The sequence below is a fragment of the Nuphar pumila genome, chromosome 2 (genome assembly GCF_984573655.1).
Source record: "Nuphar pumila chromosome 2, dmNupPumi1.hap1.1, whole genome shotgun sequence".
NCBI lineage: Eukaryota > Viridiplantae > Streptophyta > Magnoliopsida > Nymphaeales > Nymphaeaceae > Nuphar > Nuphar pumila.
The window spans coordinates 147,268,116-147,340,204 of NC_143250.1; the positions used below are offsets into that span (position 1 = coordinate 147,268,116).

The 72,089-nt window shown below is 38.4% G+C and overlaps 3 protein-coding genes across 4 annotated transcripts in view; 2 read left to right on the plus strand and 1 right to left on the minus strand.

The window, feature by feature from the left end:
- Positions 1 to 1,556, minus strand: part of LOC149847561 (glycosyltransferase BC10-like) — a 4,680-nt gene extending 3,124 nt beyond the window's left edge. Inside the window, exon 1 of the mRNA XM_089997090.1 lies at positions 336 to 1,556. Within this exon, the coding sequence (XP_089853216.1) occupies positions 336 to 896 (561 nt within the window). The 5' untranslated portion in view covers positions 897 to 1,556. The remainder of the gene's footprint in view (positions 1 to 335) is intronic.
- Positions 1,557 to 32,312: 30,756 nt separating this feature from the next.
- On the plus strand, positions 32,313 to 57,260 carry LOC149847562 (chloride channel protein CLC-c-like). Of its 2 annotated transcripts, none has more exons than XM_089997092.1 (10): positions 32,313 to 33,163; positions 33,291 to 33,375; positions 36,523 to 36,578; positions 50,046 to 50,294; positions 51,594 to 51,794; positions 52,436 to 52,613; positions 52,971 to 53,233; positions 53,980 to 54,249; positions 55,254 to 56,382; positions 56,838 to 57,260. In XM_089997092.1, exons 4-10 carry the CDS (start codon positions 50,101 to 50,103, stop codon positions 56,925 to 56,927), a joined length of 2,325 nt encoding a protein of 774 aa, XP_089853218.1. In that variant the 5' UTR covers positions 32,313 to 33,163; positions 33,291 to 33,375; positions 36,523 to 36,578; positions 50,046 to 50,100; the 3' UTR covers positions 56,928 to 57,260. The 2 variants fall into 2 exon arrangements, with proteins under 2 accessions (XP_089853218.1, XP_089853219.1); XM_089997093.1 differs by having other exon boundaries at positions 36,523 to 36,566.
- A 13,783-nt stretch (positions 57,261 to 71,043) lies between these two features.
- LOC149847563 (two-component response regulator ORR3-like) overlaps positions 71,044 to 72,089 on the plus strand; it is a 4,265-nt gene continuing 3,219 nt past the window's right edge. The window contains exon 1 of the mRNA XM_089997094.1: positions 71,044 to 71,281. Within this exon, the coding sequence (XP_089853220.1) occupies positions 71,173 to 71,281 (109 nt within the window). The 5' untranslated portion in view covers positions 71,044 to 71,172. The remainder of the gene's footprint in view (positions 71,282 to 72,089) is intronic.

Sequence of the window (72,089 nt, forward strand, 5' to 3'; positions counted from 1 at the left end):
AACGGATAACAGTTGTTTCTCATAAAAGAAAACCACTGGACGTAAGGATGCATTCAAAAGATCCACTCAGCAGATTTAAACAAGAGGATGCTCCTAAAAACCCAAAAAAGTTTCTAGCAAAGAGGTTAAGTACTATCTACCAAAATAGCATGGAAAAACAAGTCTGGTCTTCTGCATTTTCATTGAAGAGTTTAAGAACAAGATAAACCATTTTAAGTTCTGCAAAACTGGTAACTAAAGCAAAGGAAACTATATAGTGATCCTCAAGACCATGATATTCAATTCATTCTTTCAGACAAGCAAACAGAAGCAAAGTACACAATTGAGATCTATACCTTACTCGGAATCTGGCGACCAAAGAAAACAGAGGTCACGGAGACGTTGAGCTCATAGTCCGGAGGCGTATGAACATAAATGGTGTACAGCTCTTTGTTGTGTCCTCTGAAGAACTTCTCCCACAATGGCGAAAGCGGAAGCAGTCCCTTCGTCAAAAACATGAAGGCCACCTTGGGCTTCCTCCTGAACGGGTACTCCTTCTTCGGCACCATCGACGCCCTCCACAGGAGCTCTTCGTCGCTCATACCGTGCGACAATTTCTTCGGCCTAACGAAATTCTCCACGCTCCAACAATCCTCCTCCCTCACGACCTCCTCTTTACACCGATTCTCTACAAAATGGGGCGGCTGAAAGAAATCATTCCGGGCGAGGTAGCGCGTTACGTGCGCGCTCCCCACCAATCCGAGGATCATACCGGAGAAGAAGACGACCAGGATCGAAACTATCTGAACTACCCCCACAGACCACTCCTTGCGGACTCCCTGCAACCGCAGCGGATAGTCGACCACGGTGATCCCAAACTTGCCGTCGTCCATCTTGTTCTTAGTCGTGGCCTTCATCACTGTCCCTCTCGAATTCGACTTAACGACCCCCCAATTCCTTTACATCATCTTGAGAGGAAGAAGGCCCCCGATTCCGATTCAAATCATTAAGAAAACAACCATCAAAACGGCACGAACACTCTCTTCCTCCCAACCGAAGCCAATTAACCACCGGAACAAAACGAGGAAATTCCTCCTCCTGAAAAATCAGAATCACGTTTCCCCAGAACCAAATCGATCAGAACACGAAAAATCTCGATCCTCCGGATCAGAAAAAGAGATGAAAAAAAAAACACCGACTCCGATCGCAATCGACGATTGAAAGGGGACAACAGAATATCCAGAAAACATAAAAACCAGGAAATCCACCACCGATCACCGAAACAGACACTCTTCCCTTCCCATCAAGTTTCCGGGAAAGAGACGTTGGGAAACCTCCCCAAACGCGAAGACCACAAAATCCGGATACCAAACGCGCCCCGACAAATCCCGAAAAACCCTTCGATGTCCGGAACACAAATTATCCCAAAAAACACACCCAACGAGGGGATCTGAACCCTAACCCTAGAGAATATGCGATTGCTAATCCCAAACTCCCCTACGCAGAAGTTCAGAAGGACGAAAAGGAGAGAGATCGGACGGCGGCCGGAGAAACTAGGAAAAAATAATTCCCTCCGATCTCTCGGATTCTTTTTTTTTTCCAGCTTTTAAAGGAAAGAAGGAAAAAAGAGAGGGAAATTATTTGCGTTTCCTCTTTTAGTTGACGAGAATGACTTTTCATGGATTATCACGATAATTTTCACATTGGCACCTAATTTTTGGCATAATTTCATAATCACCTAACGGTTTGAAAAATTTTCAGACAAATAACTAATTAGGGGTGGGCACCGGCCCTCCCGCTAATGGACCGGGCTGACCGCCGGTCAACGTCTCGGCTGGTTTACTAACATGCCAGATTTTGGCTTGGTTCTTAACGGGTTTGGGTTTGAAGAGAAGCCCATGGCCAGGCTCATTGGCCCAACGGGCTAATGTGAGCCTCAAGTTTATTTTCATGATACGACAAGAAAACCTAATTCTTATTTAATACAATTAATTAGGTAAATAACCCTCAAGTTTGAAACCCACAGGTGGGCATCCTTGGTGTATTCTCTAGTGGGACCTCAAAGGAAGACCAGCAGTCAGTTATAAGGTTTTTTTTTCCCTTGAATTATCTAAAAAATGATATTATTAATATCATTGTCTTAATTGTTATAGAAAAAAAAATGTTTTTGATCCACAAAAAAACTGATAAACAAGTTTGTATTTTTCATGGAAATCTTTAAATCCTAGGTGGTCTTTTGTATTCATCTAAATGGTTAGGTTCCAATATGAATTTTTTTGTAAGAGGCACTTCATTTATTTTATTTTTTTCCTTTCCACATTGAAATTTCGTGGAAAAGCAGGCAAATGAGTGTAAAGTGTTTAACAGTTCCAAACCGAGTCTGCGTGGGACCACTGAAACGTCTCTCGGGAACCGGTTAGGGTTTTGTTTAGTATGACTCGGTCTGGTTCTTAAGACCTGGCTGAGATGTCCGTGTCATTGGAGAGTAATTGTGAAATGGGTTCGTGCATTAGACAACCATGATAGACCTAAAGCCGACGTCGAACCTGGTCTCGAGCCATGCGAGCGCATAGCACCAGCATCGGCGAGTGCTCGTTTCCATCAAGATTCTTAACGAAGCATGACGAGGTTAGATCGCAGACCTCCACCGGCACGGTTTTAGTGCTTTCAGGCCTTGGCACGCCAGAGCTAGTCAAAGCTATTGTTAGGCTTGGTGCATCCGGTTAACAAGCCTATGGTCAAGCAGGACGTAATGGATTTTTAAGTGCAACAGGCAACTCCTGCTTGATGGAGCCTAGTCTGTCTAGCTTTAGTTCAGTTGAGCCTAGAACAAAGCAGGTTGAGTTCATTTGACCATGTTTGGGTAAGTCCTACAAATTGGATCAATGTGTTACCCACAGATTGTCAATTTCTCTTTACAGACTAGGATGAGTCCATTGAGCCCACTGAAGTTGATCGCTTGCTGATCCATTTTGGCTGATGCAGATGATTGGGACCAAAATCGATCAATTTTGGAGAGGGTCGAATCGACCTTGTTTTGAATAGGCTAAGAGCAGATTCGATGAGAATCGTTCGATTCAGAAATGATTTTGACAATGGGTCCGAGACAATACAAACCGAGTCAAAAGCAACCAGCCCTTGAAACCGTGTGGGTCAAGGGTGAGTTTGAAGGGATCTTTTTCTTGGTCAAGTGATAGAGATGGGTTGCACATGACGTGCTTGAGAATATTGGCAGTGGAAAAAGTCCCAACTTTCTTAGCTTTGAGATTGATTTTGAACTTCTTTATTACATATTGCTGACAAGCAAGATTCCCAGTCAATAAGCCTTTTTCCATCAATTAACATTGAGAAAATGTTTAGGAACCATTCACACATTTTGCTTTGCGTATCATAGAACCATATTTTTATATATAATATACATAATATTTATATATATGACTTGCCGAGTTTTGTTCATTTCTAGGTCATTCACTGGGTTGACCCAGTAAATGATCAAGATAAACCGAGTCATTGGGTTGACTTAGCAAGTTTTTAAACCACAGCTTAAAGCCGCAACCTTAGTAAGGTTATGAATTTTCAAAATCTTAAACATATTTTTTTAATTTCAAATATTTTTTTTATTTATACTTACAATACAAGTCAATCTTTCATGACCTTATGACAAGTCTTTTTGCAACGTTATTTTATTTTTTGGTTGGTATATATAGGCTTGGACAAAGGTTCGGGCCAAGTTCAGATATGGTTCTGTCAAGCCCACCTTAGGCTTTCCGTGGGCTGGGTAAAGCCCAATATCAGCTGAGCTAGAGTACGGGTCGGGTTTGGTTTGGACTCAGGTGAAACCAAACCCAAACCTGATTTGAGATGATGCTACCGGGTCTGGATTGGGGTCTAGTCAAATTCACCTTACGAGAAACCATAGGCCAGATCCTATAAAGATTCCATGAACCAGACCCAGACCATACCTGGTAAAATAATATTTTTTATCTTATTTACAATGAAAAATTATGGATGTTAGTCGAAACTCGGGTCAAGCCTGTATCTGGTATGAAACTTTACAAACCATACCCTCATCCATATATTAATCAGAGCCACCTTCAGGTCCGACCCAAATTCTAACTGGACCTTCCTGTTTATCAATAAACTCTGGACCTACAGGGTATGGTACGGGTTGGGTCCGGGTCAAACTGACACATACAAGCAAAGCTGGATAATGTGTAATCACATTGTGTTAACGCAACAAAAAAGATCCCATCCTTTGAGACTGTTTAATTGACATAGTATACAAAGTGTCATATGTCCATCCCAAGCGACGAACCAATGTATTTGGATGGCTAGGATCAGTCCACATCCTGGTGAGAATGTGAACCAATCCTAGCAATTAGTTAGTTGGATGATTGGGATTGAATGTAGGACTGAACCAATCTTACCCATCTTACGTTAAATGATGGGATCCGTTTATGCAATGTAATTGCACCTGATCCAATTCGTGACGAGCTGTCCAACCCGATGAACGTCCTAACGTGTGGAATTAAGCTTAAGCCAAATCATGCTTCGACCGTGCTATAACCTTTTGCTCGCAGCATACAGTATTAAGTTGGTCGTAGGGCTGGGAAACGAGAGGAGCAGCTCGCCGTTCGGCTCGGCTCTGCACGTGAGAAGATCGGCTCGGCTCAGAAATTGAGCTCGGTGAGCCAAGCTACGAGCCAACTTGTTTAAGTAAATGAGCCGAGCACGAACATGGCAAGCTTTGATAGTTTTTTATCTCAATTTCGTATAGCTTTGATAGTTTTTGTATACAAAAAGCCAAATATAGATCCAATATGATATCTAGATAACTGGCTAAAGGGGGAATCCAAAATTTTAGGAAGAACCATCCCTCCAATTAGTTTCCTTAGAGGGAAGAAATATAGTTTACTGAATTTACTTATGATTAATGAAATCTGGTAGGGGTCTGCTAACCCAGCTTCCCTTTAAAAAAAAAAGCTTTTCTTGATTAAATGAAATATCCTACCAAGGAAGATACATTTGGATATTCACCATGCATTTGAGAATCTAGTATCCCAATTTATCCAGTTTATCAAAACACTCACTTGAGAAAATATGTTACCAGGCTTTGCAGGAAAAGGTGAAAACTAGCAAAGCATAAAGGATTGAAAAGCACAATCTCAGGAACTTTTAGCATTTCACATATGAAGAGCAGCACAAATATTTCCTATACGATGTCATCTAGGGGTGTCAACTGGTCGGGTTTACTCGGACCCGACCCGTATCAAACCCTATAGGGTCTGGGTATGGTGATAAATAAGATCTGATTAAGACCCAGGTTTGGACTCGAATGTCCGATTAATACATGGAGCTGGGTATAGTTTGTGAAATTTTATACCAGACCTGTGTCTGACCCGAGTTCTGATTAAGACCCACAATTTTTTAATGTAAAAATGATAAAAAAAATATTATTTTACCGGGTATGGCCCAGGTTTGATTCATGCAGTTCTTATTGAATCCGGGTATAGTTTCTCTTATGGTGAATCCAATTAGACCTGGATCCGGACCTGATACAATACCCAAAAATCAGGCCCAGGTCTGGTTCTACCTGGGTCCGAACCAAACCCGACATGTTGACACCCCTAATGTCTTCCATTCCACAATCAATAGATAAAGGAAAAGAATGAAAAAGGTTACATGTATTCACTTATTAACGAGAATCATAGTTATATATCCCTGCATGTGGAATTTAGGCCAGATCAGACAAACAAAAAACAAAAAAAGAGAGTCAAGCTGAAGGTTATTAATAGAATAGGAGTTCACTCAAATCCATTTTTGTACATGAGGTCCACCAAAAGTGGACTTAGTAGCAGCAACATCTTTCAATTGCAAACTAAAAGAACGTGTAGAAATTGCACCCTGGTGGAAAAGCTAGAGATAGGCTTTCTTTGCAGCTACAAGTTTAGAGAAGGCAAAGTGCAACTTTACTGGGAAACTCAGAGGACAGAGAATGAACAGTGAATCACTATTATTATGACCAAGTTTAAGCACATCCCAGTATGAAACGATTATCAGTCAGTCTACCCACAGATGTGTCCCAATGTTCAGGTCAATGGTAATAATTGGGAAAGAAAAGGCACCATGGGAATTGAGTTTGATAGCTACACAATTTGGAAACTTTGAAGAACAGAGGTGACGAGAGGATTAGCATTGAAGAAATCAAAAGTGAGATATACAAACACTCAAGAGCCCTTTTAGGGCACGTTTGGAAGTGGGAAAGATGTAGAAAAAGTGATATAAATTAGAAAATTCCTGATCCTTCCAAATGAGAAAAAATTTCTCGGTAAGATTTTTTAAAAAAATGTACTTTTTGATAGGAAATATTCTTTCATAAGAAAAGTATTGAAATCTTTTTTACCAAGAGAAAATGATGAGGTTTACCCTCCACCACCCATATCACCACCACCCACCATCATCCATCTCACCACCACCACCTACTTCTTGAAAAACAGCCCTCCTCACAATGATTTTCCACTATCCATCTCACTGTTACCACTACCATCCATCAACTCACCTCCTGAAAATGGCATCAGAGAAGATTCACCACCACCACTCAGGATGATTTTTCACCACCACCATATATCCCAACACCACCCACCTCCCGAAAAACCGCCATCCCCAACATCCATCACTACCCACCATCACCCACATCTCTAAAAACGGTATCGGAGAAGCTCTACTACCACCATCCATCTCACCATCACCCGCCTCCTGGAAAACTGTTCTGAGCTCCACCACTCCTCCCTCCTCCTCTCTCATTTTTCCAAGATTTTTTATTTTATTTTTCTTATGCTACCCAAATAAGTGAAAAAAATTTATTTTAGAAAAAATATTATATCAAAACTTCTCATAGGCAAAATTTCTTTTTCTTAAGAGAGTTTTTCTTGCTTTCAAAAGTGCCCTCCCTTTCCAACTGATCCCATTATTTGTACAATAATACCCCAAACAGAGGAATAAAGGCTTGCTTGAGGAAACAAAAAGAATATCAAAGACCGTACAGAAGATGGTAACAGCAAAGAAAATGGAAACATGGTCAGCCTATCAAGACTGTGCACATGGTCAGCCTCTCAAACAATAGAGAAAATGGAAACAAAGACAACTTGTCAAGGCTATGCACATAAGATAGTAGCAACAGTGAAAATAAAAACATGGCCAGCTTGTCAAGGTTCTGTATCGAAAATGGTAACAACATAAAATGGAAACATGGTCAGATTGTTGGACATTATGGGTTACGGGTCCAACCCACAGTCTGACCCGGTTTGACACCCTCTTAGTGGGTCACATAAGTGGCTGAGTAATGGAGATAGTGGGTGGGAGTTACGTGAATGTGGAGAGACCACATTCACGTAACTGCCCAATTCCTCCATTATATAAAGGGTTAGGGGTTACGAAGATGATGAGTATTCGTAACAATTCCCTGCCCAAATTCAGTTCTGCATTCAGACTTCGCAGAATAGGGTCCTGCTCACCGTCGACATAAGGCCTGGGCTCATTGTGGGCGTCGACCGGCTGAGGAGAACACCGAACTACCTACACGGACAATGGCGAATCCAGGTACGCTCCCTGTCATGTTGTTTTTACAGAGTTTCGCCCAACATTGGGTTATGGGCCCACTGCTACCACACATTTCCGCTGTGTGTGTAGGCCGTTTCGTTGTTTACGGCATCGGTGGAGTCGCCGTGGGGCGACAACTACCGGTAAGCGGCTGATCATATCCTTATAAAAGAAAAAGAAAGGATGATCGTAATATACCTGTGGTCGTCGGGCTGCAGGGATGATCCGCTGTTACCGGGATGGTCGCTGGAACCATCGCCTGAAGAATCCTCCGTAGCTGTCGGCTGGCAGATGGCGAAAGGGTTTCTCTGTTTTTCCATTTCTGCCGTTGGGCAAGGGGCTTTTGTCGGAAAGCTGCAGAGTTGACAGCGACAGTCTTGCCGGCGCCACTGGTTTTCCCACCTCATCACCAGAGTTACCTGTAAACCGGCGGCGACAATAAAAAAAAATTTATTTAAACCCTTACCTGTCGCCGAGGAGGAGGTCAGCCATTGGGGTGGCGACAACCTTGCTGACACCGCCGGGGACGCTGCCGTAGGGCAACGCCGTTCGCCGATGGGAGGGCGACGTGGGTCGCCGGAGGATTTTTTTTTGGCATTTTTAAACAGCAGCAGAATCTTTGATGCCGGAGTTGTCGCCGGATTGGACGATCGTCGTGGGGCGATATGCCGGCTGGATCGACCGGCGGTCGCCGGCGATCTTGCTGGCGCTGCTGCTCCAGCCATGCTTTTTTTTTATTTCCTCTGCTTCTTCAGACATCGGACGACAAAATCTAGCAGCGTCGCCGTGGGGTGACGTCTTTCGCCGGTCGCCGGCAGGCGGCATCAGAAGCCGACAACTGGCGTCGGTCGCCGTTACGGCGACGTGGGTCGTCGTGGAACCGAAAAGGGCGGAAACCCTTTTCGGTTTCCCTGAAAATTCAAACAGAAACCCATCGGGTTTCTGTTTAATTTCTACCAGGGGACCGGATCGGGTCCCGAGTGAAGACCCGATAGCAGGGCCCGATCCAAACCCGAAATGGATCGGGCCTGCTATTAATTTTTGGATCTGACCCGGACCCATAATGGGACCGAGTCTGGGTCTGATCCGAAAAGGATCAGGTCTCCATTTAGATCGGGTCCGATCTGGATCCATTTTGGAACGGGTCCTATCTGGATCCATTAAGAGTCGGGTCGAACCCGGGTCCATGAAGGACCAGGTCGTACCCGGGTCCGGTTTGGACCGGGTCGTACCCAGGTCCGGTTTGGATCAGGTCATATCTGGTATCCGTTTTGGACCGAGTCCGACCCGGGTCTGTTTCGGACCGGGTCTAACCTGGGTTTTATTTTGGGTCGGGTCAGACCCGGATCCCATTTAAAACTGAGTTGGATCCATAAAAGCAGAATCCAAACACTATTGAGACTAAATCGGATCAGGAACCTGATCCGACCCCTTTCGGAACCGGTTCAGAGTCGTTTTTTCCAGTTTCTCACCGGTTCCGAGATGCTGAGACTCTGTTTTCATAAATATAAAGAAATACAGGGATTTTGGCATACGGTTCTAGGGTTTTATGAGCTTTTGTTCATATTAAGTATCAGTTTATAAGGTTCAGGACCGGTTTGGACCCTTAGATGACCGGTTCAGGGCGTTTTCAGACCGGTTCAGAGTGCTTTTAGACCGGTTCCTACTAGTGGACTTTGAGTTTTACCCATATGAGCATGCTTTTGTTATTTTTCATGCTTTATAAAGTATTTATTTTGAATAATGCATGACTTATGCATGTTAATTCATGTATTTAGCGTTGGTTAAATTGTGTATGATAATTTTAAGCATGAATTGTAACTAAATTCATGAAAATTAGTTTATGCATATTTGTTGAAGTATGAACTGATATTAAGTCATGAATATACATGCATTAAAATGTGTGCATGGGCGTGCTCCATAATACAAATAGTTTTTTCGGTAAAAGATTTTGATTAACCGATTCATGTAATCACCAAAGTGATCTGAGTCGTGTTAATTAAGGATTCTTTGAACCGTATTAAGATTCGTAATTATGATTGTGTGTGAATTTATGAAACATCAATTCTACCCAAAGGTAGGTCGTTGTGTTCCAAATTTACACAGAGTGTGATAGTCGATGTGCATTCCAACCCATAAAGCATGTTCGTACCCAAAGGTACAATGCTGAATTGCCTCTGGATTCATGATCTACTAGTTTCACCAACTGAAGTCAATTCCTTGAGAATTGAAGAGATGAAGCAATTATGAGTATTGTCGTTTTCACCAAAGTGAAACGATAATGGCTCAACTATGCTTGTCTCAGAAAAGGTGAAAATAAAGGGTCTCACTTTTACCTTTTCAACACGAGTCTCGTCTGAGCAATAATAGTAATATCTTTTCATTTTTCGTTCCTTGATTTATCAGGTTCCTTCTATATCGATGGTTCAAGTAGTATCCCTATCTTAGACGGATCGAATTTTTCTGATTGGAAAGAAATCGTGTTATTCACTTTGGGCTATATGGATTTAGATTTGGCCCTTAGAATTGACGAACCTCCCGCTTTTACATAGCAGAGTACAGCCGATCAGAAAGCTGCCTCTGAGAAGTGGAAGCGCTCGAACAGACTTAGCCTGTTGCTTTTGCAATCTCGGGTGGCTAAGAACATTCGAGGCGCAATTCCTCATTGTAGGACTGTAAAGGAATTTCTGGGAGCCATTGAGGCTCAATTCGTCACTTCTAATAAGACAAGGGCCAGTACCCTCATCTCCAAATTAGTATCTATGAAATATGCTGGTGACAGTCACATCCGACATCACATTTTGGAAATGAGGAATATTGCGACTCAACTGAATGACATGAAGTTTGCCATCTCTGACTCTTTTTTAGTCCATCTAATCTTAACCTCGTTATCTACTGAGTATGGACCCTTTAAAATCTCCTACAACACACATAATAATGAGTGGTCTTTTAATGACCTCTTGAGTAAGTGTGTTGAGGAAGATGAGAGATTGAAGGGTGAGAGGGTGCCAAGTGCACATATGGCCTCTCATAAGGATAAACAGAGGTCGAGGCCAAAGAAAAACTCCTTCAAAAAGAAGAATCAAAAGAGATCCACTGGGGAGAGTTTGAACTCTCAAGCGAAAGCCAAATCCCAGTTAGGTGGCCCTTCTATAAAGTTTTCTTCTGCAAAAAGAAAGGGCATAAGAAGGTGAACTGTTTGAAGTTCAAGAAGTGACTCAAAAATAAAGGTACTAAGTCATTCGTTTCTCATGAGTGCAATCTTATTTATGTTCCATTGCATAGTTGGTGGATTGATTCTGGTGCCACGGTGCACATTGCCAACTCTTTGCAGGCATTTCTGAACAAAAGGGAACCAACAGAGCATAAAAGAAGCATCTTCTCAGAAAATAAGATGCGTTCGCATGTCAAGAGCGTTGGGACCTGTAGAATTGTGTTGGAGTCGGGATTTGTATTGGATTTGGTCGATACGTTTTATGTTTCATCTTATAGTCGGAACCTAATTTCAATTTCAAAACTTGACAAGTTTGGTTTTGCTTTTAAATTTAAAAAATCTGAACTTATTGTTATGAAAAATTCAATGAATGTAGGTTCTACATATATGTGTGATGGTTTGTATCTATTAAGAACCAAATTCCAAATTTAAGAATCTCACTCCATTGAGAACACAATGATTGACAATAAACGTGACCTAAAGGATGATCAATCATATTTACTTTGGCATCGGAGGTTAGGACATATCTCGAAAGAGAGAGTCCAAAGACTCGTGAAAGAGGGAATCCTTGGATCCCTTGATTTTACGAATATAGAGCCATGTGTTGACTGCATAAAGGCTAAGCAGTCTAACACATATAAGAAAGATGTCAAACATAGCAATGAAAAGTTAGAAATAGTGCATACGGATGTCTGCGGCCCTTTTTCACCGTGTTATACGGGTGAAAAATATTTTGTCACTTTTATAGACGATTACTCACGGTATATGTATATCTACTTATTATCTGAAAAACTGAAGTCTTTCAGGTTTTTAAGGACTTCAAGAAGGAAGTAGAGAAACAAACCGGTGAAGTTATTAAGGTTGTCAGGTCAGATAAAGGTGACAAATATTATGGTCATTTCACTGAGATGGGACAAAAGGAAGATCCATTAGCGCGGTTTTTAAAAGAGGAAGGCATTGTACCTCAGTATACCATGCCTGATAGTGCTTACCAGAATGGTGTAGCTGAAAGAAGAAACCGTACACTTAAAGAAATGGTTCGAGCGATGTTGAATCACTCAAACCTTCCTTTGAATTTGTGGGGTGAAGCTCTTAGGACTGCAGTGCATATTCTGAATAAGGTTCCTACGAAGGATGTTCAAAAGACTCCTTACGAGTTATGGACAGGTAGAAAACCTTCTTTGTCATATATGCACATATGGGGATGTCCAGTAGAAGCTAAATTGTATAGCCCACATATAAAAGTTTTTGGTCCTAGGACAACTAGTGGTTTCTTCATTGGTTATCCAGAAAGATCGAAAGGCTTTAGGTTTTATTGTTCATCTCATACACCACAGATAGTGGAAACTGATAAAGCAAGATTTCTTGAAAATGGTTCTGTTGGGATAGATGCGTCTCCAAATATTGATTTTGAGGAAATACATGATTCAGGTTCTACACCTGCTGAGGATAATGACCCGATTTTCTCTATTATTATTCCTTCGAGTAATGTAAGAGAAAGTCCAGACAATGAACATCAATCCCAACTAGATCCGGTTGTTGATGAGGATATACAACAACAACAGGATACAGAGGCTCATTTTGAACCACCTGTAGCACCTGTATGGAGGTCCACCAGAATTAGGAAATCTGCTATCCATCAAGACTATGTGGTGTATTTACAAGAGTCAAATGATTTCATAGACATTGATGAAGATCCCTTCACATTTGCAGAAGCCATTGAAAGTGAAAGATCAACACATTGGATCAATGCCATGAAAAAAGAGCTTGACTCTATGGCAAAGAACCAAGTGTGGGATCTTATACCTCGACCTAATGGAGTTAGACCTATTGGTTGTAAATGGGTTTATAAAACCAAAACAGATTCTAAAGGTCATGTGGAGAGGTATAAGGCTAGGCTTGTTGCAAAAGGTTTCACACAGATAGAGGGCATTGATTATAATGAGACTTTTTCTCCTGTCTCAACTAAGGAATCATTAAGGATAATCATGGCCCTCGTAGCTCATTTTGATTTAGAGCTACATCAGATGGATGTGAAAACGACCTTCCTGAATGAGGATCTGGATGAGGAGGTATACATGCAACAACCTCCTGGTTTCAGTATAGATGACTCGAATAACTTAGTTTGCAAATTGAATAAGTCAATCTATGAACTTAAACATGCCTCCCGCCAGTGGTATAAGAAGTTCAATCAGGTAATTATGAACTTTGGATTCACTGAAAACATTGTTGATCAGTGTATTTACATTAAGACTAGTGGGAGTAAGTTTATAATTTTGGTTTTATATGTTGACGATATTCTTCTTGCAACTAATGATTTGAGTCTTTTACATGAAACAAAAGAATTTCTTTCCTCTCATTTCGATATGAAAGACATGGGTGAGGCCACTTATGTCCTTGGAATCGAGATCCGTCGTAACAGAACTAAGGGTGTCCTTGGCCTATCTCAGAAATCCTATATCCTTAAGGTTCTTAAAAGATATGGGATGGAGAATTGTTCTCCTAGTTTGGCACCTATAGTGAAAGGGGATAAATTGAGCTTGAAGGACTGTCCTCAGGATGATATTGCGAAGGCTCAGATGGATGCTGTCCCATATGCCTCAACAGTTGGGAGTTTACAGTACGCGCAGACCTGCACTCGACCTGATATAGCATTTGTTGTGGGAATGCTTGGTAGATATCAGTCAAATCCAGACATTGCGCACTGAAAAGTAGCGAAGAAGGTCATGCACTATTTACAAGGAACAAAAGAATATATGTTGACCTACAGGAAAGCTAACCACCTAGAGGTCGTTGGATACTCTGATGCGGACTTAGGAGGGTGTATTGACAGTAGAAAATCCACTACTGGATACATTTTCCTTCTAGCAGGTGGTGTTGTCTCATGGAGAAATGGAAAACAGTCTATCACTGTTGCTCATACCATGGAGGCGGAATTTATTGCTCTATACGAGACTACGTCACAGGCCATTTGGATAAGAAACTTCATTATAGGTCTTGGTATAGTGGACTCTATTGAGAGACCACTAAAGATCTTTTGTGACAATGAAGCAGCCGTGTCCTTTTCAAATAACAACAAGAGCTCAACATCGTGTCGACACATGGAGTTAAAATATTTTGTTGTTAAAGAAAGGACTGAGAATCATCTGGTATGTATTGATACAATTGGGACGAAGGAAATGACTGCGGATCCCCTTACTAAAGGGCTAGCACCGGGATTGTATTCCCAACATGTAAAGGGGATGGGTCTTTTTTATTCCTTCTGATGTATGACAATACATTATGTAATCACATTTGTGTTTATGTTTTGATTCTCTAAGGTTTTGAGTTATTGTTGATTTTGCATAAAGAATCTCTCATATGGGTTAGAGAGAATAACAGAATAACAATATTAAAGGACCAATAGAATAGGTGAGAGACCAACCTATTCATAAAGGTAATTTCTTTACATGCCTAAGCACTGAAGGTGAATTGTAGAATAGTATAAGGAAATATGACATTTCTTAAAGGAGTGTTCATATCCTTGACTCATACGATTCATCCTTGTGATAACGGATGGCATGTGAACCCACATGAAGAATTAAATCGAGATAACGGTATACACCTCGACTTAGTACACTTTTGGTGTCAATGGGTCAAGTGGGAGAATGTTAGACATTATGGGTTACGGGTCCAACCCACAGTCTGACCCGGTTTGACACCCTCTTAGAGGGTCATGTAAGTGGCTGAGTAATGAAGATAGTGGGTGGGAGTTACGTGAATGTGGAGAGACCACATTCACGTAACTGCCCAATTCCTCCATTATATAAGGGGTTAGGGGTTACGAAGATGATGAGTATTCGTAACAATTCCCTGCCCAAATTCAGTTATGCATTCAGACTTCGCAGAATAGGGTCCTGCTCACCGTCGACATAAGGCCTGGGCTCATTGTGGGCGTCGACCGGCTGAGGAGAACGCCAAACTACCTACACGGACAATGGCGAATCCAGGTACGCTCCCTGTCATGTTGTTTTTACAGGATTTCGCCCAACACAGATTGCCAAGACTCTACAGATAAAAAGCTAACAATTTATATCATAAAAGTTTCCAAATTGACAGCAAGGATCGTTACCAATCTTGCACCAAAATCAGAAGTAAGATCAATACAAAAAGTAGGACAAATCAAGTAAAGAAAAGAAATAAGAAATAGCCTCAATCAAGGGATTAGAAATAGAAGGAAAGAGTGTAAAAGTGATTGGCAACAATATATGAGGGATGAATTGTCGTGACTGTTGTATTTCTTCTGTTCTTTTTTTTTTGCCTTTTCTTATCTTCTTCCTTATGCTGTATATTTACAACATGTTGAGGATAAAGTGAAAACAAACTGACGGATCGAGTCTTCCCCACAAGTGTGAATCGATAGAAACAATGCAACGATGAAGAAATAAAAACAAAACCAACAACGCACACAACAATTTATGTGGTTCCCTCTCAACTGAGGTACGTTCACGACGACCGATAGGTCAACACCTTCCACTATCTTTAAACAAATATTACAAAAGGCATAAGCCTTACAAACACACGAGGTATAACAAATGAACAAAAGGATATACCTCACTGAAGAACAAAGAACAAATGATCTGAAGAACCAGCTTGACGAAGCTATTCTGAAAGAAGTGTAGTAGCACTTTTTGCTCTTGTTCTCTCCACCCTTTCGGCGTCCTAAAAGTGTTTCTCACACTCTCTCTAATGTTCTGAGTGCACCAGACGACGCTCTATTTTTCTGCTCATCCATTCGTTAAGAACATGATGATACCCGCAATAAATGCGAAAAGACTAAACGTCTTGCACAACTTACGAAGCGCCAAAAGCACCAATTGCTATTCCAGCAATACCTGCAAATCACCATGCTGCGATGCCACAAATCACCATGCAGTGATGTCACGAACTGACTTCCAACTGAAGCCACAAATCGCTATCCAGCGATACTCAAAATCACTGTTTTACTGACAACACAAATCGCTATCCCGCGATACCCAAATCACTATCCAGTGATATCACAAATCGTTGTTTCGGCAGACAACACAAATCGCTATTCTAGCGAATAACCACAAATCGCTATTCCCAACGATAACAACAAATCGTTATCTCCAGCGATAACCACAAATCGCTATTCAAGCGAATGCTCACAAATCGTTGTCCTGCTGACAACACAAATCGCTATCTCGCGATAACCACAAATCGCTATCCAGCGAATACGAAGTCGACTTACGCAGCTCCAAACCCAAATTACAAATCGCTGATCCACAATACTCTGAAGAGCTGAATCGTCATTCAGTTGAGAAGGACTTCTACAAATCGCTGTCCAACGAATGCGAAACCATCCTCAACAAGATCGAGCGACGTGCTTGAAAGAGACTACAACGAATGGGTCTGGAGTGCAACGAGTCTGAATAAGAAGAGAAACCCAACACATTTGGATTGAATAGATCATCTGTGTGCCCTTCTCCGTGGACGTAGTTTCATTATAACCCAACCACGTAAATCACTATCTTTTCTTTCTTGCTCTTTGCCATTTTTAGTTTTAGAGGAGAAAGAATGTACATGATACACGCTCTTTCGGTAGTACACTATACATTTTGGTGGAACAAAAATTAGGGATTTGTGGAATTCTGACACCCTCTCCAACAGTTAGGATGGTCAGATGGCAAGATTGGTTTCTCAAATGAGGAGGTGACCCTTCCTAACGGTTACATTATTTAGCAACAGAGGAGTAGTGACATCCACTTTTTTATTAGATTAGGTCGCCCAACTAAAAAACTTAAAATAGATGGCTTTACTCTTCAACTTTTAGGTAGCTTTTTTAAATTGCTTTTAGGCAAAAAAAAAAAAACTTAAAAACAACAAGAAACCTCAAAACAACTTTTTTTTACTTACTTTTAGGTAAAGAAACATTAACTTATATAATCATAAGTACTTGTTGAGTCTAATAGAAGAGAAGTTGACCTGTATATTTCTGTCATGGGAAAAGATTAAAGAGAAGGTTTTCGCCGAAGAATAAGGGTCAACTTCATGCTTAGATTTATAATCAATGAAGAAACAACTTAATACGAATAACTGACCTAAGCTCAAATCCCTCTTTAATGACCGAAAAAAGATTGTCAATAGATCCTTGGTGCTCAACAAGATACAGTACAATAGAAAGAGAAGTTAAGCAGCTTATCGAACCTGTGGAAAATATTTTTCTTTTTTTTTTCAAAGACTTTTAGAAAAGATGCTAAGGGAAAAGAAAATTTCTCAAACGGTGGATAGATGTCACTATGGGCATGTTCTTTCTTAGAGAGTGGGAGACAATGAATGATGCATAACCGATTCCAAGTATGCTCACTTGAATTGGATGTACACCCTTGCAAAAGCTTATGATATTATGATGATTTTAATAAATTGTTGTTTCATATATATTTGTCTCATTTTCATGTTTTTATACGTATATAAAGAACTTTCAATCTTTTCCTCAAATGACAAAACTTTTAATTTATTATAAAATTCTTTTTCTTGTGAAAATCCCAATATGGAGATTTAAGACAATGGTTTTAAGGTTGGGTTTCGATTTTCAATATTTTCTCAAAGGACAAATTTTTTATGTGATTTTTTTTTTCTGATGTGAAAATCCCATTGGGTTTCCAGCCAAGTTGGGCCGTTGAAAAATCTTTCTACACAAATCCAAACCTAGTTCAATTAGTTTTTCATACCCGGCCAACCAGATTTTACGTGACTGAGTTAGAGATGCTGATGCGTTCCAAACTTAGATCCAGTAAAATTGTGATAGCTTTGGATTTGGACCCAGACCTGATAGGTGTCATATTCCTTTATCACCCCAGATAGGACTGTCAACGGTTGAGGATCCAACCCACCCAAACAGCAAGCAGGGGAGTTAAACTTTTGGATCATGTTAGGATGAGAAAATGGAAGCCCACAGAGTTTTAAGCAGACAGGACAGTAGACGTAAGTACGACACGCAGAGTTAACGCAGTTAAGTTTCTGTTTTTGGAGCGCTCTTTCTGCGTAAATATAAAAAAAACGTCTCTCTCTCTCTCTCTCTCTATATATATATATATATATATATATATTATAAACTATACAAAAAATTAAAACTTTTTTTTTTTATATTTACACGAAGAAGCCCACCTGATTCTTCCAGCCATACTTACAAGTCACAACTCACAAACACAAGAAAAACTTTGCAATTACATGCTCACTGTTCACACTTCACAATTGAAAACTACTTCACATCCAGTCAAGAAGACAACTCAGAAGCACTCAGTCACTCACTGAACAAAAATAAATTGTAAATAAGGCAATTAATTTTCAACACAAATTCAAATATTCAATAAATATTTGAAAATCTCATCAAGCCATCACCATTCATCCAAAATCAGAACCCCAAACAAGCCTCTAAAGAAAACAACAAAAAAATCCATCTAGAACTAGGGTTCTTTATTTTTGAAGCATATAAAAAATTCAGAATACCCTCATTGAGCTTGTGCACTAGATAGCTAGGGGTGTCAATGCGTTGGGTTTATCCAGACCCGGCCCATACCAAACCCTATAGGGTCCTAGTATGGTGATAAATAAGAACACCCAATTAAGACTCGGGTCTGGACCCAAGGTCTGATTAATACATGGAATAGGGTATAGTATGTGCAATTTTATACCAGACCCGGGCCTGGCCCAAGTTCTGATTAACACCCACAATTTTTTAATGTAATAATGATAAAAAATATTGTTTTATCGGGTATGGTCTGGGTCTGCCACATTTCGTTCTTATCGGGTTCATGTATGGTTTCTATTATAATGAACCGGATTAGACCTGGGTCCCAACCTGACACCATACTCAAAAATTTGGTCCAAGTTTGTTTTCACTTGGATCCAAACCAAACCAAACCTGTAGACCCATGTGATAACCAAAAAGCCCCCAAAAACCAAGATCAACCCTCCTAAGTAAGGGTGTCAATGGGTCAGTTTTACCTGAACCCAACCCGAAAGAAGACCCGATTAAGACCCAAGTCCGCACCCGAAGGTCAGATTAATACATGAACCCGGGTATAGTTTGTGTAATTTTATACCAGATCCGCACCCAACCCGAGTTCTGATTACAACCTGCAAATTTTTAATATAAAAATGATAACAAATATTATTTTATGAGGTATAGTTTGGGCCTGACTCATGTAGTTCTTATCAGGTTCGGGTATGGTTTCTCTTATAGTGGATCTAATTAGATGCGGGTCTGATATCATACCCGAAAATCTGGTTCAAGTCTGATTTCACTTGGATATGAACCAAATCCGAACGTTGACAATCCTTATTCATAAGAAAGAGAGGTGGAATGAGACCAGTGATCTATCAAATCATTTTAACAAAGTGATTTGACATCTTCACTGTCCATTGATTCATCTCACATGAACTCATGGTCTTTTTGTGCATAGTGTACGGTTCGGATGTCACATCACTATCCTAAAAGTGATACCTAAGGGGGTGGCTGACAACCAATAAGCTTTAAATGCTTAAGACATGTATTGACCAGCAAATGCTTTTTGTATTTAACATAACTTGTTTCCAAAAGCTAATACACTCACAGATAAGTCTGAAATATCACCTACTTCAAAAATAAAACGGTTCAACTGTGACATTGATATGAAAAGAATGATAGTTTGTAATTAATTATGCTTTTCACGTTTTTGTAATTTATACGTTTTTAACATTTTTTATATCATGCCAATAAATTCTTATATTTTATTAAAATACAAAATATTTGATTTGTCACAAAAAATTCCTAACCCAGATTTTACCAAGCTAGGTTGTTAAATGCGATGTGGCCAAGCAAAGCGTTGAGCATGTTATGAAGCGAGGCATAAGCCTCGAGGTGTTGGAGTGTAGGCTTTATGATCAAAATAATAAAATAAGCTTCAAGACCACTGTCCTCTTGCACGTACCATCAAACACTTGGCGTGCATGGTGTCAATGGCTCCGCAAGCTCGATTGGCGATCTATAAGGTCATTTGGCAAGAAGATTAAGTTGGCAATATTTTTTTATTAAGTTCAGCCTTTTCAATCTTATCGACTTCCAACAATAACATATTAATCAGACTCTCATTTCTACGCACCACTCCATTCATGAGTAATTGGTTGTCCTTTCTAGGGTTTCTCATCATCCAGATTACTTATGGCTCTGATGCAGTGCTCTGATCAGAGTCCCAACAGAGAATCAGTTCGAATTATCTATTCCCTATCTGATGGTTCAATGAAAACATTGAGATGATAAGAAACATAATACCAACATGCAGGGTGGCCTTCTATTATAGGACACAAACTGTTAAGGCTGTATCAAGATAACTCATCCAAACCTCAAGAAAGATGATTACAAGCACAAGCAGAGCATGTGAGGAGAAAAGAAAAATGATATACAAGGAAAAAAGCGTTCTATAACAGAAAGATGACATTCACAATAAGTGATACTTGTGGACACCCATCCAATACTACAACATATCCATGATATTGCATGGTTCTGAAGCAAATTGTCAATGCAATAAGGTGTATAATTTCAAAATACAGTTAAAAGCATTCAAACAACAAAGGTTATGGTAGAATTCTTAAAATATGGGTTGCTGCCAATAAAAAAGGTCACACCAATTTCACAATCACAGTACCACTACAAAGTGTAAAGAAAATAGCTGGAAAATTAAACTGAACTCACAGGATTGTTGGCTGTAAGAACAGATGCAATACATAAATCAGCTAGCTCGTGAATTTCCTCCATGTTATGCTATTTCATCTTATTCGTATATCAACAAGTGCATATCCCAAAAATATTTGCTTTAACAGGAAAATATTGATGATGCACGGATAATAAAAGCACAAAGTGGTAAACGCCTCACTGCAACACCTCAGTACCTTGAGTGTGCGCTTCGCCTTTGAGGCGTACTGTTCAGGTACTGAGGCGTACGCCTCTCACAACACTGTTACCAAGAACGAGACTCGTGATATATATATATATATATATATATATATATATATATATATATATATATATATATATATATATATATATATATAGAGAGAGAGAGAGAGAGAGAGAGAGAGAGAGAGAGAGAGAGAGAAGGTATAACAGTGAACGAGCAAAACGTCTGATGTTATTGGGCTGTTTTTCACCCCTGATCACGCATTAATCAGCACGTTTTTTTTAAAGAAATAGCGGCTGTTGTGACCGTCGCTACTTGTCCAAATTTTGCCCAGACAATTAGCTGATGTTGTGACCGCCGTTGTCTGAAATCAATGCTCGATGCATGGCCACTGTTCAAGGTGTTCACTGTTACGATGATATATATATATATATATATATATATATATATATATATATATATATATATATATATAGAGAGAGAGAGAGAGAGAGAGAGAGAGAGAGAGAGAGAGAGAGATGAAAACCTCTCCAATAGAAGAATTATTATATTTTTTTATTTTTATTTTGACGGTACAGATGTGATTTATATGCTTGTTTTTATAGGAATCATTGTTTTGAACATTTGATTCCGATGCATGAATTTCAAAAATCAACGGTGTACAATTTTCATAATTTTTTGAGGCTTCAAATACTATTTTTGATCCAAAATTCGATTTATAGTAAATCAAGCATGTTGAACACATCTGTATTTTAAAAAAGTAACAAAAAAATTCATTGGGGGGAAGGGGGGTGGGGTTTGGAAGGGTTTCCATTCCAGAGGTTTTCATTTCCCTATGCGTGCCTGCTGCTCACCTTCTGTCCTATTCCACCCCTTCAAAAAATGTTGGTTTTGAATTTTTTTCTCACATCTAACACCGTAGATGTGATCTATAGGTTTTGTTTAGTGGAACCTCCTTTTGGATTATGGGAAGGTATACAGGTTTTTCCAGTGATCCAAAATCAATGGCTATGAAGGTACTAGTTTTTCCCGACACATAAAATCATGTTTTTGGTCGAAAAAACATATATAATCCAAGAGTCGATTCCAACTAAATCTAGCATGCTAAACACATCTAACGGTTTAAATATATCATAAAACACTTCAAAACTATGTGACAGAACAAAAAAATGGGGCCTTATATATACATGTGTGTGTGAGATATATGTGTGCGTGAGAGAGAGAGAGAGAGTAAACAAAAGTGACTGCAAAGAAAGCTTGTTAAACAATTTATGAACATTTAAAACCAAAAAAAAAGAAAGAAAGAGGAAACAGCTAGATAATTGAATAAATTCCCTTTTAAAAAATATACCAAGCTAGTCACATCATATGCAGCGGCACTTCTTACTTCTTGATGCAGCACTGCTGACAGCCACCCATCTCAAGATGGGTGGATGTCACCGGTGGCTTTATAAAAAATGGCCTCTTTAAAGAATGTGTTCACATAAAATGCAGTGGCGCTGCATCGTGCATCGCCCCTAGGTTTTAAGGGTGTCAACAGATTGGGTTCACCCGGACCCGACCTGTACCAAATCCTATAAGTTCCGGGTATGATGATAAATTATAAGACCCACGTCGGGACCGAAGGTCTGATTAATACATGGAGTCGGGTATAGTTTGTGAAATTTTATACCATACCCAGGCCTGACCCAAACGTCTGATTAAGACCTGCAAATTTTCAATGTAAAAATGATAAAATGTATTATTTTACCCGGTATGGCCTGGGTTTGGTTCGTGTAGTTCTTATTGGGTCCGGGTATGATTTCTCTTATGGTGAGTCTGATTAGACCCGGGTTCGGACCCGATACCATACCCGAAAATCAGTGTCATGTCTGGTTCCACCTGGGTCCGAACCAAACCTGACCCGTTGACACCCCACTAAGAATATGAGAACTGCCATGTGAACACTATTTTCATAGGTTTTTTGTTTTTTTCGTTAAATGCAAGACATGCTTGGTTTTATAAGAACCAGCTCTTGAATCATCGTATTATGATGCGTAAGCAATACTTTTTAAGGCTTTAAAATCGATAATACATATTCAAACATTAAAAAATTGTGTTTTTCATCTAAAATATACAATTCCGCAGTTGGTACCTAGCAAATCTAAGAATACACCTGTATGCTTAGATTTGCAAAAAAAAAAAAAAAAGTTGGAAATGACTGGTTCAAACGGCAGTTCTCATATTACCAGTTCTCCTATTTCAGTGGGGGATTTATGTTTGCTTCGGTCATTTAATTTGTATGCCCAAACAACCTAGCAAATGCAATGAAAACCCTTGTTTTTGGTATTTTTTCTCATATCCAACACCATAAATGTGATCTACAAGTTTTGTTCAGTGGGAGCCTTCTTTTGGATAGCCTGAATCTGACATGTATGCAGAGTTTTCTTTGGGGATCCAAATATCAACAAATATAAAGGCATCTATTTTTTCTGACTCATAAAAACATAACTCGCATGGTAAGATTCAAACCAGATTGTATATGTACAATCAGGGGCGTAGCTAGGATTCATGTGAGGGGGGGGGGGGGCAAACAGGGTTGTATAAAAAAAAATTATTTGTGTGATAGTAGGGGGGGTTCGGGGGCAGCGCCCCCGGAAAAAAAAAATTGAGATAAAATAAAAAATGGCTACAATTATTAATAAAAATCTATTTCATATGGACAAATCAAACTATTTGCTGCAGTCAGGGCTGGGCTAAAAAATGGATAAAAATCTATTTCAAATGGAATCAGGGCAAGGCTAGGACTGGGCTTTTTTAAAAAAAAAAATTTAACTGTTTGGGGAGGCAGGACTGGGCTACAGCCCCTGTGTACAATCGTTTCTACCAAACATAAACCCTTCCAGTGGCCATTATATATATATATATATATATATATATATATATATATATATATATATATATATATATATATATATATATATATATATATATATATATATATATATATATATATATATATATATAGTAATGGGTCCGTGCTAAACCCATTTGCTGCTAAACTGCATGCTAAATGAGTTTTCTGGGTTATTTTATTTTATTTTTAAATTCTGACCGTACATATGTGATCTATGAAATTGGTTTGATAGAGATAAGCTCTTGGAGTGTTCGATTTTGATACATGGGTGGGTTTTTATAAGGTTCGAAAGATCAACCGTCTAAAATCTTTGTAAAATTTTTAGGCTCTAAATATCATTTTTTTCATTTTCAAACACATGATCCAGGTGTGGATTCTTAGTAAGTCGACCATGCCCAACACATTTATAGGTCCGGAACCTCATAAAAAGCACCGGAGAAGCTGAAAAACCTATTTAGCACTTGGTTCAACACAAAATGAGTTTAGCACTGACGCATTTTTGTATATATATATATATATATATATATATATATATATATATATATATATATATATATATATATATATATATATATATATTAAAAAGTTAGGGAAAGGTGACCTATTCTGATCATTACCACGGTCGCTTTCAAAATCCAATATCCTTTTTTTATTACTAATTATGAGTATTGGATATTAATGTGCCAAGGCAAAGAGTGCAATCTACATTTGTGTTGCGTTTTAAACATGATGAAGACTTTTATCAATAATTGAGCATGGACATATTTTAAAATTGGACCCTCAACGTGGCACTTCCAGAGCCATTGATTCTCCCAATCTGTAAATTGGGAAGAGCTCGATCCTTAACTTATTGGAAGCAATCTGCATCAAGGCTATTTGACTATGAAGCCCCACATGGGGAATTGTTGGTGTGATCTGAAAGAGACAATAGCTGGATCTCTTATTTTCAGATTTTGGATCTTTAATTAAAGGATCCAAATCCAGAATTTTTAAGTCCAAATCAAATTCCGATCATCAGTCTCAAAATGTGATGCTTTGGATCATGGGACTTGTTTCAGAAGTCTGACCCATTTTGTCCCATGAAAAAGGATCCAATCCGAGCTTTAAATGGATCTTGGGACTTTCAAGTCATTTACCAAATGTCATCTCCAAGGACCCATTTCAAAGTTATGGAGTTAGAATCTTGCAATTTTATATTCAACAAATTGTAACAAGTCATGCTAAGCAGGAATATAAATGGGTTTGACTCGAGTCGGATTCAATCATATACGTGTGTTGAAGGAAATCCAGATCGATACCCACTTTCCTATAAATGTGAGATATCCAGATCCGAAATGAAGATCTTTACATAAAGTCATCCAGAAATATTTGGGAAGAAGTTCAGTCACGAGATGACTGTAGAAGCTCCTGGACCCAATGGATTTGGGAACTTACCTAATGAGTATAATCGAAGGTTTCTCTTGAAGAGGAAGACTCCTGTTGAGATAAACTTACCCAAAATCGTGAGTGCCATCGTGTGTGTGTGTGTGTGTGTGTGTGAGAGAGAGAGAGAGAGAGAGAGAGAGAGAGAGATCCATAGTGACAAACGTTTTAAACGGCAATTTCTTGTTTTTCAAAAATTCACGAGAAATTGAAAATTTTTCATAAATCTCACATTTTTTGGCAAATTCTCGGCAATAAAAAAATAGATTAAAAAATATGAAATTTATTTTTTATAAGAAAATACTAATAAAATTTATTTAAAAATAAAAAATATAAATTTTTTCGCGATAAATAGCCGTTTAAAACGTAAATATCGCATTTAATTTGCGGTATTTGTGTTTTTTCATAAATCTCACGAGATTTGAAAATCTCGAGAGAAATTGCCGTTTTAAACTTTCAGGCAATTTCTCGCAAGATTTTCACAAATCTCGCGATATTTGTCACTATGGTGTAATCTATACCTTTACAATGTGACCTAATTGGCTCGAGACTTGTTTAAATAGAGACTCTTACAAATCCAAATCAGACTGGGCCATGCACCCTAATTGATCCTACATTTACATACAATCATGCCAGATCTTGTTGGACTTGGAGTGAGAATCTGATTCAAACGCAGATTAGGTTGGGTATCCAATCCGAACCTGAGCCCTTTACATCCCTATTAGTAACAAGCTATGTCACAAGGACACGGGTAAAAGGACATGAGACACACCATTTTTGTGTAAATTACTATTAGAAATGGCATACACAGGGACACGACAAGAGGGCAAGTTGAAGAAGAATCCCTGTGACATAACTAACAAGAAAATATCTTCTCCATGAAACTTTTGTAACATTATCCTCTTTTTTTTGGCTTCTACAAGATTCTTTTAAGCAATCTGAAAAAGAGTTAGAAAGTAAAATAAAAGAAAATTATGGTTTATGATTGGAAAAGAAAGATAATTTGATATAGCTGTATATATCCTGATATTATGGGAACAGTGACTACATTTTAAGCATTTCATGGAAAAGTTACATGATTCTGTTTTTTTTTTTCTTTTTTCTTTTTTTAATAACTTGAACAAAATCTTCATGTATACCAAACATTTTGATAAAATTGGGTTTATCGATAAATTCATTGTAGATTGAATATGTCAGAGATTTATGAGAATTTTATCGAATATTGGTTTTTAAGAATATCCAGCTTCATGTATGAATAGCTAAATATTTCATTAATTTGTGTCTTATCATAGTTTTTTATGTTTATCTTGCTTGAATATTATATGATTAAGGATCATGCTTCCCTCTTGTACTTCTTGATCCCACACTGTGATGCATACAGATTGAACAAGTTATGGATTCAAAACCTTGAGAACGACCTGGATCCACTAGGTATCCAAAGTGAATCAGATTCTTTTTATTGGACATGGATCTCAAAATAGAACCCGGATGCCTCTCCGGATCAGATTCATTACATGGCCAGACTCTTTTGAGATTAAGATTTGGATTTTATGTAGAACTGGATCATATTTTATATTATTTATTATTGATTTAATTAGATTTTTATGTGTTGTATATATATATATATATATATATATATATATATATATATATATATATATATATATATATATATATGGTGATATCTTCCCGAGATTTTTTCAGAAAACCACATTTTTCAAATTATTGAGCAAATTTTCCTCATTGATATTTTTCAATAATCGAGATTTTTGTCCTGCATGGAATGTAGGTGAAAGCTGGTCTGGGGACCGATCTGGATTGGATAGGGGTGGCAATCGGGTCGGGTTGGCGTGTCACCATACCTCAACCCGAACCCGACCCGTTTATTAAACGGGTCGGCTGTGGCAAACACGAACCCGACCCGTTTAATAAACGGGTAACCCGACACGACCCGCCAACCCATTTAATAAATGGGTTGGGTCGGGTAAACGGGTTTTCAGGTTGGCGGGTCGGGTTGGCGGGTTGACGGATCGGGTTGGCAGGTAGTCAGGTTGGCGGGTCGGGTTGACGGGTTGACGGGTCGGGTTGGCGGGTTGGCAGACGGGTTGGCGGGTTGGCAGACGGGTTGGCGGGTTGGCGGGTCGGGTTGGCGGGTTGACCCACCCGCCTAACCCATTTATTAAACGGGTCAGCCGGGTTGGCATACCCCCAACCCGAACCCGACCTGTTTAATAAACGGGTTACGCGGGTCGACCTGTTTATTAAACGGGTTGGCTTAAGCCCAACCCGAACCCGCCTGCGGGTCGGGTTGGCGGGTCGTGTCAGAAATTGCCACCCCTAGGATTGGATATGTACCAAAGCACATTTTGCTTGCATATTCAAGTACTCAGATTCGTTAGACTGGTATCTGGTTTGTGGGTTTGGAAACCATCCATGGATCAAATCCATGAAACTGCTACCCTTCCTATGCAAATTTGATCCAATTAAACCAATATAAAAACTGTTATTTTTTAAATTTTGTGCTGAACATATACTGTAATGCCTCGAGATTTTTAACTTGTAAAACACATAAAAAAAAATCTTAATAAAATCATCAGCGAAAACCTTTTTAACTTGGGTTCAAAACCTCTGACGGGTTACATTCTACACAATAACGATAAGACTAAATTTACATATGGATAACATTAGTTGTTTAAATTAGTAACGTGTATCCAAATTCAGCTCCCATAAAAAAAAATGATTGACTCTCAATGTTGTCACAACATCCCACGTCTATTATACCGCTATGCATCACACTTCACCATAAATCTCATAAAAGGGTCAAACTCATGAAAGCTTAGCAGTCCTACACCAGAATACATAGTGATTGTATAAAGCTGCTACATATGTTACATTAATGATAACATAAGTCATCTAATCAAATATTCATTATATAAATTAATAAAATAAGCATAATGCATTTATTTGCAAAGTGACTAAATAAGCATGATGTGTCATTCACCAATATGTTAACATATACATTTCAATTATAACCTTATATTATAATGTATACTCGATAAGAGTATAATTTTCACATTCGAGTTCAACATATAATCATGCTACAATAATTAAAGTAAAGCAATTCTATAGTTTACCAACTAACTATCTTAATAAGATCATGAGATCATCACAATCTACCCTAACAATTACCTTTAACTTGTTCATCCTCACAGAGATTCACCGCATCTTCAAAACAAGCATTTCATTGGATTACCTGGTATTGGACATGCACATCCTCACAGAGATTTACTGCTCCAGCCGGGTTACTTGATCTTAAACTTGTTAATCCTCATAGGGATTTACCACCCTAATCGAATTACCTGATCTTAGACATGTACATCCTCACAGAGATTGTCATAAAGAGAATAATTTTTTAACAGGTTAATTACTTGATCTTGAAATTTTGTAAAGTACGTTATATTTTCGTACATGCATCACATCTGATATCACATTATGTGACATTTCAACATCATATCACATCATATGATCACACACATTGACATCATAACATACCCGCATGTAACATCATATTTTATATTATTTAAAATTCATACATTTGTAAATTGAACCTCAAAAAGTGCATATTTAAATTCTGTATGAAACATTTAAACCTCAAGCATACATACTTCCTATGTAATTCAAGTCATATATACATATTTCAAGTCATGCATTTTTAGTAATATATATATATATATATATATATATATATATATATATATATATATATTCATCATTTACATACTTTTTACGTAGTTTCAATATATGCATATACATATACATGTATTTTAATATTATATAGTTGTTGAGTGATTGGCATAAAACCCTATACTCATATGCATGCATTAGAATCAAACAAACACAAGAGTCGATGTAGTTTTTTTCTCACCTCGAAGTTCATGAAGTTTTGCAAGGTACGAAAAACTCAAAAATAACGAGAGATTTTTCTTCAGAAATGCATGATTTGAATCACACTCACCAATGGTCCGAATCTGGTCGAGGACTAGTGCGTGCCTCAGGTTCTATGTCACAAGCTCGGGAGCGTGTGCATGAACATGGTATTACACCACTAAATGACATCCACTAAACAAGGTGGTAGCAATTGCAAAAGGGCGACACCGGGAGGTGGAGCCTATGATGATCTTTCAAACCGAGAGATAGATAGAGAGAGTGAGTGAGAGAGAATTGGGAGAGAAAGGCTTCAGAGGGGGGATATTTATAGCCTTTGTGGCATGAAAAAATGAAGAGAGAATGGTAGATTTGTGAGGGAATTAGGGGAGGTGATCTGGGTTTGGTGAGTGATTTAGGGGATTTTGGTAGCTTTTAAATAGATGGGTTGAAATAAGGTTTTTGGATGAGATCCATTTGGGTCTCAATGTATCGAGATTCAACTCACTTTCTTGTTTTAAATTCAAACGGGGATCTAAACCCAACTCAAATCCATTTGGGTTGTCTTATCCAACCTGAACTATAACAAAGATCCGTATAGTGCGGATCCAAAGTCACCAAGATAGATTAATTTCAATTTGGATCTCCATAGAGGTCCAAACTAAATTTAGTTTTAATTTGGATTGGGTCCTTCAAATGGATCCAGTCCAAAACCATGTTGGTTGACTATCTTGAAACTCCTCCAAGAACCAAACCTGATTAGTTTTAAGATCCAATGGATCCCAATGGGCTTTAATTAGATATTCCAGTTTCAAAATTTTGTATATTGATTTTATCAAAACCTTACTAAGATTCAAACCTGAATACCTCTTTCGATCTCACAAATCTAAATCAATACTTGTATAATTTAGATTTATAATCTCTTAAATTCTTAAATAAATTATTTAATTTACTAATTAAATACAACCGATGAATAATAGCTAATTAATTAACCCAAAAATGGTAAATTAAATTGAATGTCAGAATAATTTCCTTTTTCATTATTTCAAAATTTCAAAAATTTGGTGGGTTTTACATATACTCATAAATGTCAATAATTTTTTTTCAAAATTACATGTTTTTATCTCTTTTGATATGTACATGGAGAAACCACTCCTAGGGTCAGAGACTTGTCTGCCATACTTACGATCGTTGTCCTGAGAGCGTAAAACATTGTGGGCTTACCCCCAGTGTAAAACATAGCCTTATCTCAATATATTAAAAAATGATATTCTTTTAAAATCATTATATATATATATATATGTATATATATATATATATATATATATAGAGAGAGAGAGAGAGAGAGAGAGAGAAAAGGGGTGGTTGTGCACAACTTAGGTGTGTACAACAGTGTTAGACACAATTTTCCAGTGATACGATCAAGCCCTTGGTTTGTGTTATTTGGCAAAAAAAAACATGATTTCATAATGTTTGAAATTTAAAAAATTATGAATTATGGATTTTCAATCCCTAGAAAAATCATGCTTAGGTGTTAGAATATGATAATTTAAAAGCCAAACGTAATTTGTTCTTGTCGAACACATATGTGTGGTCAAAATTTTAAAAAGATATTTAAAAGTTGCAAAAAATCAGAACTCTCTCTCTCTCTATATATATATATTCAAAATTTTAAAGTTTAAAAAATAATACTTTTTTGTGAATAAAACACAATGGGAAGGTACAATCTATAGCAAGCAAACCATAGTGAACACATGTATGGGCTCACATTACACGATGGCACTAGAGGATGTCAACAGGTCGGTTGGACGTAAACTGAATCTGAATCCAATTAGTCTCCACCTCCATCTTTAAGGATGACAGTTGACTCGGAGAAAATGGGCTCCGCCCTACCTCCCCCGTTTTGATTGGGGATGGAGGTTAAAATCAAAATTCATGCGGGGATGAACTTACTCTTGCCCCCGCCTTGCCTCACCCCACCCTATCCTCGATTCTCATTAAGAAAATTACTATTATACTTTTATACATATTATATATATATTCTTAAAATAAAACACTTTCTCGAATCTCTTCTATCTTCTTCCTCTAACGAGCCATGCAGGCTCTCATTTCTCTCCTCTCCTACCTCTGACAGTGGAAAGCGACAACGGTGGAAGGACTGGAGAAACGGGGTGCCACCCTGCCTCACTCCATTTGGAACGGGGATGAAGGACATGAAATGGGGAGTGAAGCGGGGATGAAAGTTCAAATCAAAACCCGAAGATAGAGGCAGGGATGGAGGGCAAAATTTTGAAATGGGGTGAGGGTCGAGACCTTGTCCCCCACCTCCGCCACGATCCACTTCCGTCACTAGTTTTGCATTGAAACCGGAATATGATTAAGTGTAAATATTGGGTTGTAAGCTAGTTAGATATGGATTCAGCTTTATCTGTTCCCATTCGACTCCAAATCTGGTTAAGTCCAGATTTACTTGGTAATCTGCCTCTAATTTAACCCTTTGACATCCTTAATGAAACATATAGTACAAAAATAGATAAAAAATAAGCAAATAATATATATATATATATATATATATATATATATATATATATATAGAGAGAGAGAGAGAGAGAGAGAGAGAGAGTAATGGGTACATGCTAAATAGATTTTTCTGCTATTTCAGTATTTTTTTCCCAGTCTGACCTCATAAATGTGTTGGGCATGGTCAATTTACTCATAATCCACACTTGGATCATGTGTTTTTGATGAAAAAAATGATGTTTAGAGCCTAAAAAATTTACAAAGTGTTTGGACCGTTGATTTTTTGAACTTTATAAAAACCCACCAATGTATTGGAATCAAACACTTCAAGAGCTGATCACTCTAAAATCAAGTACATAGATCACATCTGTACGGTCAAAATTTAAAAATAAAATTAAAAAGACCCATTTAGCACACGGTTTAGCACCAAATTGGTTTAGCACGATATATATATATATATATATATATATATATATATATATATATATATATATATATATATAATGAATGATGTTTTGAAAATATCATGGTTTCAGAATTATGTAAGCTTCTAAAAAATAACGATTGTTTTTTTATATATTAAATATCGCCTATCTTTGTTGCATTGCTTGATGGATCACTTATCGGTTATGATGAGACCCGACCCGTTTCTACGGGAATGGCAAAGTCGTTGTTTACTTGTTTTCGTTATACCATTTGTGGCGTTCCTGGCAATTCAAGTGGAAAAAAAAGTGAAAAAAACCAAACAGAGAAAGAAAAAGAGAAAGCAACGAGAGGCGATAAAAACTCGTGGCTTTCTGCGATTCCTTCATCTTCCCCATTTATGAATCACTCGATTCGTCCGTGAAAGACTTTCTATTTTCTCTCTCCACACCCACGCAGGCGGACAAAGACCCCCCACGGGATTTGATCTCCTACAGAGGAAGGTGGCTGAGGGAAAGCAGGGAAGAGGAGACAGAGAGATCGAAGGGAAGGGTTCCCGTAGGAGTTATTGCGGTTCTTCTTCTCGCCGAAGATCGTAGAGGAATCGAGAGAATTGATCGTCGGTTCGGAAGAAGAGAGGGTGATTCTCGGCGGTGACGGCGGAATCGTTCGGACGATTCCTTTCAATCTTCTCATGGTCGGAGAGATTACCGGTTGATTCAGCGAATAGCCAGAGAAATTCTCGACGGAGACGACGGATCGAGCAACGATTTGTTGAAAGATCGGATTTTGCTTCTGGTTCTAGTTCGTAGCTCGAAATATCTGACTTCTTTCGAGACGAAAGGAAGTTTCGAGGTTTAGAGGGAGCCGCTTGAGGGAGAAGACGCCTAGTTCTTCGGGGTTTTCATAGATTGAAGAGTTTTTATAGCCCGAAGAATCGAGAGAGAACGCTACTGGATACGTCGAGAAAGAGGGACAATTTCGAGAGGTACTGGACGATTCTGTTCAGACGAACGAGCGATCCGGTCTAGTTTTGGCACGATCGGCGGGAGAATCGCAGATCGATTCCTGGAAAATCTGGAGTAGGGAATCGTTCCTTACGAACGGAACTAGTACTTCTGAAAGAATTTTTTTGGAAAACCTGGCGAGAAGTCTCTTGCATGTTCTTCAAACAGAGAAATTCCGGTGATCATCGCACTATTCTGGCAGAGGCGATTGGACGACTTTTTGCTGAGATCGTTCAGAGAGGTGACTGATGAGTTTTCAACGTTGTCTCCATTTTCTTTTTCCCTCAATCTCATTTCAAGATTTTGCAAGGTCCTTTTTCTCGCAGACTGACAAATTCGTCTTTCTTCTTCTTCCTTCTCAAATGCAGAAATTCAGTTTCAGGCTATAGAGCAGATCTCTAAAATAAGAAAGATAAGAAATTGCGGGAAACTACCGAGTGCGGTTCGTCTACCGTGAGTCCTCTCTCTCTCTCTCTCAATTTCTGGAAATTTTGAACGAGGAATTTTTTATTTTCTGAAATTCCTATTTCTCAAAAAAAAAAATCCTTCGAAATTCAAGGGCCTCTCTGCGCTTTTGTTCGATCACGATATTCGAAATTTGTAATTTTGTTGACGTCTGGTGAAACCTAATTCTCAAATTCAGTTTTTTTTTTTCAGATATCTCAAAAGTAATGCATTTCTCTGCTTTTTGTGCAAACCGCGGTTATTTTCCCGCGTAAATCTTATATTTTCGTTTTTTCTTTGCGATATAGATCATCCAATAGTTGAAAGTTGAAACCGTAAGCCCACAAAAACTTCCAAATTCCACAAATCTGTAATCCATAAAAGTCCTTAATAATATGTCCCGCGCATTCAGAACCAATCCCGATCGTAGAAGAGGGGTAAAATCGAAATTCTTTCCTTGATTTTTTGGTTTCATTTATATGAATCTTATATTTATTTATGTTTTTTATTTTCATTTATTACTCCGTTTCTTGAATCGTTCTGTTATCCGAAAATCACCCCTGAGCATAAGAGACCCAGCCGAGCTGCCTGCTGTACTTGCGATCGCTGTTCTGTCAACGTAAAACTTCGTTCGGCTTACCCTTTACCCCGAAGAAATCGCTAGAGGTGATGCCCATACTTGAAAGCTACGATACGCTCATCCCCTCCGCATCATCCTTTTTGTCATTTCCTTTTTATTTTCCTCCTGGTGTTTGATAGGCAGGCCGCCGTGTCGGCCTGCAGTCTAATGTGGAATATGAACCCCAGACGCCTCGCCCTCAAGTTTTTTTTTTTATTCGTTTTACTAATCACACCTGGAATTCTTCGGATTCCTAGTTCTTCATGGCTGTCTTTTTTAACGCCCCCACCTTGAGGCCTCACTTAGTAACGTGCTAAGCCTGCCTGCTTTGGCTTGCGAATGCATATATGATGTAAAGATTTATTAAGGATAAACTTTTTAATGTTAGCAGAGTTCAACTGATTAACTAACACTTTAAAAGTAATAATTTTTTCTAAAATACATGATATTGGTTATAGACTTATAGTATTTATAAAAAGTTAGATGCATCTTGTAATAAAGTGTATTTAGTAATTTTAATTTTAAAATTAAAAATGTTTTTTTTTTGTTCTTAAAAGTAACAATAATAAAAATTGTCACTGTTGTTAGAGGTGTTTTGAACATTGCAATTAATTGACCCTTGCTAACGTTAATATTAAAGCCTTATATATATATAACAACTCTGATAATAGCTAATATTTTGCATAAAGATCAAGCATTAGATCGTACTATTTTGATATAAAATTATGATTTTTTGAGTCATGAAATTTTAATGCATGTGGACTTTTGATTATTTAACTTTTAGAAAACCTGCTTGACATGTCACAATCACATGATTTAAAACTCATTTTCTACACATCTAGAAAACAAATTTAAAATAGTATAAAAAGAAGGTGCTTTGTGCTCAATAGTCCCCTCCTTCAATAGCACAAAAATGTATATATCAGACACTCATCTTTTGCAATTCGTTTTCATTTTTTTCTTTTTGTTGGAGTTTTTTTATAGATTTCATACTTACAGGGTTCTTATATTACATTATTTTCTTGTATATATGAAAAGAGAATTTCTTATTTTATGGTAGTTAAAAGTTTCAACCTTCGTTTCCTATATACGCAACCTCACTAATACACACTCAAGAGTCAGTACATCGAAGTTCTCCAATATGCGCCCAAAGGGGTTTGACATAGTGGGATGGTGCCTGAGCCGTTAGGCAGAGGGTTTAGGGTTCAAATCTCATGAGCGACACCCCTTGTACAAGCTGAAGCGTGACTATTCCTTGGGAGCAAGGGGTAAGCCCACAGATTTTTACGCTGCCAGGACAGTGACCGTAAGTATGAAGTGCCAGTGCGGTTTGGTCTCTGTTTCTGGTAGCAGCTTCTTCGTGTAAATGTAAAAAAGAAGTTCTACAGTATGCTTCCAAAGAAAAGGTCTTTTTTGGTGTATCTACCACATGAGAGTAATCCATGGTCTGAGATTTATTTAATTAAAACGATGGTCACCGTTACGGGCTTCGGTAGAGCCCACCTGACCTCGACCTACTACTACCACATAATACTAGGATTAATGGGTACAGCTCCAAGAAGGCCTCGTATTAATGGGGAAGCGCCAAACAGGCTCTGTCCAGGACGTGGTGACTGGTGATCATCTATTTTTTAAAGTCAACAACAGATTTTCTTGAGGGGACACCGAGGGCAGATTCTGTCCCACCCAAGTTTGAAGCACTCACATACCAAAAGCGGCCATTCAAGTGGTTTGGTTTGGGATCGACCTGTCCCGGTGGGCCTCAGTCCTGAGCTGGTTGCCCTTCGTAAGAGCATCTCAGGAATTCAAATCGTTCCTGGGACAACCGGACTAAGTCCACGTCAGTGTCATGCATGTGAAGGCTGATGCTGTTTGGCCTAGATCTGTTCTATTCTTAGGGCTGACAAACAAGCCAAGCCGTTGGTGTGTTCGGGGTCCGAATGAGTGCCACGTTGGTGCTCATTCGGCTTTCGTGTACGGAGGAATATCTTGGCACCCATGATATTCCTCCCTACACACCTGAACAGCTGAATGAGTGCCAACGTGGCGCTCATTTGGACCCGAACACGCGGCCGGGGGGAACACACAACCTTCTCTCTGTGCTCGTTTGAACTCGTAAAATAGGTTCGACAAGCTGAATATAAATGATAGGCAATCGATTCGGTTGAACTAGTATAAGCTCGTTAGGTATTAAAAAATATATTTTAAATATATTTTTACATGTTTTTTATAATCCGATTTCTTCCAACTCTAAACCAATGCATTTTTTCTATAAACAAGCTAGCTCGAACTCTGCTCGTTTAACTCGGGCTCACGTGAGACTATGGTACTTTTACTATTTGAATGCGGAACAGAAACCTGTAGTGCACATGGGATTCCGAAAACAAAATTTGCACTTCCATTGTATAAATTCTTAGATACCAAGAATCAGACAACCTAGAAATTGAGATTTTTTTATGGTAATTTTAATTTTTTAATTCTTTATTTTTGTTATGGTTCGTATTTTCTTCTCACCGTTTATGTTCTCATTTGGACAGGGCATCTGCAATTCAACCGTTGAAGAATCTGTGCGCAAGGAGAGGTACGTCTCGAGGTAAAAATTAGTTGAGGAATTCACAGTTATTTTATTTAGCTTCCATTCATTCTAGCAGTGCTATCATGAAACTACCTTGCACTAACCAAAGAAAAAAAGAAAACTAGATGCTCCATCATGGCCGTCCATTTCGATGTGGATGGTCTAGTACAACAGTGTTGCACGCGTCATGATACTTTCATTTTGCGGGCTGGTTGAGAAGGCATCGTAACAAAGGCGCTAGATCAAACTCCATTGGCGCACGTTTGTGTTGACAGCTTTGGAAGGTGGGTGGGACTCACTCCGGGTTTGCCTCGCTGGAGGGTGGATCCATTAAGTGGCCCGGTTCCCGGTGAGGCTTCTCATCATAAAAAAAAAAGGAATCATGTAGTTTTCTTGAAGATATCACGGTAAAATCACTATTTCAAAGTGTTCCCGGTATTCATAACCACGTTGACGTACCTAACCTGCTCGTGTGGGACCATATAGGACCAAAGCCTCCTAGTTGTGAACTTTTTTGTCGTTCGAAAAGCACTTGCTATGACTACCGCGGTGGTCGCCCGCGTGTTAAGTTGAAGTCCCCGGATCAAACCTCGGTGGCACACGGGTATGTCCGTAGCTTTCAAAGGTGGGCCATATAAGGCAGGATGATCTTGGGGCCCAACCTGAATTTTTCTTTCGCTTCGGCAAGGGTTCCTCACCATAAAAAAATAAAGGCAGTTGGCTATGAATTCAACGTAAACAAGGAAGCATCTTGACAAATATTGGATAAATGGAGCCCAGCGAGAGCTCCCCGTAAACCGGTATCTTAGAATTTTCTTCAATTGTTTTGGTCATGCTACTCTTGGTCTTCGAAAATTAGGTCATTGTGGTGGTTGGTGGTGATCATTTGGACAGTCCATTTTCTTGAAGCGTATGGTAGGCTCAGCGGTCAACGTTTTTAACTTTGTTAACATAAATAATGGGCTCTGGATGGAAGACAGTTGTCACTCATAGAGTGTTACAATAGACCATGACTATCGTTCATCTAGTAGTATCAACTCGTGAATGTTACCAAGTTGATCGGACATCACAAATTCGTTCTTTGCCGTAAGGTCGAAGTTGGGTATGATCTTGAGTAAGTAGGAAGGACCTTAAGAGGTTTACCATGAAGGGATGCGGGTACACAATGCGTACAGATGAAGATACGAAGTATATGATTGTAACATGCCTTCTTTAACCAGGATTTCTCGCTTCTGTTTTTGATAGGTGTTATTATGTGAGATCCTCTTCCGTGCTGATGGTTTCGCACACCTAGTTAGCCGTTACCCAACATCAAGTGGTCTATCGATTCTCTCTAATGATAGAAAATCCATAACTGCCTTACACCATATTTATCCAAGTACTCCACTCTCTCTTCAACACATGAACCCATAAGTGAAATATGACCATTCTCGGTCATGTATGACCAACATACCAATAGGAGGCTAGTCAATCTAGATTAAGTTGTTATAAAATCATGCTATGATTGTAGCAACTTGTGAATGTTACCAAGTTGATCGGACAACACAAATTCATTCTTTGCCGTAAGATCGTAGCTGGATGTACTTTCGAGTAAATAGGAAGGACCTTAAGGGTTTTATTAATCGGAGGCTAGTGAGTGATGAGATTTTTTCTTGGATTATAAAAAAAAATGACTGTTTTTTTCTGATTTTCAATCACCGTCTTTAGCATAGTTACTAGAAACTGAAATCGATATGAGATATGATGCATAAAGAGGAAGCGAGTGCTAAAAAGTAATATTAAGCAGTAAGCATGATATGGTTACGAAGAGATTCGGCCAGTTCATGAAAAAAATGAAAAGGAAACAAGTAAAAAGCAATTTTAATCGCTGGTGGAGGCAAATAAAAAATTCCATGAATACAAATAAAACAATATAAAACCAACATGTAATCTTGTTATAAAAAAATATAAATTTTTAATATGAAAAACGTAAGAAATTAAGAAAAGTCAGTGCAGTGATTAGAAAAAAAAAACTTTGAAGAAGTGAAAAAGAATCAATTTGAGTAACAGAGCCAGTTTATGGTATTTGAAGTAACCAAAAAGAGAAAGAGGGTTCTGGTCTTGGGCTCGTGGTTGGCCATGGGCCTACCGCAATCTCTTTTTGACCACCATGAGCAGCGGGGCCGTTGTGGTCGGTGTATACCACTTGGCAGCTCAGGACTATAGAATGGTGTACGAAAGAATCCTATGATTTGGGATTTTTTTTTCTAGAAAACTTGGGGCTATGCTGTCAGTATCGATGCTTAACGGCCTGTATGTATCGTATGGGAAAAAAGAAATACGATAGCTATTTTTAATAAATACAAAAATACTTGAAATTAATTTTTTAATATTATTTTAATAGTTTTAACGCGTGTTACGTTCTGATTGACACCTAAGTTTAAACATTTTGTACCAACTCCAGGAGTAGCCAACTGCGATGATTTCACCTAAATATTTTAAAAGTTGCCGCAATTTTAAATTTACATTTTTATTTTTTAGGGCAGCTTACGTCTTATATTTTTTTGAGATTTTGAAAGAATGATAGGGGGTAATCAGGTAGTTTTACAACAACAACTACAACTACACCTTCATCCCAAAACAATTGGGGTCGGCGATATGAACCAAAAAAGAAAATCATTCTGGGTCTGCCACATGAATTCTCCTCCTCCAATCATTTCTATCCAATGCCATGTCCTCGGTGATGTTCAAAGCATTCATATCCTTTCCTATCATCTCCATCCAAGTCTTCCTAGGCTTACCTCAACCTCTTTTAACTAATATATTTTCCCATTTCTCCATCCTTCTAACTGGAGCATCATTAGGCCTTCGCCGAATATGTCCAAACCATTGTAAACGATTATCTCTCATCTTATTTTCAATGGGTGCAACACCTACCTTTTTACGTATCTCCTTGTTCCAAATCTTATCTTTTATTGTATTTTCACACATCCATCTAAGCATACGCATCTCAGCTACACTCATTTTTTGAATATGATGTCTCTTGGCAGCCCAACATTCCGTACCATATAGTAAAGCGGGCCGAATAGTCGTCCTATAAAACTTTTTCTTCAATCGCAATGGCAGTCTACGATTGCACAACACTCCAGTTCCACTTTTCCATTTCATCCACCTAACCTTTATCCTATGATTTACATCTTCATCAATTTCTCCATACTTTTGAATGATAGATCCCAAATATTTGAAACAATCATCCACTGGTATTTCTTGCTCACCAAGCTTCACTATACTCCCATCACTACTTCGTTGCTTACTAAACCGACATTCCATATATTCTGTCTTACTCTTACTCAACTTAAAACCTCTAGCTTCCAATGTCTGTCTCCATAATTCTAACTTAGCATTAACCCCGATTCTAGACTCATCAATCAAAACAATATCATCAACAAACAACATACACCATGACACATTTTCTTGAATTGATCTCATAAGCTCATCTATCACTATAGCAAATATGAAAAGGCTTAAAGCAGATCCTTGATGTAACCCAACCGTTATAGAAAAATTGGTTGTCACCCCTCCACAAGTGCGGACATTGGTTACTACTCCTTCATACATATCTTTAATTATATTAATGTACTTGAGAGAAACACCTTTCTTCATCATTGTCCACCAGAGAACGTCCTTAGGTACTCTATCATATGCCTTCTCCAAATCAATAAAAACCATATGCAAATCTCTGTTCCTCTCTCTATATTTCTCAATAAGTTGTCTAAGAAGATATATAGCTTTCATAGTTGATCTTTCAGGCATAAAACCAAATTGGTTCTCCGATATCATGACAACCTTCCTCAACCTATACTCAATCACCCTCTCCCAAAGTTTCATAGTATGACTCATGAGTTTTATACCACGATAGTTAGCGCAATCTTGTATATCACCCTTATTCTTATATAGAGGCACCAAAGTACTCTTCCTCCACTCATTAGACATCTTATTTGTCTGTCAAATCTTGTTAAAAAGATTTGTCAACCATTCTAAACCTTTCTCTCCCAAGCATTTTCAAGCCTCGATAGGTATACCATCTGGGCCAACTGTCCTTGATTTCATTTTCTTCAAAGCCTTTGCAATTTCTTTCTTTTGAATCTTGTGCATGAAGTCACGATTCATCTCATGAAAAGGAATGAAGAAGTCTTCAAGATCCTGAGCATGACTTCTATTAAATAGCTTATCAAAATAATCTTTTCATCTCTCATTAATCTCCTCATCTTTGATTAAAACCCTTTGTGTTTCATCTTTGATACATCTAACCATACCTAGATCTCTTGATTTCCTCTCTCTCATCTTTGCAAGCCAATAAATATCCTTCTCTCCCTCTTTGGTATCCAACTTGTCATAAACCTCCTTATATATCTTATCCTGCACGTTTCAAACTGCTTTTTTAGCTTCTTTTTTTGTTATCATATACTTCTCCAAATTCTCATTATCACGACTCTTGGATTTCTATAACACTCTCTTTTAACCTTAATAGCTAATTTGATATCCTCGTTCTACCATAATGTATCCTTACCTAGCGGTGCACCGCCTTTAGACTCACCTAATACCTCCTTAGCCATCTTTCTTATGCCACCCGCTATCTTATTCCACATTGATTCTGAATCTTTCTCGAGACATGAATCAACTTCCTTAACTAACTGCTCTACAAGCATTCCTTGTTTAGCTCCTTTCAGTGCCCACCACTTAATTCTAGGATCTATCCTATGTCTATCTCTTTTGCGGCATAGTTTAGTAAAAACTAAATTTAAATTTTCTTTTAGATAATATAAAATACTTTTTTAAAAAATACCACTACTTAACAGTTGTGTGTGTGATTTTATGCTGGCAGAATACCTAAAGTTTAGAACACATGTAGATTTTACAAAAATGCCATCACATGTCACACTTTTAGTGTGCCGCACTTGATCGCCCTCCATCATTTCTTGGGCCCTACAACTGACCGGCCCTATCCTTAAGATGGAGGGTGATAAGGTGCAGAGGCACACTAAATGTGTGCCATGTGATAGCACCTAATCTTTTCACATGTTTTATCGACAGGAGTCCTGTCAAGGTGTCGTCAGTGATTGTGGGTTTTGTCCTTTGGCTTAGCCAAAACTGAAAAAAAGAAAAGAAAAGCTAACAGCTCAGTTGACTTATCATTGTTTTACTTTTTATTGGGGTTTGTCTTAGGGCACGTTTAGAAAGAGAAAAACTCTTATAGAAAAAAACAAGTTTTGCTTTTGAAAAGTTTTTCAAAAGAAAGTTTTTCGCTTGTTTGTGTAGCATGAAAAAAACAGAGTAGAAGCTAAGGAGGAGCGTGGTGGTGAGATGGATAGTGGCGGTGAGATGAATGATGGTGGTGATGGTGAGATGGTGGGTGGTGGGGAGTGTAAAAATAAATTTTCTCTACTTAGGAAACATTCCTCCACCTTTTATAGAGAAATGTTTTCTATAAAAAAAATGTACTTTTTAGAAAAACTCTCTCAACCAAAAAATCTCTCATTTAAAAGGGTCAGAGAAAATCTGTACAGATTTTTTTATTTTGCATCACTTTTTCTACATCTTTCTCACTTTCAAACGTGTCCTTAAAAAAATGACACTCAGTTTGAAACTAGTATGTATATCGTTTAAATAGCTAACACGATAATGGTGCTAATATTCAAACTTAGCATCATTTTCTTAAAGTAAACTCTAAAATTACATCATAAACAATAATTTGTCAACTCTATTTTTATTTAGAAAAGATGTGTCTTGATATACGGCTGTCAAGATACGCAATGTATTATCAACCGGGGATCCGCTTGTCTGGTAGGAGCAGCTAGTTCACTACACCTTGTATTGTGACGTTGCAAGTTCAAACCCTAATGGTATAATTGTATAACTGGTAACAGTCTGACTAGCCCCAACTTGCCTTTCAAAAAACAGAAAAAGATACGCAATATATTTTGAGTTCAACTTCCGTATGCGGTAACCCCTTGTGCAAGCTGAAGCAAGCATAGGCCCTGAGGTTGAGAGTACTAGCCCTGGCGTTTTTCTGCCACCACATGATGGCAGGCTGGCAATTTGGCAACATTGCTTCCTTAGGGTATTGCGTTAATTTTGGGTCAGTCATTCTAGGGTCTTGGTCAACATGCTTGTAGGCTAAAGCTAGTTTGCTTAATTGTGTTGGGTTCTCTTTTTTTTTCTTTTTTGATAATTGGGTTCCATTTAGCTTATGAGGTCTTAGATTTAACTTGATTATTTGACCAAATGTAACAATAATACACATAAATGTGATTTTTTACCACTTTTAATTGTAAGTATAATGGATATTGGGTAGAGTTGGTTTTATTCATCATATGAACCTGAGAAGAGATTAATTGCATAGCTTGTCAGAAGCACTCTTAAATAGGAATTTAAGGTAATTTAAATTTGATCTATTCAAGCAAATGCTTAACAAAATACCCAACTTTTATACATGAACTTCTAGGGATAGGGCCTGTAGGTTACTTTGTGAACCTGCTTGCTTTGGAATTAATGTATCGGATCTGACCAAACTTATGTTGACAAATTATGCTTAAGGGATGGAATCATCCCCACATGTCAAACTACGGCTACCATACTTTTTCCAAACAAGCACATAATGAAAATTATGTTAAGAGTATCTTTGTCATAATTCCATGTCACACGTTGAAAATTGTTAAATATCACATGCTTGTCCACAGTCAAAAGGAATATTTGGAAAATTTGTTCAATATCACATGCTTGTCCACAGTCAAAAGGATCACATGGACTGAATGCCACATATAATGCTTATCTTAGATCAAGTTGGAAAATGAAACCCTAGATTGGTTAGGTAGTGTGAATATTTTATTAATAAAATTATGTATTGAATTTGAAACTAACCCCTGTTCTACATGCATCTGTACCCAAAATTACTTAGAAAGATGGAGCGAACCAGATAATCATGTTCTCAAAATATGTATTAGGATTAGAGACATGGGGGCACATCATTCAACTTTTATAGATATAAATGTAAATATAAAATCAAATGATAAATTATTTATGTACAAATTAAATGTTAGAAACTGCATTTGTGAATTTTCATAAAGTCAAGCATTTGCATCTCGTGCCTGTATGTCATAGCTGCTTGGCACAAGTTTTATGACATTAAAAAAAAAAATTAAGATGCCGTTTCTAATTTATGACAATTTTTTGCAAAATCATGATGTCTTATAACATTTTCTGGCATCATTTTTATAAAATGCCTAATATGACCTGAATCCTTGCATGCTTGAAAGACCTACAAATTCTACCAACGGGGTGCTCCGGTTGTTTGGTTGGAACAGTTATTGCACGTCACTTTGTGCTGGGAGGTTGTGAGTTCAATACCCAATTATATAACCTTTGGGGTGTCTGCCTAACCTCAGTTTGCTTATAAAAAAAAACCTACAAATTCTGGAGATTTCTTAAACAATAAATAAAGAATCCTGGGTTATTCCCCTCTTCAGAATATGCAGAGAAACAGCTGTCATTGGCTCCCTTACGTGGAACATGGATCAGGTGATATGCCAAAACACGCTTCTAAATAATGAGGCCGATGGTGATCATGCGTGTCTTGATTCTTCACTTCTTTTTTTTCATGAGGAACAGGGAAACCACTCTGGAAACCAGTGTTGTGAGAGGCGTACGCCTCAGTACCTGAAGCGTACGCCTCAGAGGCGAGGCGCACGCTCAAGGTACTGAGGCGTGCTGTGATGCGCAAATTGCCGGTGGATCCACCTACTGAAGCCTTCCTTCATCCCCAAGTCTTCCTCCTCCGCCCGATTTGTCGGCTGTGCTAACCCCAAGTGCCGGTGGATCCACCGCCAGGTGCCGGCCAGCTGCTCCACCACCGCTCCCTGCCTCCCCTCCCACCGCTTCACTTTCATACCAGTTGTGAGAGGCGTACGCCTCAGTACCTGAGGCGTACGCCTCAGAGGCGAGGCGCAGGCTCAACGCCTCGCTTCGCCTCATCGCATTTAACAACCTTGCTGGAAACAAAAACCTAGCCTTGCTGGCTATGTCTGTTTTACTTACGGTAGCTGTTCCGATGGTGTCAACCTATGGTGCACCCCTTACTTCCACTCCTGGGAATGGAACCTTGACTGCCCCCCTTGCGGTAAAAGCTCCCTTCCACTATGGCAAAACCCTTGGGGTTGTTGGCAACCTCTCAAAAAAAGAAAAAAAAAAGGTTCAAGGCAACTTGGGCCTTGGGTAAGATCCAGCAACACATGAACCTGTCCACCTTCCTCGATAGGGCAGATCAGGTGCAATGTGACACTTTTTTGTGCTGCTGCACTTGCTGCACTTTTAGTGTGCAATCACATTATACCTGATCCTCCCTCCCTCTCCTTTTACTTTGACAACCTCTGGGACACTTTCTCAATTGGCATTCTGCTTGCTCAAAAGTGCACATTGCCATCCCTTCAACCGATCTTAGAGATGCAAACGGGCCAGATCCAGAACTAAATATGTGAAAATTGGAATCCAGAACAGCCAAAAATTGTAAAACCTCAATCCTGAATGTGATCCATTGTTCAAATTCCTTTCCTTTCAAGGACCTCAGCCAAAAAACTGTTAAAGGAAGCTCGGATACCATCTATAATCAAAGATGAAGACGGTATATTGCTACTCCTAGCATCTTAGCCATTCATTCTGCAGCTAGCGATACAGCGATAGTATCGAGCAAAAACATCATTGCATGATAGCATCTTAGCCCTTCATTTTACAGTCAGCTATACGTAGATATTTTTTTTAAGGCAAGCTGGGGTTAGGGGTGTGACGTGCACTAACTGCTCTGCCAGACAAGTGAACCCCCTTGGTACCAACGATGGGTAGATATTTTGAAAGGCAAAATGAGGTTAGGCGGACCTCTACCATAACAACAGCCTCCCCATGTGACAGAGGGATTCGATCTTGGGCCTTCAGCTTGACACAGGATCCTCGCTTACGACATGGGATAACATCCTATGCATTCATTTTAGAGCAAAGTGATGTTCATTTGAAGTGTGAACGACACCAATTGTAAAACCCATAATTTTTTAATAAAAATTTTGAATAAAATTATAAGGCATTTTATGTAAAAATAACATATGAATCCAAAATGTGAATCAAATTGATTTCAACGAACCAATTATACTTAAGATATATGTATCCTTGCGAATATATGCTCAAATAATCAGGGAGCCATAACTTCTTACCTAGAGATTTGTACGAGTCAATTTTCTTAGTTTCGTCAATACGAAGAGAATGACGTACTAAAAAAATAAAAAAAAAATCATCGAAATCCCATTTTTTTCGGGACTTACAAAAATGTTGGTTGGATTCACAAAAATATTCCTTAGAAAATATCTTGTGAGATCAACGAAATATCCCATAAAATTTTTATGTGAGCCCCACACTAAAAGAACCTCTTGAAATTTTTTTAAAGCCAAAGGCAAGAAAAAAAAAGACCTTTCTGAATTTTTTTAGAAAAGGGGTTGCCTTGGGCTATAAATAGCACCCCCCCCTCTCTCTTCTTTTATAAAATCTCTCCCCCCTCCTCTCTCTCTCCTCTTCTTCTTATTTCTCTAAAACCTTCCCTACCTAGCCTAGCCCTTCTGAATATGCCTGACTTGGTCTGAGCATACCTGACTTGGTCTAAGCCTGTCTAACCTAGTCTGAACCCATTTGACTTGGTTTGAGCCCAACTGAGTATAATTAAAGTCCCTTTTGGTCTTAAGCTAGGTTTCGTTTACCTAACCTAGACCTAACCTACTTGAGCTAAGTTTGAACCTACCTGACCCAGTTGACTTAGACCAAACCTAGTTTTGTCTAAACCACTTGAGTTTAACAACTTGACTTGCTCTTCCTCTTTCTCAATTAGGTCAAACTCATCTGACTTAGTTTAGCCTTTCGAAAGGAGGTTTGAACCCAATTTGAAGCAGGTTAAGTAGTAGAAGTTGTTCTTGACCAGTCAGAATGTAAGTTTGATTCATTGTTCACTCTCTCTTAAGTAATTGCTTATTTGTGTTATGATATATATCATATACGTTCTAAAGTAGTATCTGACTCTAGTCTTTAGTTTACGCTATCTAGGATATTTCGATGTTCACGCATGTCTCCTTGCGATTATCGTAAGATATTTTATGATAAAAGCTTCAACTTAAGATTATATATATATTTGAGATTGTCGTCGCATCGAACAATGTCAAAACTCATGCTTTCTGCATATTTTATATATATATATATATATATGTATTTGAGATTGCCATCACGTCGAACGATGCCAAGACTCTTACTTTCTATAATTTATATTATACTTTTAAGATTGTCGTCGCGTCGAACGATGTCAAAGCTCCTGCTTTTTGTAATTTACTTTATACATTAAAGATTATCGTCACATCGAATGATGAAAAGACTCATACTTTCTGTAAATATATATGTATTTACTTTTTTAAGTTATTTAGTTCAAATTTTTTTGCTGAACATTAAATATGCACTCATTTACGTCATCGCGCTATATCGCACAAGCTCCTACTTATATTACATATAACTGTGCATAAATGAGCATTCAAATGGAGATCAACTCCAAATTGCTGATATAATTTCATATGTCGCTCCTCGATCAAAATTCTGCTTGACGAAAGAAATCTCTATTAGAAATGCTTTGCTTTTGCGCAAAACTATTTTTTCATAAAAACCTAAGTCACTTGCGCATGGTCTGACTAAGGTTCAAGGTTTCAATGAACCTTGATAGGTGTGAAATACGTACAATGGTGCACATCTATCCACAATTTAAAGCATAATGATTTCTCTGTCAAAGAGGAAAAATGCTCTCGAAATTTTTGAAAAGATGCTCACTGCTAAATTTTTTAAAGAAGTTCAACAAAACTCAAAAAGAACGTAACATATTACTCTGTCATAAAGAGAAGGTGCTCTCAAAATTATGTAAAGTACTTGTTAATAAGTAAAAAGGGTCATCACACTTCTGCTGTCGAAATGGTTTTTGTCATTCATGTTGATGATGGATGACATCTAATGTTGCTTAGATCATTTTTTATTTTCAAGGCACATCAAACCTGATCCACTCTCGAGGTCTTGTCTCCAAATGAAGGCCTGGGATGAAATCTTGTTGGTGCATGGGGGCTGTTGTTGCTTTATGACTGTTAGAGCATGTAAAGCTGAGTGACCGTGTTTTCAACATTGAGTTTTACGTTGCATGAAACCGGGTTCTCTGTGAGGGTTTCCCTTCATCATAAAAAAAAGAAGAAAAAAGAAATGGGGGTAGTCCACCCACCAACTAAACTTTCTTCTTGGCAGTGGGTATATAACCAGGAAACCCTAGCTCACAGCAGCCCTAGTCTTACCTACCATTGCCTCTAATTTTTTCCTCTTGTGTGAGCTGTGTAATTCACAACCATGTACCAGTCTCTCCTTGCCGCAAAAACTGGGCCAACCACTCGGTCTTGTCTGACTGATCATGACCAGGAATAAAGAAATTACTGAGCCAATAAGCGTAGACTTCAAGATGGGTCACAGTCATGTTGGTTATGAATTTTTGGTCCATTGTAAGTCGTTGATTTTTAAAACCCTTGAAAAATCTGCTTCCGTTTCACAATTACATATGATTCATAAACCATTTTCTACTAAACCATGCAGATGGCACTCAATCTATCAAAAAAGTAAGATTTTTATTAAAAAATGAATTTTACTCAATAATTTCATACTAAAGTTAGTGTCAAATACTGACCTTTTCTACATGGTCTATTTGGATGAGGGGGGCATCGAAGATCAGGTGCGAAAGGGCCGAATCCGGATCGGGTGCAATATGATTGCACAAAAAATTGTGCATTAACCACCCCATCACCCTCCATCAGGTCTTGGGTCACACACCTGACAAGCCCTGTCCCCAAGATGGAGGGTGATACGGTGCTTAATTCAATCATATTGCACCTGATGTTTTCACGAAAGGGCAAGGGTCGAACCATTTATCTATTGCAGCAATTGAAGTCGGGCTTCTCTCTCCTATAATGGCAATTTGCCAGGTAGCTAGCCCCAAACTCCACCGCTTCTTTGTCTCCTTGTACATAATTTATGTACAAACTAGCTACTAATGTGTACCACTATTCAATAATTAAGCATTTCCTGGTGGGCCACACGTCCTGGTCGATGGCTGATCTGCCTCCCTTTGGTCAGTCTTTCTCGTTGATCTTTCTTTCTTTCACTCCCACAATGTTTTTTAAGTGGTTAATGTTGTTGACAGTTACCATTCATGATTACTACAACCAGAAAAAAAACGTGGTCTTGGATTTTTCTTTTTTTTATATTTACATGGAGAACCGCCCGGAGGATCAGAGGCCTAGCCGAGCTGGCTCTGCCTGATGTACTTATGGCCGCTGTCTTAGCAGTGTAAAACTCCGTGAGTTTACCAACTATTGATTGTTAAAGCATCAGAATACATATTACTGTATCTTCGATTGTGAACCTTTATATTCTTCAGTGTGTCCTCACCTTTTTTCATGTTTCCAAGATCTCAAGAGTGTCCATATTGCTTATGGGGAGTGGAAGTTTGAAAACTAGAGTTCACCCATATGGCATAAGCAGTGGTCCTGGCCTTTAAGTTTTAGGCTGTCTCTGTGCGGTGTGCCATTTTTTGGAGTCACAAAAAAAAATGGTTACTCTGTTTTTCCTTCTGCTAAGAGCGAGAAAGTAAATACCAAATGATGTATGATCACCTTCCCCAATTTTAATGCTACTTGGTCCTTTCATAGTGGTCGTTGAGATAACAAGGAGAGAAGCAATGTTTTTTATTCCTAGAGGTAGAGGCAGGATTGACAGTAAAAATGCTGTATTTTGTGAAATTTATAGTTTTCTTTCTGTTTGAAACTGTGTTTTTTTAACAACGGGGGCTCCGCTTGTCTGGTAGGAGCAGCTAGTTCCCGTCACCTTGTGTAGGGACGTTGCAAGTTCGAATCTCAATGGTATCATTGTATAACTGGAAGGGGTCAGACTAACCCCAACTTGCCTTAAAAAAAAACTGTTTTTAAGATTTATTGGGAGGCGTATTCTTACAGATTTATTGAAAAAAAAAGAAGTGCGACGTCATAGGAAGTTTTTGGGGTTGGTTAGGACGTTAGGAGATTTGGAAATATATGCTACCTAACGGGCATGCCGTAATATATTGCATCAATGTTTTTTTTTTAATTTATAACCCCAAGAAACCACACACGGCACGAACGAACCTGATTGGTAGTGTTCTATTTCCGGAATTTCGGATATGCTCGTCACCTATGTCTTGCCATTTCTGAATTTCTGGGTGATGATAATCTCGAAAGTATTAAATTATATACTCCCTAGAAAAGGATAAGCGTTTTCAGAATTGCTTGAGTTCTTAGCTTCTTAACTTATTCTGCTTTTCATAACGGCAAGCTCCAATTATTTATATGGTTGTTGTTCCTTTTTCTGCAGGCTCTGCTCTATGAGAGGTTAGAGAGAGAGGAAAATAAAAGATTTTTGAAGGCCTATGGAGATGGATAAGGATATAAATGATATAGAAAATGATGGGTTGGATGAATCAAAGAGTATGGAGAGATGGGAGTCCGGATTCTCTGACAGGAGTGGTCTGAGGGAGCCTCTGCTTATCCACCGGAGGAACACAACGTCACAATTAGCCATAGTGGGAGCCAACGTCTGCCCTGTGGAGAGCTTGGATTATGAGTAGGTGTATCAAAATCCTCTTACATTCTTGAACAGAAAAAAAAAAAGTGAAGCCTTGATCAATTTTGGCGGTGATCATCTTTGCAAAATTTTGTACTCTTTTTCATTGGCTTAAATATCTCTCTTCACTTTACTCCAGTCTTCAAGATGTCAAGCATTTGTTCTTCATATTTGAAAAGCTCCTAGTGATAAGTGCTTTTTGTTATCTGCAAATGCTTTGAGATATGAAAGTAAAAACCTGCTCTGAATGATTTGAGATTTGTTATCTACAAAGTAGCATTGCACCTTCTATCATATCTCAGTAACATTATTTTATATTCATGAAATTAAAGTTGGTTGTGAAATTGAGAATAAGTCGTAAAGTTGAAATAAAAGCTTCAGTTGAATGATCTACTTTGGGTGAAGATACGGTGCTCAGTAGTTAACCTTGCTCATATGATACATTAAATATCTTAAATCGTGTAAGCGTGGTTCAAAATATAATATTCATTGTAAACAAATATTTTAAGCTGTCACCTTTATATGTAACCTGTTGGAATGCTTTTGCATTCTTTGCAATCTTGAATAATATGAGTATGAATTTTTAGCATATGATTTATAATACTCTACTTTCTACTCTTACAAAAAGAAACTAGGTTCTGTTGGAACTCTAAAGATATTGATTTCCATTCCAAGCATAAGAAATTATGTTGCTTTTTTGTAGTTATGAAGATATTTGAACGTATAGCAGATTTTTAGACACCAAAGAGTGTTAATACCTTATTCAGAAGATGTTCATCTTTAACAGCTAAGCAAAGCCGTGGATGGTCTCTTCCAACCATTCAAGTAGTTTGATTAGTATTACTAGGCACCTTGTGTTCAAACTCCATATGACATTTGCTTATTACTTTTGCAAAGTTGCACTTTAAAAGGAATACATATAAGGTCATTCACATGGTCCTCTATTTTGTCCACATACTTTTTTGTTGAATCCAATTGTTATAGTTGATATTTTTCATTTCCTTATTTCCTTTCAAAGTGGTTGATAGCCCAAGACTTGCAGAAATCGCTTTGCTAACAACTCTGTTTCCTACACGCTGTTCCAACTTTTAGATATAACTTTGCTAGAAGCAGAAGCATGATGTGGTCTGATAGCCATATAATAACTTTGTAGTCCAATTCAGTGTATCCTTTCAATAAATATAAGGAAAAGTATGTTCCTACCTTCTATGGTCTTCTGCTCTGGTTTGTCAGTGCAATAAATACAGCTTGATATGGAGTAAATGCATTGGTTGTGATCTTTATTCTCTATTCTTGCAGGATCGTGGAAAATGATGTATTCAAGGAAGACTGGAGGTCAAGAAAGAAGGTACAGATATTTCAGTATGTTGTTCTCAAGTGGACTTTGGCTCTTCTCATAGGCTTGGGTACTGGACTTGTTGGTTTCTTCAATAATCTGGCAGTTGAAAACATTGCAGGATTTAAGTTGCTAATGACTAGCAATTTCATGCTTGAGAAAAGGTAAGATTTTTTGGGCATTTGTTTCAATTACCTGAGATATAATGTTCAACTTCTAGTTCATCAGAAGCACAGGTGATCACTCATCTTTGGACCAAGTTTTACAACTATATAACTTGACCATGAAATTTGAGGTGTCATGGATCTTGTCTAATGACTCGGTTACTAATTGGCTCAATGGCAGAGTGAAATCCTAGCTACATCAGCAAATTGACCAGTTATCTGTCTTATAGGCTTGACCAAATTAGTTTAAATGCTGTCTCAGTTTGGTCAAAAATCAAAATAATCAAACACAGGGCCTGTTGATTTGTTACAAGATATATCTCTAAAATTTTTGCTAACCTGTATTATGTAGTTAAAAATATCATGACCATCCTCTTTCTAGGTCATCAACTGTATAATCAGAACCTTGACTTATTTACGTCTTTATATATAGAATGAACGGTAAGCCAAAATAAACTAGAATCGCATGCTGAATGTGATCTTTTTTTTAAATCATTTTCAAAGGTTTTGGTCTTTTTCATGTTTAATAAATTCATCATTTTTTTAATTTTTGAAGTTGATATTTTGGCTTCCATCAAGACATTGTATGATAGTAGGCTTAGAATGTGAGCATGATGGTCTTTGGGATTGATCCAGTGCAGGTATCTATTGGCTTTCTTTGCTTATGGTGGTTGCAATCTGGTTTTGGCAGCATTTGCTGCTGCTGTTTGTGCATATATAGCACCAGCTGCAGCTGGTTCTGGCATTCCAGAAGTCAAATCTTATCTAAATGGTGTAGATGCTCCTTCCATTCTTGCACCTAGCACTCTCTTTGTAAAGGTATACAGGCCAGCTTCATTCACACTTTGTTACCAAGCACATCTTTGTTCATGCTCACACATATACATGCACTCATACATAGGAAATTGCTAGTATTAGATTGTAGGGACCTTCATGGATGTAAAATATATTGACTCTTTTCCTGATGATGGATGGCCCAACAGTCTGGAAGGCAAAGTTGGCTCCTTCATTAAGGGCCTATGCATATTTCTGTTTTTGGCAGTTGACTCAGCCTTTGAGTTGCTCAACAAAGAGTTCTCTTAGAATTCTTCTGCATAACTGTACTTTCTTAATAGAGAATTTGCCTGATTGAGCTCACACAGACTTTTTATACTGAAGAAATTTCACTGGTTGCAGATTGTTGGCTCCATTGGTGGAGTGTCAGCAGGTTTTGTTCTTGGTAAGGAAGGCCCCATGGTTCACACAGGTGCCTGCATTGCTTCATTACTGGGTCAGGGTGGATCACGCAAATACCATCTGACATGGACGTGGCTCCGATACTTCAAGAATGACAGAGACAGACGTGATTTAGTCACATGTGGTGCAGCAGCTGGTGTTGCTGCTGCATTCCGTGCCCCTGTCGGTGGTGTCCTCTTTGCACTTGAAGAAGCAGCTTCATGGTAATGATCAGTCAGCTTATAAATACTGACTTCAGGTCTTGAGAGTCTTAACAATAAAGTTTCACTACTAGTTTGCTCCAGGCTGCCTACAGATGAACCTTGTGAGCTAATTATTCAGCACATAGCTCATAGTCCAAAGACTGAAGGCAGCTCAAGCCAACTTCACCATGTCCTAGGAATGGGCCAAGTAGAACCTACCAGCCTGGTAGGCTTAGATCAGGCTGGATAGAGTTTGCTTATCTTTCCATTCCATTGAATGATAAGAATAGTTGATTCAATCCACTTGTAGGCAGAGATTTAGGCTAGAAAGATCCTGCTAAGTTAACTGTAATCAAGCCTTTAATGCTTCATGGAATCTGTGAAATCTTGAAGAGAGAGAGAGAGAGAGAGAGAGAGAGAGAGAGAGAGAGAGAGAGAGAGAGAGAGAGAGAGAGAGAGAGAGAGAGAGAGAGATGACAAGAACTCAGCAGATTTGATATCCATTATTAAAATGTATCATGGTGCATGCATGTGTATGTGGACCTTTTCTTTTTATGTTGAATATCTTAGGTTTACAGAATATTTTTCTCCCTCTAGTGGAGCAAAATCAAGTCTGTGTTGGGATGTATGAGACAGTTCAACTTCTTACTGAAAGTTGTCCAATTTCCTGTATTGTAGCAACCTGCTGAGCTGAATTCCTTACTTTTGTCATCGTAAAATAAAATACTTGGGCTCTTTGGGCCAAAAATAATATTGCCTTATTTCAGGTGGCGGAGTGCACTTCTTTGGAGGACTTTCTTCACCACAGCAGTTGTAGCAGTTGTGCTTCGCGGATTCATTGACTATTGCGGTAGTGGAAAGTGTGGGCTTTTTGGGAAGGGTGGATTGATAATGTTTGAAATGGACACAGCAGAGGTGACATATAAAATGACCGACCTAGTGCCCATCATAATCCTTGGCATAATTGGTGGTGTTCTTGGCAGCCTCTACAACCATCTTTTGGATAAGATCCTCCGTGTTTACAGTATCATTAATGAGTTAATACTTCTCTAACTCAACTATCTGATGTTGTTTTTATGTTAGTGTTGTTTGATTTTTTTGTTTCAATGTTGGAAGTTTGATAATAAAATGTGCATGTTTAAAATTTGAGAACTTGATCATGATTTTGCATTCATGTCTATCGGACCATATTGGTTCATTAAATGGAACTCCATTTTGTAATCATGCCATCATTGTCATCATCTCCTTTAGGTGAAGCAGTCTAAAGTCACCTGATCATGGTCTTGCACTCCGATCTACTCGACCATATTACATCTAATTCCGTCGCATCATCATGTCCATCTCCTCTGGTTGATGCCATCTGCTCCATGGATTCCCCAAAGTCACCTGGTTATGTCTCATGCCTAGCATGCCAAGAGTATAAATGTCAAGGCCTCCATGTTTTTAATTTTATTTTGGAGTAGATGATAGTGATTCTACGCAGTTCATGCTAATAGTTTTTTGAAAAGGAGGTTAGTGATTTGCCTATTTGAGAGGGTGGCAGGGGTTATAAATGAATTTCTACTTTTCAGCAGCTGATTTTTGCCATTCTTAGGCTTTAATGGAGCATTTGGTTATGAGTATTAGTTGAGTCCGTGGAGCAGATCATTGATGGTAATCAACTGTCAGACATTTTACAGGGTCATATTTCTTCATAGGATGCATCACATCATTGACCTGCCTTGTCAGTTTCCAAATTCATGGTCAAGAAGGTGGACTCGTCCAAGATGAACACATCGGCTTACAAATCACACATGGGTCTCAATCTAGGATTGAGTCTCCGAATAAAGAATATGCTGATTTTATAGTTTTATCAATTACAGAATTAGTTCATAAAGGATGGCACTATATTATCATCTTCATTCCATAAGAGAATTGATACTCAAAGCATCATGGGAATAGACTAAACTTGCTGTTAAAGTTGCACTCATGATTAGAGCAAATTAGCTTATAACAATTAGAAAATGGTGTTTTAAATCCTCTGTGCAATACTGTTTAGCAGGAAAGGACCAAGATACAAGCTCCTCCTCACCTGCACCATATCTATCATCACCTCTTGTTGCTCCTACGGCCTCCCCTGGCTTGCTAAGTGTACTTCATGCCCGGTCAATATCAAGGAAGAATGCCCTACCATTGGCCGTTCGGGTAACTTCAAGAACTTCCAATGTCCTGCTGGTCAATACAATGACCTTGCCAGCCTCTTCCTCAACACCAATGATGATGCTATTCGCAACCTTTTTAGCACTGGCACAGACACGGAATTCTCTATCCCCACAATTCTCCTCTTCTTCTCTGCGATATATTGCCTTGGCCTCATCACCTATGGTGTTGCTGTCCCCTCTGGGCTCTTCATTCCTGTCATCCTTGCTGGAGCCTCATATGGCCGCCTAGTTGGCACCCTCATTGGTGGCATAACTGATCTCGATCCTGGACTCTTTGCACTCCTTGGTGCAGCCTCCTTCTTAGGTGGCACCATGAGGATGACAGTTTCCGTGTGTATCATCCTCTTGGAGCTCACAAACAACCTCTTGATGCTCCCGCTGGTCATGCTCGTTCTTCTCATCTCCAAAACAGTTGCTGATGTTTTTAATCATGGTGTGTATGACCAGATTGTTAAGATGAAGGGGTTGCCTTATTTAGAAGCCCATGCGGAGCCTTACATGAAGCACCTGGCTGCTGGAGATGTTGTTTCTGCACCATTGATCACCTTTTCTGGTGTGGAGAAGGTCGGGGAGATTGTGCATGCCCTTAGGTTCACTGGACACAATGGTTTTCCTGTGGTTGATGAGCCACCCTTCTCTGAGGCACCTGAGCTTTGTGGGTTGGTGCTGAGATCTCATCTGTTAGTGCTACTGAAAGCAAAACTATTTACAAAGGGCAGGATCATTTCAGGAGACTTGATATCCCGAAAAATTGGTAAATTTGAGTTTGCAAAGCCAGGGTCAGGAAAGGGCTTGAATGTGGAAGATCTGGACATCAGTAATGAGGAGATGGAGATGTACGTTGATCTTCATCCAGTAGCCAACACTTCACCTTACACCGTGGTGGAGACGATGTCACTTGCAAAGGCAGCCGTGCTTTTCCGGCAACTCGGGCTCCGACACCTTTGTGTCATTCCCAAGACTCCTGCTGTGAGTAAACAACCAGACATGAGATTTCCATACTTATGAGATGCACAAAGCATGAGTATACGTTCCTGCTTGCTCTCATTAAACTTGCACATCCATTCATGCACGTCGACATGCATTGAAAAATGATGGTTACAGGTTCTGTGTAACTTAACTTAGTTTTGAGTTGTGATATGGCAGTGTCCCACTGTACAGGAGATGCTACTGATCATGGTCTGGTCTGCTAGACAGTTCAGTAGCATATTTGCAGTTTGTATACACAAAAAATTCCAAACCATAAGGATTGAACTGGCACCATGATCAATTACATCTCATAAGCAGTAGCAACTATGTGATCTGACATAGGCAAACCACACCATCATGGATACATGCTCTGTTAATGCATTACAGCATTGATCACCATCTTTCTTTCATCATCATGAATGAAATCTCACTAAAAGTGATCCCATTTGCTGCAGAGGCCTCCAATTGTTGGGATCCTGACGCGCCATGACTTCATGCCAGAGCATGTTCTCGGAATCTATCCGCACTTAAAGAACAGCAAATAAACTGGGGCTCTAGCAGAAAGCACACCTATGTTGGATAATGCATCACTGCAATGAGAGATGTTCAATGGGACTTGCAACACTGATGTGGCTATTTTGTGTAGAGAGCTTGTGAATTGTGAATTGTGAATTCCATCCTTTGTCTTGAGATAGACATGCAGTTGGTTAACAACCCCGGCATGATTTTGAGGTATCAATTCATCATTCATTTTCACCCTATTCATTTTATCAAATTCATTTCTTGTAATTTGTATGATCAGATCGGGATGATTGATACTTGTATTGTACTCATTATTGTCTTCCAAATAGTGCAATAAATAAATTTTCGTTTGAAACTTACATTTTTGTGACAGTTTTTTCCCTTCATAATTTGCATAGAAAGGATTTATAGGAATTTGGCATTTAACATAGAATAATCAGTTATTTATAGGATTTGGCAATTTGCTTACCAAAATTTTAGAAATTTCTAAATACCACTGTGAGTAAAGGAGGACGGGGTGAGATGGGAAAGAAATGTTGCCCAATTCAATTGAGACTAGCAATAGGTCAGATTTTAACCTGCCTGGTATATAACAGAACCTGGACAGGCTTAGTGATTCCAATGAGTTCATAGGGTTGCCTAGGTAGTATGAGAGACTTGTGCCTAGACCTGATTTGTTGATACTTAGGTTGCTTGTTGAAAATCCAGAGTTTTTACTTGATCCATGATATGTAGTTTATTTTGAAATGATCTATTAATCTTCTAATAAATTGTTTTATGAGAGTTCTGTCCATAGTTAATGGAAGCACACTTCCAAAGTGGGAAGCACCACGCTTCCCCCAACAGGGAGAAGTGTGGTGGAAATGCGCTTTCCACTCACTTCTCAAAATACTTCTGTCTCATTTTCCACTTGGTCCCCCTGGTTTCTCCCTCGCTTACCCTTGTTTTTTATGTTATTACTATAAATTTTTTTTGCATTGTCGCTTCTTACTCGTTTTCTCTTTATTTCATTTACACTTCCTTTTTTGCTTTTGTTGATGGGAAAATTCACCAATAAGGGTTTTTAAAGATTTTAGAAATGATTTTTTATAAAATATTTTATAAAACTCGCCTACATTTTGAGGGTGATGGGATCAACCTGCTTGGTATGAGATCAAGTCGTCCTTTCTCAAATGGCAGGGTGTAACTCGATCAAGGTTGAGATCTTTTACTTGAAAAAGGCATTTCTTGAGCTTTCTTGAACTCTTTCGTAACACCTATGAGGTAAACTTTGATGATGGACCCACTCAAAAAAATAAAGACAAGAAAAAGGTATATGTGTTAGAAAAACTCAAGATTCTCAAGAAAATCAAGTAATAAGGAAAAAACTATGAGAAATGAAAATAAAGGGGGAGAGAGAAAAAAACTCAGGTTTCGTAAGAAACCCTAGCTCCTTTGTTATCGATCCTGCAGCGTATCTGCTTCCCGGGTCCGATATGCTGTGATCCTGACAGAATTTTTGGGCTCGGATTTATGGAAAAATGAGCTTTTCAATAAGAAAAAAGATTATTGGGATGAAGATTCTTAAGAAAAGCAAAAATTTTAGAGAAATATTCCAAGAAAGCAAAGAAATGTAAAATTGAAATTGAAAGTGAAAGAGTTTAGAGATTACCTCGACGCCCCCTCCTCGAATGCAAAGGTTGCATAGGTTGATCTTTAATTTTGAGCTTGGACAATACTTTGAGGCAAGAGGTTTGGAAGAGAGAAAGAAAGAGATTTAGGAACCGAGAGAACATTTTCACTCAAAATCTCAAAAACCCATGAAGAAGGAGCTTTTTGAGCTCCTCTTAATATTATGAAGGGGCAATAGACTCAAGGATGCTTCAAAGATGACCCCCCCCCCTCCCAAACTCTTAAATGACCTCACACACACAAGAGGGGCATTGTTGCCTGTCATCCCTGGCAGCAATATTGTTGCCATCCTAGGCTGGCAATGCTCCTCCTTAGGCAGTTGTGGTGTTTTAGCCGTATCTCTCAAATCATGCATCGTATTGAAATGTGGTTTGGTGTGCTAAAAAGCTAATGTCTTCTTCTACAAGATATTTTTCTAGCACTTGAAGGGGAAACTTGAACTTGTTTCGATCATAAGTTTTCACTTTGGTGTTGAATCAAAGTGATTTTTGTTTGATTGGAAAGCTTGAAACTTTTATTTTTTAATGAAAATATTTGAAGGATGTAGTTTTATAAGCCAAATGAAGTTGAAAAACCGAATTTTGGTCAAAACACTTTGAAATATACTTAAGCTCTTTGTGGGAGTTTTATGAAAAGATATTTTTCTCAACTTTTAAAATCATTTTGGATGAGGTTATGCCCGAAATCGATTGTCAACCTTATGCAAAAGGATCCTTCATGAAGTATTTCACTCTTTTTATGTGAGAATACTTCAAGTTCATGTCTAAAATCTTTGGTAAGTGAACAAATCATCTCATTTTCGATGAGTCATCGAGGTAACTCTATTGTATCGAGGCCAACATTCATGTCGGTTGGGAACCCAAAATTTTTTGGATGTCAACAGCTTCACATGCTTTTTACATTCACATCTAAAATGAATCTTGCTTCATGTCAACAGCTTCACATGCTTTTTACATTCACATCTAAAATGAATTTTGCTTCATGTTTCATAGTATTTTGTAATACCCCGCTTCCTAGCATCGCTGCCTATATCCATTTTGCTTCCTAGCTAAGTATGGTTCAATCTATGGCTTTACTCTGGAAGACCAAATTGATGCATTTTGCCATAAGCCCTTCTATATTTTGATTAATAAGATTTGATAATGGGTTTCACTCGGTAAGACTTCCTTTCCTCGATCTCTGAGAGATACATATTAGATACCATTTAAACAGAACCAATATTGGGTTAGTTATGTCGCATTCTTCTGGATATCAAATCTGATGGATCGTAAAGAGTGGTTATTCTAATTTCTAAGTAAAAATTCTTCTCCCCCCCTTTATTTTTCAAGTTCTAAAAGCCCATTACTTTTCAGTAGCTTTTACGCTATCATTGCATGGATTTAATGAGTATCCGGTCTGAATCAATTTTTAAAACCATTCAGAGAATCGGCCGATTCACTCTGAACCCAATTGGCCAATTTTTAACCGGCAGATGATATGTGTAGGGATGGCAGTTGAATGGGGAAAACGGAGCCCCGCCCCGCCCCGCCTCACCCAGTTTGTATTGGGAGTGGAGGACATGAAACGGGGATGGAGGATAAAATAAAAACCCATGCGGGGATGGAGGGCAGGATTTTGAGACGGGCCAGGGGTGGAGATCCACTGCCATCCTTAGATACTTGTCAGAAAAATACTAAAAGATATTAACATATTAAAAGTTATTTTAAACTCTTTTTAAAAAATATTAAAAAAACTGAATTAACTCATTGCAAATCAATTTTGGGCCGACTAATAGGCTGATTCGCCACGATTCTAACAACACTGGATTTAATCATATAGAGAGGCATGCATGCAAAGGAAAGGCTAGTTAAGATGAAAAGCTTCCTTTTCACAAAAAAAAGAAAAGAAAAAGAAAAGAAAAATTTTCCATCCCCTATTAAAATCAACAAAATAAAAAATTGCAAAAAGCATCCTTGACTCAAAAAAGTTGTCCTGGTGCATGAATGGTTCGTGGACCATGAAAAATACAGGTAAAAAAATTTGTTTATCATGGTCAAAATCCAGAATGTGATAGTTGGACATGTAGAGTGGTGTTACATTCATAGCATATCCCCATCTTGGCTATCAAAAGACGGAAGGTCTAGATAATAGAATAGTGAAATGTTTTCTTTAATTTAGAAATATTTCCTGCATGTAGCAGGTGTGCATAGATGCATTCTTATCAACTCTCTTGTTGATATGTTTTTTTTCTCTAAGGGATGCTTTGAACCTCACCGAAGACATGGCATTGGATAGAAATGATTGGAGGAGAAGGATTCATGTGGAAGACCCAAAATGATTTTCTTTGTTGGTTCATGTCGCCGACCCCAATTGTTTTGGGATGAAGGCCTAGTTATTGTTGTTGTAAGGGATGGGGAATCCACCTCAAGATCATAGTCTTAGTCGCGTGCTGGCTAAGCCTGTTGTACTTAAGATTGCTACCCCATCAGTGTAAACCCATGGTGCACTCCTTGCCCCAAAGGAGTCACCAAGCTTTGGCTGAGCAATGACCTATCCCTTTCCCTCGTTAATGCAAAGGGTATCCCTTTTCCTCATTAATGCAAAGGGCTGATGCTCATAGAAATGAAATCCTGACCACCCGCCAAGTTGCGAAGGCCCCCTCTGCTGCGCCAAACCCTTGGGTCTACTCTCATGTTGATATTTTGAATTGGTGGATAAATAGCTTTAGCAACCTCAGGTCCAGCTCCAGGTGCATCAACTCCAAAATTGTGTGTGGATATCTGACCAACCTGACCCAAGGCTTGTTAGAGCGTAACAGGCCAGACCCAATTCTTGGCCTGCTGAAAGCCCGATCCATCCTTTGTTGGGTTCAGGTTGGGCCTGGTTTTTATCAGGCTGGATTGGGTCAGTTGGAGCCTTTTAAACTTGAGCAGTAATCAGGCTACGCTGTGCCAGGCTTCTATGGGATGACTTTTCATCCCTACCTGGACTCAGCCCATTTACTATTCAGGTCGGTTTAGGACAAAGACATCAGGCTTGGCACTGCACATGGCAGCCAAACCTGGCTCATCCCCTGACCCGATGTCCATCCCTAACCAAAATCCATTGGAGACAAATAATGTCTGCGAGGAAAGAGAGCCCTTTGTTTGCATTGCCGCGGTGGGGTGCATAGAAACGCCTTATGTTTTTCATGTTTTGGCAGAAACCTTACCTTTTCCGTGACATACAAATGGACCCTGAGAGAGAGAGAGAGTGCACCCAAAGCCCAAGCCTATCCTGAATAGCAGCCTAGACGGACCCAACCCTAGCAAGGACATAGGCTACACTTTTGACCTCTAGCCTAGCCCCACCTTCATGCCTGCCCCTAGTTCAGACCCTGCTGGTTCAAAGCAGGGCACAATTTTCTTGATACACGTCCCAAAGAGCTTAAAAGTTGGACAAAATGGCCCACATAGTAAACCCAGCAAATAAAAGGTGTTCATGACCAAGAAAAGTAGAAAACCCAGCTATGGAACATAAGCGCCAACTAGTGTTGCCAATTAGGGATGTCAGTCTCACCCCGTTTGGATGGAGGACATGAAGGCAGGGATGAAAGTTAAAATCAAAACTTGTGCAGGATGAAGGTGGGGATGGAGGGAAGAATTTTGAGATGGGGTAGGGACGGAGACCTTGTCCTCGGCATTCACCCCGGTCCACTGCCATCCCTATTGACAATTCCTAAAAGTTCATAATAAACGTTATCCCCCTTTCTACCAAGGCCAAATTTGTTGAGAGTTGAAATATCAATGGCTACAATGTAACAAATTTTCTCCTCCCCTCAACAGAGACCCACAAAATTCAAATTAGGGTGGGCACATATCTCACTTTATATATATATATATATATATATATATATATATATATATATATATATATATATATATATAGAGAGAGAGAGAGAGAGAGAGAGAGAGAGAGGTTAGGGTTGACCCAAACCCCTTTATTGGGGATTTCAAAATGAGAGTGGGCACTTGCCCACCTTGACCCCACTCAATAAATCATATTTTTACATCGAAAAATATGCTTCAAAAATTTATTCTTATTATTTTGATCATGTTATCAGATTTGATCAGCATGACCCATCCCTATGAATTCCAAAGGGTTGAAGAGCCCACCAGTGTAACCAATACTTTCTCATTATATATATATATATATATATATATAGAGAGAGAGAGAGAGAGAGAGAGTTATCCTGACTATTTTTTAGTGAGGTCACCGTTAGACCCTTCCAAAAATCACAGTTTTAGGTGTTTTTATGTTCGATCTTCACAAATAAAAGTGTTTATAAAACATGTACTTGATTGAACTTCTTTGTACCAAGATGGATATTTTAAAGAAGTAAAAAAATCAATGCTTGGTATTATACTAAAATTTGATGATAAAATATTCATATTTTTACATTAAATCAATTTAAAACAATGATTGTTTCTTCATAAATAATCCAAAATAAAGATATCTAATGGCATAAAACTCCTACAGCTATAATTATTTTTTTGAAAGGCAAGCTGGGGTTAGTCAGTCCCCTACCAGAACAACAGCCATCCCATGTGGTAGAGTGATTAGATCCTGAGCCTTCAGCTTGACACAGGACCCGCTTACCACATGGGATACCACCTCGGTCGTACTTACAGCTATAATTTTTGAATAATCTTAACGGTGACCTAACAAAAAATGGGGTAGGACAATCCCCATTTTCAATGCTTTCATAAAGTCGCAATTGTAAGTGTTTTTAGCTTAATGTGATTAGATGTATGTATCATTTTTTGTCCCCCCCCCCCAAAAAAAATACAACGAATCAAGTTATACTTCAACAAGAAGTATATTCTTTGTGAAGTAATGGTGCAATATGAGCTGTTAGATTTCCAGATATGTTTAAACACTTCTAAACTCTTTCTTCTTCTTTAAGTCATAAAGTGACTTAGTGGATCATGGAAGATTTGATGCCAAAAATGGAGATTTGATGCATCAACAAGAAGCTTTTGTTGTTTGTAATCATTTATGGCTTTGGCAATAAGTATTTATGTTGTTTGAGACATAGTGAAAATTTTCAGGAGATTTATGAAAATTTCATGAAAATATTGCAAGAAATTACTTGAACGTTTTAAACGGTAATTTTTTGCAATATATTCAAAATATCATGATTTTTCATCAAAACATAAATATTGTAATTTAAACATCATATTTACATTTTAAATGGCTATTTATCATGAAAAAACCGTGTGTTTTTTTTTATATTTTTATTTATATTTTGTTATAAAAAATATTTTTTATAATTTATACTTACTTTTTATTGCCAAACTTTTTAAAAAAGTTTCAAATTCTCGTTGACTGCCTATATTTTTGCCATTTTTTTATACTTTTGTCACTATGATTGAGAAGGAATCCTATAAAGTTGGTCCTATGGAAAGGCTGTGATAAAAGCAGACCTCCTTATTTGTTTCTTTTTGGCAATTCAGATTTTGGGTTCATTGAACATGACGTGTGTGCTTTTAAGCAATATTTGTCGCTTGGTACAAATTATCTTTTTCTTTCTTTTCTTTCTTTTTTTCATTAGGCTCTAGTCAATTGAAAACACAAAGTAACAAGGCTTCTGTAACAAGTAAAATTTAGACCTCTATATTCGTGATATGGTTATTTGACTAATTAGAAATCCTTAATCTCTCTCTAAAGCAGATCAAGTGTTCTGCCAAATCACTTTTATATAAGTAATTTGGCATCCTCACAGTCCACAATATACACAAAGACCATGAAGTCCTTGTGGGATGAAGCAATGGACGGTGAAGATGTCGAAAGTGATTTGACAGATGGGATCTGCTCCCTTGGTCACGGGGGCGGCTTGATTTGTCATGAGATTAAGGAACATCTCGAATTAAACATGTGTCGCCTTCACAAGCTAAGCATAATAAGTACTTGTGGAATGTCACATTGAGGAGGCATTTGATTCATGGGAGGACAAGGACTGCATGTCCTGTCCTCTCTGCAGACAGTTGAGATGCGCGGCCACTTTTTTGTTGTTGCCATTGTCCACACTGTTCTGTCCTTCCTGTTTTGAGGGGGGGGGGGGGAGGAGAACGGGACAACAAAAATGTTGTCTGCGGGATGCCCAATCCTGACTGTCTGTGCATCCCCCGAGAACGGACGTGGACTCCACATGGCAGCCATCCCCCGACAATTCAAACACCCCATGACGATTTGAAACAAGGCAAGGTCAGTCAGTGATGCACTTAAATAAAAAAGAATCGGTGGCTTCTCTTTGACATGGAAAAAAAAAACAAGTGATCGCCTGTGTTTCTAAAAATCAAATCTAGACCCATATTCTAGTCTTATGTGCAAAATTCAGATTCTGATTAAGATCCAGCCCATTTCGCACTCCAGGTCTTAAAGCAATGGTCACCTCGACATAGCTGTAAGATTTTCCAAATAACTGAATGATAAATGCCTGAATTCTCAATCCTAGAAGTTGACATCTCATTTACGACATATAGTCAGTCAGGAGGCAACATTTATTTATTCCAATGATAATTGCACTGGTGTCCTCATGGATTGTGAGTTTGAAAGAGATAAAATTGAAAGGAGTGCACCTTGAAATTTGAAATGTGGATTGATATTGCTTAAAAGCCATATTCCATCTGTAATAATTACTCGATATGATGTGCTCCATTCTTTTTCTTAGTGACGATAAATGACCAACTTATCTCAATGGTTAGATTACTGCTTTCATACGGTGACAAAGACATCCATCTTCATGATTGAATTTGAATCTCCTTTTTTTTTCCACATTATTTGTATATGTTTAACCATGTTGGCACTGCAGTTGAAAGGGAAACGAGGTCCTAGTCTCAAAGTTTTAGGCTGCCGGCAAGACAACTGTAGGTATGGCAGGCTGAGCCAGTGTGACCAGGTCTTCCTGCTGGGTGTGGTTTCTTCGAGTTATAAATAAAGAAAATCTCCCAAATATCACTTTCCTCTTAAAGTGCATTGCATGTTACAGAAAATTGTGTTTTAGCAGAAATGTACAAAAAAAACAAGGTGTTTCTATGACCCACTTTCCTCGCAGAAAAGGTCCCACACTTAGGACACAAGTCCTAAAAGTGATAATCTTTCGTGGCATGCCTAGATATATTGCTTGGAATAGAGTGCTATCAAAATTCATGAAATTAAAATGTGGGGTATTGAGTTCATGAATTTGGTCACCTTCCACGCACTGTCAGAACATATATGAAGGATGGTCCTCTTCTATTTGTTCCTGTTATGGCTGAAATGTAGGCAGAGGATCTTTTATGAACATTATATTCTGATTCCCCATGTGGTTGAACAATGGCAGTGGGGTGATCCATGGCTACGTGGTACTTTTATGCATGATGACAAAAGTTGAAAAAAAAAAACAGTCAGCTTGTCATGAAACTGCGGGTAGATTCTCAAATTTTCAATTTCTTCTGATCATATTTTGGAAAAATCGTGAAAAAAATGTCATAGATTCAATTTTGAAAATTTTAAGCATGCAAAAATTGTCATTATTTTTTTCCCAAGATTTTGCTGGTAAAACTAAAGATGCATATTGCCAAAAAAAAATTGTGATGCTAGCTGATTAAAATCATGTTGTTTTCAGAATATCACAGTTTTTCAGTATCTTTCAACTTTCACCAAGGTGTCACTTTTTCTTTGCAAGGTTTGAATAAATCTAGCTATATCTTTTCACTATGCTTTGATGACACATTTTGCGCTTCACATGCATGAGTCATTTTCAGTTGCTTTTAAGTGACTGCAACCATACCTACTTGGCCTAGTCAGACCAAGTTGGAGGAAATGTTGGGCATCCAGTGACAACATGATAGAAGTGCGTGCATGATGCATTGTAGAATTGAAATGGTGATCCATGGAGTTGAGAACATTCGTTTGTGAGAAATACAAAGATGCAGAAAACCACATTTCCCTAGGAAAATAGAAGAAACAGAATTCCTTGACAGGGATTGGTATAAATTTCCATTTTCCCTTTCGGTGGATTTCAATCCACTTGTCTGGCAGGAGCAGTTAGTGCACGTCACCTTGTGTTGGGACGTTGCAAGTTCAAATCCCAATGGTAAATGATTGTATAACTGGTAGGGGTCTGCCTAACCCCTGTTTTTTCTGTCAAAAAAAAAAAAAGCATAGAAAGTCAGGAATTCAAATCCATAGATTTCACTTTGCAGACAATGAACCAAACAGGCTATAGACAAGAGTTGGCAAATGACAGACCGGACCTACTTGTATGGTTTACCTTCAAATAGGGACCTAAATGGTTTGGATTAGGATAGGATGTGATCAATACCATATTCGACTAATTGGCTAAGATTCAGATGGTGAAAAGCTCGTACCAGATTTGTTTGTTTTTGTTTTTTACATGTAAATGGATTTGACTAATTGGTTGTTGGCTAAAAATATTCAAATTCGGATGGTGAAAAACTCATACCAACTTCGTTGTATTACATGTAAATGGATTTGAATATCCATCAAATTTGAATATTAATTTGTGGGATTCAGTATCAACAAATCAAAACCATATCTCCATCTAATTATAATTGGACATGGTTTTGGCTTACTAATTAAATGCAACTAAACAAAATTGAATTCGGTCAGATATGGGATAAAATCTGATTCATTGAGATCCCTAGCTTTGACCCTGTTTTTTTCGGATCTGGATCATGATTTCATATGCCAAAGCTAGGTTGGTTTCCTTTTAATTAATCTTAGAGGCATAACCATGATATCTAACAGTCCTACCCAAACTGAACCATATCATGGAGATTCAAATTTCGACCTGTAAAGATCCGATTCATGTTCCAAGTCCAAGCTGTTATGAGCATTAGTTGCATTGCATCTAGGGGTGCAAATGGATTGGAACAATTTGCATCATTACAGATCCAAAAACCAAATATTTTGCAGTAGAGAGATGAAAGGGGATTCAAATTTCAATTGATGATACTGGATCAATGTAAACAAAAAAAAGTTGCAAATGGATAGGATTTGATTCTGATGCAAATATAGATTCGATAGAAAATACAAATCTGAAAAGGTCCGATTGCCTAAGTCCGAATCCAATGTAATGTATAGTATCTGGATTGGAGGTCCGGCTGAAACCGATCCATTTGTACCCATGAATTGACGTCATGTGGGAAGGGGGCAGCGTGAGAAACAAAAGGGCTCGTGTTGGGTCACGTGCGCTGGGTCACAGCACGTGACGAGCACCGTGTTCGTGATGGCGGTAGAATCGGGGACCAAGATCCGACGATGGAAAGGTGACAAGGCGAAGGGATGGACGGATACGATGGGATGGAGATTGTTGGTTGGCCAGCGTTTCGCGGGCGATAGGAATGTCATGTGAGGTCATGTCGCTTTCAGACTAATTATTAAAAAGCTTTTCCCTTTTCTCCTGTTTTTTTTTTCCTTCTTTCTTTTACTACCATTTAACTCTTTTTTTAAAAAAAAAATCAAGATGAAAAACCAAAGAGGAGAGAAAGAGAGGTCAAATTAAAAAAAAAAATGGCACACAAAAAAATGAGGTTCTAAATTAGTGAAAATAATACAGAGACATGCACGTATTAGTGAAAAAGCAACTCAAAATTCAGAGAGAGAGAGAGAGAGCTGAGTAAAAAGATAGAGAGGGAACTGAGAATGCAATCTCTAAAGTCCATATATATATATATATATATATATATATATATATATATATATATAGAGAGAGAGAGAGAGAGAGAGAGAGAACTGAGTAAAAAGATAGAGAGGGAAGTGAGAATGCAATCACTAGAGAGATAAGGGGGTGATGTCAGGACGTTGGCAAATGGGAGTTTGGAGTCAGATTTTCATATCAAAACTGGAAATTTTTTGGCAGAGATTGGGACCGCTTTTAGTAGGAAAGGGGATACCCATGTTTGGAATCAGCTAGAAAAGAATAAGATTTTATATTTTCTTTATGGAAAGGAATTTCAAGCCTCGTTGGAGCACAAATTTAGAAAAAGGAAAAAACAAAGGGGCCTTTGGTGGGTGGTGCCACGTCGGCACGTGATGGTAGTGGTGGTCACTCAGTCCACCAAAGATTGCAGCCGACAGCACAATCTAAAAAGGATTTCCTTTTCCTTCCCCCCCTCTCTCTCTCTCTCTATATATATATATGGGTTAATATTGATTACTAATAATGGTAAGGAAGGAACTGATGAATAAAAATCATTTGTTTTTTTCAAAATTTTTAATTTTTTATAGATCAAATATTATGGATGTGTTCTTCATGGTTTGTTTCAGTAGTAAACTTATTTTGAATCATGTGACTACGACAACTAATTAGGTTTTTGAAAAGGTTCAAAAATAAATAGCTCACAATGTACCAAAATAGCTCTAAAACATGATCCGAGACTTAATCCATAGCAAAAAAACTATGCTGAAAATATTTATGTAGTTAGATTGAGTTGATTGATTTATAGCGCATTAGTTCAGTACCTTCATGAGTAGCCAATATTTACCCTATATTATATATATATATATATATATATATATATATATATTGTATAGATTATAGCAATAAACGATTCAGATTTAGAGGGTCCCCACCAAAGACAGGATAGAAACCACTTTGAATTTCTTAATGAGCCCTGTTGGAACCGGTCGGGTTCTATATGTAGCCATGCTGGGACTAACTAGTAACTAGGTCTCTCTCTCTCATACTTAAATGTGAGTCTTTTATATTAATGGTCATCTCAAAAGTGACAACATTTTTTAAAAAGTTTTTTTTATTTTTAGGGTTAAAAAATTTACAACTTAAATTTATGAAATATATTTGTTATTTTTTAAAGATTGTGCCTAACTTTTCTCTAAAACAAAAGACTTAATCCATTAAAAAAAGTATCTTGAGGGTGATTTGATCATTACAATCAATTGAATACCATTAATGTCAACATAAAGAGTTTAAAGTTAAATTAACTATATATTATAAAACATGATTTTTTGACTATTCGATCTAAATATGCATTTTAGATTGTATTAGTTATCATGGTAATTTTAAAGCCACCTTTTTAAATGAGATATAGCGATTTTTACTCTTTTTTCAATCACCTAGATGAGTATAGCTACTGTATCATGCACTGATAACTGCAGGAGCTCAATTTTCAAACTCATACGGTTTAAACAAATGATATATCCATCACCATGTAAGCAATTAATTACAACAATGAGCACAATAATAATTATAATAACAATATTAGTACTGAGTAGAAATACCAATATCGATATTAAATTAAATGGATCGATAAATAGTGAGTAACAAGTGTTTGTACTAGAGTTCAATGTTGCAGATAAATAACTGAAACAAGGGTTGTCTTAAAAAGTACTCTTGTTTAGGAAACACGCATATTCACACAAACACAATATAGCATGCATGTGCTCATGCCTGCCGTCAGTGATTTAACATTAGGGATGGCAGTAAACGGGAGCCGGGGTGGGGGACAAGGTCTCCACCCCCTGTCCTGTCTCAAAATCTGAACCTTCATCCCTGCACGGGGATGAATTTTAACCTCCATCCCCGTCTCATGTCTAACATCCCAGTCCAAACGGGGGGCAAGGCGAAGCTGAGACACATTTTCCCTCGGTCTATAGTCATCCTTTGAACGATTGAGAACGGGATGGGACAGGACAGGGCAAGGCAAGGCAGGGATTGGTACGAGGATGGGGCAGGGCTGGAGAAAGTGTAAGTCCATCCCCGCACAGGCGAGGCGGGGCGTTGTCCCTCGGTCCACTGCCATCCCTATTTAACATTGATGGATCAAAGGGCAAAAGGATAATGAATCATGATCCATGTTCAGTTGGACTCAATAATCACGTTTGCAGGGTGTTTAGCTAATATGTTACATGGGATCAAAATTTAGCTTCAGATAAAAATGAAAAAATAAGGCAAAAAATTTGCAGGGCCAGCCCATTAAAATGATAATGGCTTAAACCTTATCCGATACAGTTCCCAAAACCAAGGCCTCCACATGCCATGATAAGGCTCATCTTGGTCCAAGTAATTTAGTATAGAGTTTGGCGTGCTAAGGGGATTCGAGCTCACATCAAAGAGTTAACAAGTTAGAAACAGATCTCAGATCTATTCTACCAAAGCCTTGCTACACATGGATTCTATGAACCAGACCCATCACAACCCTACTGGACCGAGTCAAATCCCAGGTCCATTGACTGCAAAGCTGAATATTGGGGGCAAAAAAGTCATAGAGAAGTCCATGTCAAACTCCTGTGTGATATTGCAAAATCCAAGATGTGGGGGACGACCCTTTTTATCATTACAGAAAAAACCAGGGATATTATTCACATCCTCTGTCTCTCTCTTGATTAGTTTAAATCAAATTGTGCACTACTATCTACAAACGCATGTTTCCTTTTCAATCTCCCAAATCTCAAGAGAGAGAGAGAGAGAATGGCATAGGGTGAAAGACTATAGAAGGAAAAGAAGGGGAGGAATATTAATGGATGTCCAGCAGACAGAGTGGTGGTGGCGGTGCTTGATAGGACGAAAAGCTGAGGTTGGGGAGAGCAGGCGGAGGTGAGGTGAGGGCAACCATGACTGACGCCACACCACCGCCACCTTGCTTTCAAGTTTTGGCCGTCGACGACTGCGCAGTTGACCGGAGAATCGTCGAGAAGATCCTCAAAACCGGCCCCTTCAAGGGTGGGCACCCTTCATTTCCCTTACTTCAGAGCGTGGCTAGCTAGAATGGTGGTGTTTGGGATTGTGGGTGTTGCTTTTTTTCTTTTTGGTTCTCTGTTTCAGCGTCGTTTTTTATGGTCGTGTGGAGTAAATGTGAGGTTTGGGCATTGCTTGTACTCTGCGATTTGGATTCGTTGGTGTTCCTTTTCTGGTTGTTTCAGGGCTGTTTTTTCACGGTGGCGTGAGGGAAATTGTGTGGTTTGAGCATAGTTAGTTCTGTTTATTCTGCAGTTTGGATCTGTTGATGTTCCTTTTCTTCTTTCAATGATGGTCTGTCATGAGTTCTATGAGGAAAATTCGAGATTGAACCGTTCTAGCCTCTGTATTTTCTGCAAATTGGATTCGTGGCTTTTCATCTCCTCGATTCTGTCTTGGTTTCAATGGGTGGTATGAGTGAAATGTGAAGTTTGGATATTGTGGTCTTGTTTTTACTACAATTTGGAATTGTTGGTATTCCTCTTCTTCTTGTTTCAGAGTTTGTTTCTATCACTGTTTTCTACAAGTTGGATTTTGCTCATTTCCTCTTGTTTCTGTGTTGGTTTCAATGGGTGGTATGAGTGAAATGTGAAGCTTGGACTTTGGCCATTGTGGCTTTTTGTTTTTTTTGTTTCTTACAATTTGGAGTTGTTTGTTTTCTTCTTCTTCTTCTTCTTCTTCTTCTTCTCAGTGTTAGTTTTTGTGACGGTATGCTAAAAATGTGATATGTGAATGTTAGTCACGTTATGGCTTGTCCTATTTATATTTATCTCTTACAGAAATTATGTGAGTA

Excerpts from the sequence above, each read along its gene's own strand:
- LOC149847562 (XM_089997092.1), top strand. The coding sequence starts at position 50,101 with ATGGAGATGGATAAGGATATAAATGATATAGAAAATGATGGGTTGGAT. Across the intron at positions 50,295-51,593 it reads GTGGAGAGCTTGGATTATGA|GATCGTGGAAAATGATGTAT; the intron begins GTAGGTGTATCA and ends CTATTCTTGCAG. Across the intron at positions 56,383-56,837 it reads TCATTCCCAAGACTCCTGCT|AGGCCTCCAATTGTTGGGAT; the intron begins GTGAGTAAACAA and ends CATTTGCTGCAG.